This window comes from Monodelphis domestica, chromosome 3 (assembly GCF_027887165.1).
Source record: "Monodelphis domestica isolate mMonDom1 chromosome 3, mMonDom1.pri, whole genome shotgun sequence".
NCBI classification, from domain to species: domain Eukaryota; kingdom Metazoa; phylum Chordata; class Mammalia; order Didelphimorphia; family Didelphidae; genus Monodelphis; species Monodelphis domestica.
Window position 1 is genome coordinate 146725644 of NC_077229.1, and position 72089 is coordinate 146797732.

The window sequence follows — 72089 nt, forward strand, 5'->3', positions numbered from 1 at the left end:
CTACCCACTGATCCTGCCCTTAGCAACAATGTTTCATTGACTCTCTCTCTAGGCATCCTGTCTGTTGTTAGATTCCATGGAAACATGTATGTTGAGAATGAAACTGTGTGCCAAGTAGATGTGTGATCATGAGGGTATAAAATAAAGCCAGGCTTCAGCCAAGGCGGAGCAGTTTATCCTGTGAAACCTGTGCTGCAGGTTGAATGCAAAAGCTGTGTCCCATCCATCATTTCACCAACACCATCCCATCTCCAAGACCCCATCCCCTGTGGGAGGCTGGCCCACCCCACAATAATATTTTTCATAGTTCTTCTGGAGGCAAAAATCCTAACATTCTCCATGTGAAGAGGTTGTATTTTCCAAGCAAGCCAGATCTCCAATATATAAATAGATTCATAATTAATACCCATTATAGAATTATATTCAGAATAAATTAAATATAGTCAATTATAAGGTATTTAGGAAAAGGGGACGAGAAGTTGAAGGAAAAATCAAATACAAAATATGTCCCCCAACACACACACATACACATACCCTATCCTGGATATACTGTCTTGCTGGAGATTTTGGAAAGGGAGGATTTGGGGGGAATATATATCTGGAGCCACAGGGTGCCCCATGCTCTCTGCTAATATCATTATGTTCTCTAAGCTGCTCCATTCTGGATATGCTCTGCTGGGCTGGTCTCCACTAAGGCATATACTTACTCTCTGTTGGACTGTTCTTGCCCTCTGTTGTTCTTCAGTTGTGATATGGCTTCTTTATGGGAAAGGAATTCTTTCACCTCTCTAGATAGCAGTAGGAGCCTATCTTTATCCCTTTTGTGTTGCAGTGCTAAATCAGTAACACCCAATTAGCCAGGTAGAAAAGCTTTAAGGTTTTTAAATCTATATTTTGAATTGCTTCCCTGCCCCTACTCTGATCGGCTTAATCCAATCGAAATTCCTATCATTTTGACTGGAGCCTGGGTCTTGTCAAATCATTCCAAGGATTCTATTTAGTGAAATTGAAAAGACTCTGGGGAGAATTTTAGTAAGGATATGTCTTTCAACCTCATATTTTCCCAAGTTGCTTAAGCAAATTAATTTAGAACTACATCTGAAAAGGTTCAAATGATACTGGTATGGACTGATGGTACTGTGCAACTGACATGATTGCGCAGCTTCCCACCAGCAACCAAATCTGCTCTACTTCCTATACCTATCTCTCTCCTCATCTTCACTGCAAAACTCTAGCAAGTCTAAATTCCAGCCACCCACCATTCTCTCTTCAGCTTCCTGCAAACCAGTTCCTGACCCTTCAGATCCAATGAAACTGCTCTCTCCAAGGGATGTCCCAATTGGCTATTTCTCAGTCTTCACCTTACTTGATATTTCTATAGCTTTTGATACCATTGGCCACTTCTAGATATTGTTTCCTCCTACCCAGTACTCTGGTCTCCTTCACTGGTTCATGCTCTTTTCCTACCTTGTAGGTATGTATCCCCCAAGATTCTGTCCCCATTCTTTTATCTCTATTCTCTCTCCTTTATAGAACTCTTCTTCTATCATGGTTCAGTTATAAACTTTATATAGATAGACAACTAGACCTTTGTATTAGTTTTAATCTCTGAGCTTTGGTTTCACATCTCCAATATCTCTTGGACATTTTTACTCAAATATTATACTAGCCTGAAAAATTCAGTGTCAAAAAATGACTCATCATCTTCTTTTTAAAAATCCACCTTTTCTTTGCAACTTCCCTTTCTTTTTATGAAAACCCTCTCCTCCCTTTCACCTAAGCTCAAAATCTCTAAGGAATCTTTGATGCTTCCATATTTCTAAATGTCTCATAACTAATCAGTCGCCAAGATCCCCATTTCATTTTCATAATATCTTTTCTATCCATCTTCTCTTCACACATCCTGACACCAATCTAGTTCACACTCCTATCACCTCTTTCCTGGACTATTATAATGGCTTCCTTAGTGGGCTGCCTATCTTCTGCCTATCCTCTCTATCATTTATCATTCAAACAGCTCCCCCCAAAAATCTTCCAAAGCATTAATCAAACTATTTGTTCTGCTAATCAAAACCCTTCTCTTCCAGCAAATCTCAGGTCAAATATCACTTTCTGCATGAAGCTTTCTCTGACACTACCACTCTTTCCTCCCCCAGCCAAAAGTTTTCTCCTCCTTAATATTTTCCTGGGACATTTTGCATCTGTCCTCTACCTCTATAACATTTTATTTTGTATTCTATTTCTTTGCAAATTCATAACTCCCTATTTAGAGTTCCTTAAATTGCAGACCTTGTAATTTTCCATTTCTTTACTCAAGTGCCAAGCACAGTAACTTGCACAGGGTGGAAAATTATCACTATGTAAATATTTATTTTTTTCAAATACTGTCTTAATTTTCATATCGAGGCCTAAATGTCTATATATTAGAGAGAATTACTGATTGTAGTTCTGGACCTCAGACACCATCCAGTCTACACAATTTTGCATTCTCTTTGTTCTTAGGAATGTATTCCTTTCACAAATTCTGGCAGAGGAATGTTTTACAATGATTATTTTCCTGTCTGTGTGATAACCATAGTGACCCTTACCTGTCAGTTTGGGGAAGGGATGAGGATTTGATGGACCACCCCCTAATTAGCTATTTTCCAATTAGAGATGTCTCAAGATGTTCAAAGGAGGGGCTGAATAATGAGCTCCTACTTATAGATCTGATCATTTGGATCTTTGACCAACGACCTATTATTTTATTGTTTAAAATGTTAGCCAAATCAATAAACTGAAATTCTTACCTAAAATCCCATCTCTCAAAATAAATTTATTCATAACAACAGCATTATTAAATGTAATTCAACAGCACATATTGAATTAGTTACCAAATCCTGTCAACAGCAACATTTCTTGCATCTGTCTCCTTCCTTTTTATTTCTATTGCTACTGCTGAAGAATCAGCCCATAATACCACCCACCTGCACTATCATAATAGCCTTTGAATAGCTCTTTCCATCTTCTCTTTTTCCCTGCTACACTCTAAATTTTATATTCCTGACAAAGTAATCCTAAAAAGAGGAGAAATTTGAGTATGCTTTAAAAAGTTCCAGACAAATGTCACCATTTCTACCCCATGCCTTTATTAGCTCTGCTAATGAAAAGCCCTATGGTTAATCTGAATGACCTTAACTAGGTAATTTGATTCATGATGGAAGTTAAAAGGATCTACTCACTCAGGAGCAAAATGAGCCGAGTTACTGTTTTGGGAAAGAAAAAGTAGGACAAAAGACATATGTGACCGAAAGGACTTTCTGGCTGTGTTGGCCAAGTCCTGCTATAAGTCTGAATCACAAAAGAGCTAAAATAAGCTGGGGGTTATGGGCCAAGCTTATTAAAAAGAAAAAAAAAACTGTACTTTGCTTCTAGGTGCAAGTAAATGAAAAACCAGTAGGTGCCAGTAGTAGCCCAGTAAAGAACCAGAAAAACCCATCAGCAGTTTATGCTGAGCAGAGACAACAACCCACCCAGGCAATGACATCAGGAGATCAGGAGATGCCTTGAGCAACTCTGTGGGAGCACAGCAAGTGACATCTTTGGAAGTAGACAGAAGTTCCAGCTGAGACACAGACTTAGGCAAGTGTGTTGTCTGGGAGGCATGTTCTCTTTCCTGCTTGTAATGTAAGGGAAAAAATGTGCCTACCCTCTAGGTGTTTGGTGCTATTTTTTCCTTGTTATTTATTTTGCTATTTTGTTTCATTAAGTGAGATATTTATTATATTATATTATATCATATCATATATCATATCATATTACATTACATTATATTAATCCCCTTATACATATATTACTATATAACAAATATGTATTCCTATAAAATAAATTTTTATTCCTTTATATATTCCTATATATTATTTATTCCTTTATATGTATATGCCCATATATATTCCTATATAACAAATATTAATTCCTTTACATATATTCCTGTAAAATAAATATTTATGTCTGTATATATATTCCCATGTATTAAATATTTATTCCTTTATATATATTCACTTATACATATTCCTATATAATAAATATTCCTTTTTTTTTTTAAACCCTTACCTTCCATCTTGGAGTCAATACTATGTATTGGCTCCAAGGCAGAAGAGTGGTAAGGGCTAGGCAATGGGGGTCAAATGACTTGCCCAAGGTCACACAGCTGGGAAGTGTCTGAGGCCAGATTTGAACCTAGGACCTCCCGTCTCTAGGCCTGGTTCTCAATCCACTGAGCCACCCAGCTGCCCCCTCAATATTCCTTTTTATATATATTCCTATATAACAAATATTTATTCTTTTCCCCTTCCCTTTGGCTTGTTCTGGTGAGTGGAAAATGCCAGATGAAGGTTTGTGAGATGAATTTTAATACGTACTGCCCCAAAGTTAGGTCTCCACTTTAGGGAGATTACTTTTGGTGGTTTCTGGATTTTGCATAGATTTCCACACAGCAAATGCATAATAATTACTTTATTGAATTGAACTGAAATCAATCTGATCGTGTCACTCCAGGTTTCAAAGATCTATTACAGCTTTCTGTTACTTGCCCATTAAAATTCAAACTCCATTGAGTGGCACTGAGGGTCTCCCATACTCAGTAAGTGTGAACTCAACAACCACACTCTGTCTGGTTAGCCCTATCCCTAATCCAAAATCCACATCCCTTCCAGCTGTTGGCCCTGATCATATTGCCACCAGCCCAGCTTCCATGCTGGTCCTCTCTCTACTCCCTACTTTCTACTTCTTTCTCTGGCTCAATAATCAAAGCCATACTACCGTGCTACCACTGTTCTTGGAAAAAAAATGTCAATTAGTTACCATATGAATCAACTTGTCATCCTTGTGACTCCCTAAACACACTGTTCCCTGAACATCACTCCCCTATTTCCCTAGCCTTCACTCTCCTTTCATTAGAGTATGAAGGGCAGCCAAATGGTGAAGTGGACAGTGCTGGGCCTGAAGGCAGAAAAACTCATCTTCCTGAGTTCGAATCTGGCCTTAGACACTTACTAAGTGACCCTGAGCAAGTCACTTAACCCTATTTGGCTCCATTTCCTCATCTGTAAAGTAATCTGGAAAAAGAATTGGCAAACTACTCAAGTATCTCTGCCAATAAAATCCCAAATGGGATCAGTAAGACTCAAACACAACTGAACAACTAAAATGTAAATTCCTTAAAATCAAGAACTACTTCCCTTTCATATCTGCAATCCAACACAGTTCAATACCTGACACATAGTAAGCACTTAATTTTTTATTTATAAATTTATATTAAATTGTATATATTTATATAAAATTTATTTCTAAAATTTTTATTTATTCATTCACTTGTTCCCAAACTCCCTTTGCTTCAAATGAACTAGACCATTCTGCTAAAAATTACCCAGTGCTTTCCTAATTTTCTTTGGTTTTGGTTTTTTGTTTTTATGAAATCAATACTAAGACAAAAGAGCAGTAAGGACTAGAAGATTGGGGGTTAGGTGACTTTCCCAGGTCACACAACTAGGAAGTGCCTGAGGCCAGATTTGAACCCAAGTTCTCCTGACTTGGGGCCTGATGCTCTATCCACTGTGCTCCCTAAACTGCTCCTTCTCATTCACTTTGAATAATCTCACTGCTCCCCATGTCTCAAGAGCTTTAGTTCCCTCAATTCACCTGTAGAATTCCCACCCAACCTTTGATTTCTAATTCAAATGTCACCCAATTCAGGAATCAGCCCTGAATATCCCCTTTCCACACCCAAACCTATAAATCTAATTTTTTTCCATTATATTGTTAGTTTGTCATTTGGAGTTGGGGAGAGAAGGAGAACAGAAGAGCAGAATATGATGGGATGTGGGACTTTCTACAATTCCACTGGGAAAAGTCACAGGATGAAAATTATTGAAGAGAGTACACTGTGCATTATTTTATCTACTGTGCCTATTAAATTACCTTCAACTAGCCCCTTAGATCCTTGTGTTCGAGCTCTGGATTTATTAATTTCCATAAACTATCCTTTTCACAAAGAGCCTTGTATCTAAGCACCCAGGTGCTATGGTGATAGGCACTCTCTAAATACACAGCTGGCAGATAAGTTTACTTAATAAAAAAAATACCCTTCATAAGCCTGATAAGCAACTGTAGTATAGCTGTGGCTGAATAGCCAGGGAGTGCCTTTTAAAGGTTCTGTCTACAGCAACAAGGCTACCTGTGTTTAATTTGTCATTTACGCTGTTATCTCCAAGAAACCATTATGTAAGACTGCTAAATCATAGCATGCGGCTTGTTTAGCCACAATTTCACAATTCACTCTGAATTAATTGGTCTTGGATTTGGGCTCACCATCATGCAAACCAGTCCTATGAACAGAGAAAAATTAACTAATAGATTTAACAATGAGAACTGGTATGCTTGCATTTTGTAATAAAGTCCCATTTTAATAAAGAAAACTATTAGGGACATTTTATCAGGAGCAATGATTTGAGTACAGGTAAAGGTTAGCTTCATTCCCACCAGTACCCTCTGAACCGTGTCCTCCAAAGATTAAGAGAGCCCACCCTCCCGCACATGTGAATCAGATTTCACATACATTTACGGAACTATCAACCCCTTTGCAAGCTAGCACTTAATGGACGCTTGAGAACATAATACCTTTAATTTATATAAAGCCTTTATTCTAGATGGAAGCCTTAAACAGTCTTACAAAGATTATTAACCCTCACAATACCTCTTTGAAGCTACTAGGAAGAAGGAGTTAGCAAGGGCAGATGATGAGGAAAGGGCAGAGTGATACAAAGGAAATGCTCTCCGCTTCAATATTGAAAGAGATTCTCTTCTCTCTGAGGATGCTTCATTTAGGGCTCTTCTAGAAGGGCTGGAGGCTAACCTCCACCTTGTATAGGCTCTTTCTTAGATTCAGAGGAGAAAGGGAAACATATCTGAAATCATTTCTCTGGTAAGACCAAAGAAGAACCATCGGATCTCTTCTGGACCCGATTTGGACTTTGCCTCTGGGATCTTGGCCCAGGCTCTCATGTGATTCTGTGTCACATGCTCCCTGTCAATCATTTTGCACTCTTTCTTTGCTTACTACAGGTATCACATAACACACCTACTTCTCCAAGGTCTGAGAGGTTTTCTCCATCCATAGAGCCCTTAAATGCACTGGGAAATGCATTTAACTAGAAGGGATTTCAAAGATCATCTAGCACAATCCCCTGTGAGGAAAAGAAGTGACTCGCCCACAGTTAGCCAGGTTTTGAAGCTTAGAGGTAATATTTCAACCCACTTCATTCCAGTGTTATTTCCACTATACAAAACTCAAATTCCATCTCAATTCAGAAATATGTCCCCTACTCCTCCAATACCATTAGGGGGGAAACAACATGTCTTAGAGACCACCCACAGTCAGATGTTTGTGTTATTTCTGTAGCATTGACATTCTAGAAGGGGTAGGAAAATATACACTTACAAAGATTGAATTGAGAGAATCATGAAAAGAGTAGAAGTTAAGAGAATGAAAAATCTCAATGATCAAGAGATGAGAAATAGCCACCCTGCTTGTTTCATTTGAAAATCGAAGTGATATTCTACCAGGTAGATTGTCCCATTTTTCAGACTCCCTTTTCGCTTCTCTTTTCAAAAGGCAAGCTCAGTTCCTCTGCATGTGGCAAAGGAACAAGCATTGAACTGGAAATATATATATTCGGATGTGGGCTTTGTCATTTACTAACTCTATGTGTGAGCTGCAACAATTTACTTAACCTCACTATGCATCACTGTCATCATCTGTAAATGGAAGAGCTTTGACTGGCTGTCTTCTCTATTCTTTTTTAGCTCTAAATCTGTGATCTTTGTTTCTATGCAATTTTAGATTCCCAAACAAATAGATGGGAACTATGCCCATACACGAGCAGCTGAATTTATGTAACCTATCATTTAAATTCAATCAGTTCTTTTCAAAATAACTATTTGTGTGTGGGGAAAATGGAGGGAAGGAGGGAGAAACTAGCAGCATCCTACAGCTTAGAGGTCTTTACAGGAAAGAATCTTTTTTCCCCCTGTTCAAAATAGTGCTTTGTGAACACTGACATGGCATAAATCAACAGAGTTGTTTGTCTGATAAGAGAAAATGCTACAAATCCTTTCAGCATTGCACTTTTTGAGAGGTAGACAAAAGTGGTAACAGAATTAGGACAAGGAAGATTCTCAGCCGGGACTTATATCAGACAGGATCTTAGATTTGATTTGTTCATCTTAGATTCTATCATGGTCCTTGATTCAAAGACCTTGTTTTTAGTAGTAAGAAAAAATAATGACCTTATCTCACTCCCTTAAGTTAATATCAAAGAGATGAAGATAATACTTGGGTCTTTCTTCCTAGGAGCAAAAAAGCATTTTCCCAGGAAGCTCATCTTATTAATATTCACAAACTCTCAGGGAGACAAATTCATTATCCCTATCTTACTGATGAGCTAACCTAGACAGAGGAAAGGTTAAGTTCATTCATCTGAAGATATTCTGTCCATTAGCATCCAGAATGGATGCAAGACCAGACTTGGACAAAATGATGAAGCAAATAGTCTTGTCCTTGATGCTGCCACCACCTGCCTCCCCCTTTCGGTGCCTTTGCTCTTCATCTTTATATGCTCCCCACCTCCCTACCAGAAATCCAATGCTCTCATATTGCTTCTTGGCAGTAACTTATCGGATCTTTCTCCCCATAACTTAGCATGAATTACTGTAACATATCACCCTTGTCAGGGGTGATTTCATTTTAAAAGAGGACTGAGTGGAAAGGACAAAGTTTAACTCAAATAAATGAATGTCTAGTGATAGGATTTGAGGCACCCAAGTAAAAGGTAAATATATCTCAGATCATATTACCACCATCTACATGTAAGTTTGGCCCTGCTATCACTCCTCAGTCTGACTGCTGGATTCCACTTAATACCAACATGTTGGAACATTTTGGGGAAGGAATCTATCATCACTTGTCCCTGATACAACTCCATCTTACTGGAATTTGGCAATAAGAATACCCTTAGAATTGAATTAGTAGTAAGCTCTATAGGAGGTATTGAAAGCCATTTCTAAAATGTTGCTAAAACCTCATAGAGATATAAATTTAAGAGCTGATCAACTAGACTTTTTGTCTTTAAAGGTTTTTTTATGTAACCCTTAGTCAATAAATATGTATTAAACACCTACCATGTGCCAGGCCCTCAAGGAGGTCACAATCTAATGGGGGAAGACAATAAGCAAACAAATATGTTGGTCGTTGCCTTTGTATTCAATGAGAACCAAAATGACATCAATATGTTGGGGTCCAACTGTGGTTGATGAGAACAATATGATCTCAGAAATCTCTACCAAAGATTGGGCATAAATAACCCATATGCACATTTTAGATGGAGATGTCTCTAAATTTGTGGAACTCATATTTCTTTTAACCTACTACAATTCTGCTTGGCTCATAGAACATAGAGCCTTCTTTGATGCAGACACACCATATTGGACAGTCTTCTGCCAGCGTCTCCCTTATCTCTCACAATTAATACCAAAGTTCTTCAGAGAGACCCTTAGAGTGTCTCTGTATTGCTTCTTTTTCTTTTTCTTTTTTTAAATAAACCCTTACATTCTGTCTTGGAATCAATACTATGATTGGTTCCAAGGCCAAAGAGCAGTAAGGGCTAGGCAATGAGAGTTAAGTGACTTGCCCAGAGTCACACAGCTGGGAAGTGTCTGAGGTCAGATTTGAACCTAGGACCTCCTGTCTCTAGGGCTGACTCTCAATCCACTGAGCTACCCAGCTGCCCCCTATATTGCTTCTTTTGACCACAAGTTATATGCAGGGCAAATAGAAAAAATAAATAAATATGCAGGATAAATAGAAAAAAAATAGAAAATAGAACGAGGGGAAGCATTGGAGTTGAGGCAATAGAAAAAGCTTCCTTTAGAATATAAGATTTTATGAGGCCAGGAGGCAGAGATGAGAAGAGAGAATGTTTCAGGCACGGAGGAGGGCCAGAGGAAATGCCTTGAGTCAGAAGATAGAGTGTCTTATTCATGGAATAACCAAGAGATCAGTGTTTCTGGATCCAAGGAGGCAGGGAGGAAGGCTGGAAATCTAGGAAGAGGCAAGATTAGGAAAAGCTTTGAGGTCTCCCTTTTCATCTTGGATACTGTCGATTTGGCTTTCTTCTTTCCTTTTTTTAATTAGATTGACCAGTACTTTATCTATTTTATTTGTTTTTTCAAAGTACCAGCTTATAGTCTTATTTATTAAAACAATAGTTCTTTGACTTTCAATTTTATTAATTTCTCCTTTGATTTTTAGGATCTCTAATTTAGTCTTCATCTGAGGATTTTTAATTTGTTTACATTCTAGTTTTTTAATTTGCATGTCCAATTCATTGAGCTCTGCCCTCCCTAATTTGTTAATATATGAACTCAAGGATATAAATTTCCCCCTGAGTACTTCTTTGGCTGCATCCCAGAGATTTTGAAAGGAAGTCTCATCATTGTCATTTTCTTCAATGAAATTATTAATTGTTTCTATGATTTGTTCTTTAACTAGCTGATATTGGAGTATTGTGTTGTTTAATTTCCCACTAATTTTTTATTTGCCTCTCCATGTATCCTTACTAATTATAATTTTCATTGCATTGTGGTATGAGAAGGTTGCATTTATTATTTCTGCTCTTTTGCATTTGTTTGCAATGTTTTTATGCCCTAGTACATGGTCAATCTTTGTGAATGTACCATGTGCTTCAGAAAAGAAGGTATTTTTCTTTTTGTCCCTATTTCTTTTTCTTCGCATATCTACTAACTCCAATTTTTCTAAGATTTCATTCACTTCTCTTACCTCTTTCTTATTTATTTTTTTTTTGTTTCATTTATCTAGTTCTGATAGAGGAAGATTCAGATCTCCCATCCTTGAGCTCCACTAGTTTCTCCTTTAGAAATTTGGATGCTATGCCATTTGGTGCATACATGTTGAGTACTGATATTTCCTCATTGTCTGTACTGCCTTTTATCAAGATGTAATTACCTCCCTATCTCTTTTGACTAGATCTATTTTTTACTTTGGCTTTGTCAGATATCATGATTGCTACTCCTGCCTTCTTTTTCTCAGTTGATCCAATAGATTTGGCTCCATCCTCTTACTTTTACCCGATGCATGTCTACCTTCCTCATGTGTGTTTCTTGTAGACAGCATATGGTAGGGTTTTGGTTTCTAATCCACTCTGCTATTCTCTTGTGTTTTATGGGTGAGTTCATTCCATTCACATTCATAGTTATGATTACCAGCTGTGTATTTCCCAGCTTTTTGATTTCCACTCCTAGTCCTGCCTTATCTTCTTTCACTATTTCCTTCTAGAGCAATGTTTTGTTTTTAATCAGTCCCCTTAATTACCACCTCTTCTTATTCCCCTCTTATTTTCTTTATAGTCTTTTTAAAACTACCCCCCCATCTTCTCCCTCCCTTGTGTTGCTTCCCTCCCCACCAGTCTATTTGTTACCCTTCTACTTCCTTATAGGGTGCAAATCAATTCTCTGCCCCAATATATTTGATTGTTCTTCCCTCTTTGAGTAAATTTCAATGCACATGAAAATTGAGTATTTCCTATCTCCAACCTCTTTACCCTTCCAATGTATTGATGTTCTCCCCACCCCCACCCCGCTATGTGCTTCTTTGTGACATGTAAATTTACCCCATTTTCTCTTCCCATTTCTCTTAGTATTAACCTCTTTTTTAACTCTAGTTGTATATATATATATATATATATATATACACACACACACATAGATACATATATATTTATGCATACATATATCTATATACATATTTATGTCTTGGCATTTCATCCTATACAGTTTGCCACTGTTCCTTCTGAGTATAATTCTTCTAGCTACCCAGGTGATAATAATTTTTAAGAGTTACCAATATCTTCTTTTCTTATGGGGATACATATCATTTTAACTTATTGGGTCTCTTAAAAAAGTTTTTTGTTTTGTTTTTCTTTTTTCCCCCTTTCTTAATTACCTTTTGATGATTCTCTTGAGTTCGGTGTTTGGGCATCAAATTTTCTGTTCAGGTCTGGTCTTTTCTTTACAAATGCTTGGAATTCTTCTATTTTGTTAAATTACCATACTTTCCCCTGTAAGAATATAGTCAGTTTTGCTGGGTAGTTGATTCTTGGTTGTAGACCTAGTTCTCTTGTTTTCTGGAATATCATATTCCATGCCTTTTTGTCCTTCAGTGTAGATGCAGCCAGATCCTGTGTTATCTTCAATGTAGTTCCTTGGTATCTGAATGACTTCTTCTTAGCAGCTTGTAATATTTTTTCCTTGGTCTGATAGTTCTTGAATTTGGCTATAACATTCCTGAATGTTGTCAGTTGGGGATTAAGTATAGGAGGTGATCTGTGAATTATTTCAATCTCTACTTTTTCTCTTGTTCTAGAATATCAGGGCAGTTTTCTTGGATAATTTCCTGTAGTATGATGTCCAGGTTTTTTCTTTTGTCATGGTCTTCTGGTAGATCAATGATTCTTAAGTTGTCTCTCTTGGAACAATTTTCTAAATCTTCTGTTTTGTGAATAAGGTTCTTCATATTTTCCTCCATTTTTTTCATTCTTTTGATTTTGTTTTATAGTTTCTTGCTGCCTTGTGAAGTAGTTTGCTTATAATTGTTGTATTCTCATTTTTAAAGACTGGATTTCATTCCTCACTTTTTGGTCAACTTTCTCCTTCTGGTCTGATTTTCTTTGGAAGTCATCTTTCATCTCTTTTACCTCATTTTCAAGCTGATTAATTTTGGCTTTCAAGATACTATTTTCTGTTTCCAGATGACTGATCTTGCTTTTTAAGTTCTTTTCTCAGTTGCCTTCAGCCTCCCTTAATTGTGTTTTGAATAGCATTTTGAGTTCTTTTAAAGCCTATGTCCAATTTGCTGGAGTTTCTGTGTTTTTGCTTGGTGTTCCTTCATCTTTCTCTGTTGCATTTGCTCTTTGTTCATTGCCTGGATAGAAGCTGTCAATTATAATTTCTTTTTTATTTTTCTGTTGTTTGTTCATATTTGCCCCTTCTTTTCCCCCTGTAGTTGCCTGCACTCTTGTTCCTCTCGTTATGTACTGGATCTGTGGTTTTGGTCTTTTTTGTCAGCCTTCACCCTTAGAGCTTAGTCAGCAAATCTCTCTGTGCAGTCTGTGGGGGAGGGATGTTAGAGCTTGAGGTTCCCTGCCCTCTGAAAGCTTGAGGAGTTTAAGCCCAGCTGAGTTGAACTTGCAGAACTGGATGTGCCCTGAGGCCAAAACCTTGGGAAGGAGGTGGAGGGCAATATTGAGTGTCTCCACTGCTACAACTAGGTTGTCTGCTCTGTGCTTCTTCTCCAACTGCTTCCCCACTGCCTGGGTTCAACACTCTGAGCCTGGGACAGCTTTGTCTGCAAGGTACTCCCTCTAGACTAGTACCCTTGCCCACCCAGAGGCTCCAGCTACCACTGCAGGCTCAGCGCTCTAGGTGGGGGAGGGGTCCTGGGACCTTCCTTCTTCCTTCCCCTTAAACCCAAGTGTTCTTGAATTCAGACTTTTGGGGGGCATACCTTTTAAGCTGAGTCCAGCAAGAGAGTTCCTTGGCTCTGTCCTGTTGTCAGGTTTGATTTTTAGTCCCCTAAGAGCATTTAATATGTAATCGGTAAGGAAGGGTTTTCAGAGGTCTGAACTTTCACTGCCTCTGTGCTGCCATCTTGACTCCCTCTAGGAAAAGCTTTGAACACCAACCAAACAGAGTATATTATATTTGATCCTTGAGGCTATAGGAAATCACTGAAGTTTTGTTGGGTTCCTTTTTTTTTTTTTAACTGGGAAGTGGGGTGGAGTAACATAATTAGACCTGTGTTTTGGGTAAATCACTTTAGTGATTGACTGGAGGATAAATTGGAGTGGGGAAAGACTCAAGGCAAGCAGACCCACCAACAGCTGGTTATTGCAGTAATCAAGATATGAGATGATGAGAGCCTGCACTAGAGATGTATCAGTATCAGAAGAGAGAAGGGAGCCTATTTGAGAGATGTTACAAAGGTGAAATCAAAAAGTTTTAGCAACAAATTGGATATAGGAGGCTTCAGGGGTGGGGAAAGGAGTAAGAGATGGGTCAAAAATGACAAGAAGATTGTAAATCTGAGGGACTAGGATAAATGTATTTCTTTCTTTGGAATTAGGGAAAGTAAGAGGTAGAGAATGTTTAGGAAAAAGAAAATTAGTTTGGTTTTGGACATGTGGAGTCTTAGGAAATTACTTAATCCTCATTTCTTTTAGCTACTAAATGGAATATTTCATAGCCATTGAGTTCAAACAGATTACAAATCCAAGAGGTATTTAGGAGATTATAGGGATGGGGGAAAGTTCTTAACCATCTGGAACATTTACCATGAGAAACTGAAATCTTAAGAAAAAGAGTAGGTTGTGCTTCTATCCAAACGGCTCCATTCTGGAACTCCTAGCTAATATAACATATTAGGTTATAATAACAAATATATAATATATTTCTATTTTATATATAAATATAGTAAAATAAAATCTTTAAAGAAAAATTTAAAGCACATTTAAAACATTCAAGCAACAAGAAGTATTCTGACTTCCTTTGGTGCTATTTTCTAATAGGCACCTATAAGAAAGTGGTGTGGCAAATGTCAAAGCAGCAGAAGCCCACAGTCTAGCTGAAATAACAGTATACTTAAAGATGTATCACCTGAGATCATTAGCAAAGTCATGGATATGAATTTAACATCAATTGTACCCCTTTTCCTTTTGAAAATCCATTTTAAGCTCCATCCTTTCACTGGGCTTGCATGAGTACTATGGGAGAACACCAGAGGCTTCCTACATGACTCCTGGTGTCCAAAAGATTGGGCTCTGACCCGGCCTGAGGTCGTCTGTCCAACCAGAGAGACTCAGAGGAACTGACATCACCAGGGGTTTTAAGAGAGGAGTTGGAGGAAGCAGCTTTCTCTCTCTTGGTCTGGAGATTCTTCCTGTCACAATTGCTTTGGGTAAGGGAACAGAGACAAGTGGGGTAAATTCAGATTAGTTTGGCTCTCTCTTACTCTAACTTTTACAAAATGTAAAATTTAAATTACTATCAATAACTCCAAGTTCTTAGTTTTCCATAGAGTTTTATTAATAATCACTTAAAGTAGAAAAATAAAAAGGATAGAAGTATAAAGCCTAATTTTCTAACCTAACTGACCACATTTATGAATTTTTCCTCTGGTTGGTGCACAGTCAGTCTCCTCAACCGCATTTTGAGAAGAAGGGGAAGATGGTGGTGCCACACCAAAATTTTTCTCCTCTGTCCCTCCCACACATGTGCATTCACATCTATCCATTCATGCAGCATTCACACAGCATAGCTCACAAATGGGAGGCTGGGTAAGATGAGCTGGGTCAATGATCCTTGGGGAGAGAATTCTATCTGCACATAATAAATAGTTACAAATTAATATACAGTCTCCAGAGAATTTTAATCATGAGACATGGGACACCCAATGATATGTGTACTGACCATATGTATATTCCTGAATATCCCCTTCCTCACAGGTGCTATGGAACTCTTTGAAGAATAATATAGTTTTTCACACATAGGGATATTTTTTATCATTCATTTTTGCATGGTATTTGATTTTTGTTAAAGTCTCTTACTTTGAACATGTCCTCTTGTCTTTCTGGAAAAAAACACACATTGTTTGGAACCTCATGAGTTATGAGTTTGATTGAATGACTAACCCACAAAATACCTCAAATCTGGGATAGCTTTTTAGAGGGTCGCCTGTAAGGTGGGACCCATGTAGCAATCCAGTAGACCCTTAAATTCCAGTCTTACCAAGCACTAAATATGTGGAGATAGCCCCTGCAGTGAAAGCTGATATTATTCAGTCCTTCACTAGATTCTAGAACTTTCTACTACAAAAATAAATAAATAAATACAAAGTTTTGAGTCATTTTCTTTTTTCCCTGAAGTGCAAATATGACATTTTTCTCGTGGTTGCAGAGAGGATGCAGACAGATATCCAGGGGTGACAGGGAATTGCTTAACTGTCAGTGCCGTGCTGTAGGTGGCTGGGTATTACTGATCAGGGGAAGCATCTGAGACCCTGAGAGTCCAATTCCTGAACAAGGCCAGTGACAGAGCACATGAATAGGAGGCAGAGTGTCAAACAGTCATAAAGAACTACAATGAATGTGAAAAAGCCAGGCACAAGGGCAGCCCTAAGTCCAAGGCAAATTTTGCCAGACTCCCAGGAGCCAGCTGTTCCTGCTGTTGTCCTTGTGTCAATTCTCTCTTCTCTGTATTCTGCATGATTTATGTCTAAGGAGGGTTAGAAGGTTATTATATCATCTGGTCTTCACAACAACCCTGAGAGGTGAGTGATATTATGATGTCTGGCCACTTTCTACTTTTCCACTCTTCTTACATAATACTTCCCTGCCAGAAGTCTTTGATATATACACACACCCCACTCCATCTTCATTTCTCTGATCTTTGCAGAGTCTGTCCTTCATGCTTGAAATGTATTCTCTTGGGGCAGCTAGATGGGAGATCCTGGGTTCAAAATAACCTCAGCTACTTCCTGACTATGTGACCCTGGGAAAGTCACTTAATTCCCATTGCCCAGCCCTTACTGTTCTTCTACCTTGGAATCAATACTTAATATTGATTCTGAGACAGAAGGTAAGGGTTGTGTTGTGTGTGTGTGTGTGTATGTGTGTGTGTGTGTCTGTTTAAGTTTGTAGTAGGACCTAAATCCCAACTTGTAGGTCCTGTTTGGGTGCACTAAAACAGGTAGCTATTATGCCTCTAACCAGCTATCAAGCAGAGGCACAGAGTGTCTCAGTAGATGACCTGAAATGCCCTAGAGAACTAAATGTACCACTCTCTGTCTCTAGCAAACTCTACTAGGAATAAATTGATTTCATTATAGCTGGGGCTTGTTGAAACACAGAACTTGTTTACCTCATGGTTCATCTGTGACATTTGACTGATGGCCGATGGCCAATGGACCAATAAGCCATCATATGGAGAATCTATCTCCCAATTTCTTCTAGAGGACTCTCCTGAATCTGATCCAAAAGCTGTGACTGATCCATCAATATCTGAGTTCTTCTAATGGGACTAGATTGTTCTGAAAGTATTAAGCCTTTTGTGATGCTTTGGAAAACTTAATTCATAAAACCTGTTGACATATTTGTGATGAAAAAGAGATAGCCAGGGGCAGTTAAGTGACTCAGGGGATTGAGAACCAGGCATAGAGATGGGAGGTCCTGGGTTCATATCTGGCCTCAGACACTTCCTAGCTATGTGACCCTGGGCAAGACAATTAAGCCCCATTGCCCAGCCTTTACTACTTATTGCTTCTGCCTTATAAGCAATACAATACTTAATATCAATTCAAAGATGAAGGTAAGAGTTTTCTTTTTTTTTTAATAAATTATATATAAATACATATATATGTATGTATGTATACAAAGGATCAGAGTCATAGATTTAGATTTAATGGCCATTGAGTCTTCATTTCACCAATGAGAAAACTAAGGGTAAGACAGGTTAGATGATTTGTCCACAGTCACACAAAATTTTGAAATTCTGAAATAAATTTCAGAAGTAGTAACTGAACTCAGTTTTCCTGAGTTCAAACCTAATACTCTGCTGGACTAGCTGTCTACTTTGTAGATTCAAGCTAATTTCTGAAGAGAGAGGGTTCTAGTGACTTTGGGGAACAGAATAGACTTTCTTTAGTAGATGGCATTTGAGTCCAATCTTCAAGGAAACCAGGAATTCTGGGCTGAAGGTGAGGAGGGAATGAATCCAGACTTGTAGATGTATTCCAGGCAGGAGAAGGAATGTTATTTTCTAGGAAGAGTTAGCAAAGTTACTTTGGCTGAAATATAAAGTGAGCAAAAGAGAGTAAATATTATGTACTAGTTCTGGGAAGGTAGTTTGTAGAGAAGTCCCCATTTTATTATTTTTAGGGGGAGCTAGGTAGTGTAATGGATAAAGTGCTGAGCCTGGAATCAGGAAGACCTACATTCAAATCTGCCTTCAGACATTTATTAGCTGTGTGACCCTGGGCAAGTCACTTAGACTCTCCTTGTTTTCATCTGTAAAATGGGAATAATAACATCATGTGTTAGTTATTACTATTATTGTTGTTAATTCCTTTATATCTATAAAATAAGAAGCCTTTCTGAGAATTTATTGCTGTTAAATTTTACTTCAACACACACATAAATTATATTCTGAATCCATGCAGTCTATTTAGAGATCTGATTTATCTAACAGAAGAATCAACAGAATATTATTAAGCAGAATGATACTATTATTATTATTAATAGTATTGGAAGAAATAAAAAGCCACTGGATCTGCTTGAGTGACATAGTCAGATCAGTGTTTTAAAGATATCAAATTGGCATCTATGTTGAGGAGAATTGGAGGGGAAACACTGAATTCAAGGAAACTCATTAGGAGTGCTGAAATAGAATAGGCAAGAATTGATGAGGGGCTAAACCAGGGGAGTGACATATAGAAGGAAAAAGGAAGAATTCCCACTGCCAAGAGATATTAAGGATGTAGAAACTGTAACTGTTAGCAACTAATTTGAACAGTAAAGGAGTATGAGGAGTCAATGATGCCTCCAAGGTTACATACTTGGGTGACTAGAAGAATGATGGGGACTTTGGGGAGGGTTTGGAGGCAGAAATAATGAGCAACAAATTATTCAGACAGTGCAGATTTGATAGAAAATAGATAGTTCAGCAGCCCCAAAGTGTACTTGCCTTGTGGGGCAATCTAAACCCCTGGGTGATAACAATGATCTAGGAGGGACTGTGTAGAACCCTGTAGAAGAGTTAGGGATAAACTAGAATGTCCAAGAATTGCTTCAATGGCAACCCCAATTTCAGGGCTCTTCTCAGAGGAATTGATGGTCCATTTCAGTGTTTTATGTGTTTATCTGTTTATGGGGTGCAATTGACTAATTGTGTCTTCAGTAGAGTACAATAAAAACTGACTTTCCCATATATGTTACTTCTTGAGGGCTGGGCTCCTATAACCGCATTTGGGGAAACCTAGACACAAGTTAAACCTTAACTATACCTAAAGGTTTTCTGATCATTACTCCAGAAAGGAGTAATGTACCAAAAAGAGAAATTAGCCTTCCAGAGTTAGTCTTGAGAATCATCCCTAATCCTTCTGATAAGCCCTTCCGGGTAATAATGATACTTGAAGCTCTCCCGATTTCATAGGGTTGTTTTGTGAAAATTAAATAAGATAATATTTGGAAATCATTTTGCTAAACCTTATTCATTCATTTACTTGTGTTTTTGGTTTTTGGGTTTTTTGTAAAAGAGGTAACATGGCTTGATATTTTAAAAGATGGCCTTGGAGTCAAAAGGATCTGGGTTTATGTTTCTCCTCTGACTCCCACTTGGCTTTGTGAACCTGAGCAAATCAATTAACCTATTAGTGATCTAGGAATTTTTCCAGGACTGTAAGTAGCAGGGTGGTTAATAATTTGCATTAGTAAGCAATGTTGCTGCACCAAGAATTTCTCACGTCATTGAAATCATAGGTCTGGATCTAAAACTAAAAAGTAAGAGAGCATCTAGATAGCACAACGGATAGAGAACCAGGCCTGGAATCCGAAGGAGCTGGGTTCAGATTTGGTCTCAGACACTTCCTTAGTTATGTGAACCTGGGCAAGTCTCTTAACCCTGACTGCCTAGTCCTTGCTGCTCTTCTACATTTTCAACTCTAAAACAGAAGGTAAGAGAGTTTAAAAAAAAAAAGTAGTTTATGCTAAGAAAAGTAGAGATTCGTGTTCTGGTTATTTCAATTGATTCTTTTCTTGAACACAACCCCAGCTTTTAAAGCTGGAAGGAACCTTGGGAGGCCATTTCTCATTACCACTTTCATCTAGGTGTTGCAAAAAGTGCTATATAGCAGGAAACACAGAGACTGGTATTTCTCTGCTCCAGTTGATTTCTTCCTGTCCCTCCCACCTCCAATTGAAGAGTTGAAAGAGAATGTATCTTCTAAGAAATCTAAACACCCTATCTTTCTCACTAAACTATTTGTTTCTCCTATTGTAACACTCTATGTCCACCATTATTTTGAATACTTTCCTTTCTCTGCTTTTCTGAAGAACTAACTGCCTACCATTTTGATTACCATGATTTTCCCTTTCCTGACTTTCCCTAGTATCCTCATGGTAATGACTGGGTTCCTTTTATCTCCCACTTATTTAAGATGTCACACTGTCCCTCTAGTTTATTTAAAAGGTAACTCAAAGGAGGAAAAGTTAGCAATTGAAAGTACATCCTTTAATTCCCCTGTTGCCCCTCCACTTTCTACCCTAAAATCGGTAACATCTTAAAACTAAACAGCTGAAAAGTATTTGCAAGAAAATTTTATTTATTTATTTTTTAATATATTTTTAAAAACCCTTACCTTCTGTCTTGGAGTCAATACTGTATATTGGCTCCAAGACAGAAGAGTGGTAAGGACTAGGCAATGGGGGTCAAGTGACTCGCCTGGGGTCACACAGCTGAGTGTAAGAAAATTTTAGGAAAGAAAGGAAGCTCATTTTTCTGTTACTAAAATATAGAAAATATCATATTCATCATACAATTTATTTAATGGTGAAATGTAGATTAAAATGCTTGAAATTAACTCTCATGCTCTGAAGAAAAAGCTTTTATTGTATTTCCATTTTGCTAGATTTATAGCACAGGGCAAGGTCCCTGGCAAATGAAGCCACAGCACCAACAGTAGATCTAAGAATGACTACCCCCAAACAAAAGAACATTTTTTAAACTTCCTCTATCAAAAATTATAGTTGGAAAAGTCCAAAACAAGGCACACTTAATAAAAGCAAACCAACCAGCAACAAAAAAAACCTCATTCATAAATCAAGAATGATCACAGGGAACAGATTGCTTAATATACCTCTATTTAAATTTATCCTGTCAATATAGACTAGGGACTATAAGGACAAAATATTGTATACACAAATGCAATCACTGTAGTGTTTTTTTTTTCCCTCCACTCTTATTCTTTGTCATATGTGAGAGTTCAATGGGAGAGAGAGGAGTGTATATGCAGAAATAAATGATATTTTTTAAAGGGCATCAATGAAATTATCCTAATGACTTTTTCCATGCCAGAGAACTTCAATCCTAAAATATAATACAGTATCCACAAAGTCAAACTGTTGATCTGAATTACTTAGTGTTAATTACTTACATGTCCTCAAAACTGATTACCTCACATGAATTCTAATCACAAAGATCTATACATGTTGGCAGCAAATACCAACTACTTGGAAAGAAGGTACACCTTTTACTGAGAATAATCTCCTGGAAAATGTATCAATTGTTTTAATAGGGAAGAGGTGCTAGAAATTGGAGTAGGGAGGAGGGGAGAAGCTTATAGTTTATTCTTTGATTTAAGATCCTTCTTGAGAAAGGTCTCAGTTTATGTAAAGAATGACAAATTTCTTCTAGCCAAAGGCCATAAAATAATTGGCAAACTAAGCTAGGTTCTCATCCTCTTTGCACCTCTAGGAGCCAGGTAATTCATCAGCTAGAATTTGATCCACCATCTTATTCTTAGAAACCAATTGCCATAAGCAAAGAGCATCTAGTCATGCATCCATTTTACAGGTGGAAAAAGTGCTAACTCTGTGATACAATGGGTGGAAGGCTAACCTTGGACTTGTATTCAAATCTTGCCACACTAGTTGGGTGAACAAGAGTAAACTATATAACTTCTCAAAGTCTGTTTCCTCTCCTGTGTAATAAGGAGTATTGCAATAATATACAATACTTTGTTCACAAGATTTTTTGTGAGATCTAAAAGATTTTGTATATGTAGAGCATTTTCAAACTTTAAAATCTCACATAAATTTTATCCATTAGTATTTTTAATGGTGGACTAGTCACTTAACATCTTTAAATCTGTTTCCCCCTCTGTAAAATGGTGGCAATACATCACCTAACTGATCCAAATGTAAACTGAAAACACTATATATATTTGAGCTAATGCTATTAAAGAAAGGTGATGATCCTTTCTAGCTCTCCTGGTGAAGATTCAAGGGGGAATAAGATCTTCCAACTTTTGATGGGCTATTTGAGGAAGAGGGATATGATTTAGGATTATAAAAATAATTGATGGAGAATGAAATTGGGACTTTAAAGGTCTTCTAATTCATGAAAGAGTAAATATAAGAAAATTAAGGTCCCCCAAAATTAAGTGGCCAGCCAAAGGTCATCCAAGTAGTTACTGGGTTTGTATTCAAATCTATGTCCTCTTATTCTTTTTTACCCCAGTGAACAGAATCAGGAGGAATGGACAAAAGCTGCAAAGAGGTCACTTCAAACTTGATATCATTAAAAAAAAATTACTAACCGAACTGTCCAAAAGTGAAATACGATACCTCAAGAGGAATTAGAAATTCTTCAAACAGAGGGTAGATGACCATTTGTCAGATATATTACTTTGGGGGTTCTTTGGGGAGGAAAGTGATAATAGTCTGGACTAGATGGTTTCTAAGATCTTTTCTATATTGAAAATTCTATGATCTAAGCATCATCACTATAGTAATTGAGGACAACAATTATTAATTTAACCTAGGAGTAACAACTCCCCCAAATCCCACACACACGTAATAATTATAATTAGAGAAAAGAGGGAGGGAGGGAGAGAGGCAGACAGGTAAGAAGGTGGGGGGAGAGGGAAGAAAGAAAGGAGGGAGGCAAAGGGAAGAAGAAAGAAAGAAGGAGGAAAGGAATGAAAGAACAAAGCAAAAGATAGACAAGTGAGCCAGATCTGTTTTTGATTACTTTAAGAAACCCACAGATCCAAGCTTTGAGGATTAGAAATCACTATTTGACAAAAAACTGCTTTGTAAATTGGGGGATGGCAGAGTCTAGGTACAGACCAGCATTTCATATCTTATACCATGATAAGGTGAAAATGGTTACATGAAGCCATCATAAGGAAAAGCTATCTCCTCACTTCTAGAGGACTCTCCTGAAATTTATTCAAAATCTGTGACTCGGATTCATCAATATCAATGAGTTCATCTAATGGGTCTAGATTGTTCTGAAAGTATCAAGACTTTTGTGATGCTTTGGAAAAGTTGAGTCATAAAACTGTTGACAGATTTGTGATGAAAAAGTGATAGCCAGGGGCAGTTAAGTGATTCAGTGAACTGGGAGCCAGGCTCAGAGATGAGAGGTCTGGGTTCAGATCTGACCTCAGAAACTTCCTAGCTGTGTGACCCAGAGCAAAACACTTAACCACTAAAGCCACTCTTCTACCTTGGAACCAATACAAAGTGTTGATTCTAAGATGAAAGGTAAGAGTTTTGTTTGTTTGTTTGTTTTAAATCAATACATAGTATTGCTACTAAGGCAAAAGATAGGGGTGTTTGGTTTTTTTAATAGATCTATGATTTAGACATATAGGGTGCTGCCATTAATATCTTAAGGGTGCATGAATAGTTTATTTGTTAAATGTATAGATAAGAGAAGAATTTAAAACCAAACAAGAGATAAAGAGCATTATAGAATATAAAATGGAGAATTGTGATTATATTAAACTAAAAAGGTTTTACACAAACAAAACCAATGCAACCAAGATTAGAAAGCAAAAGAACAGAAACCTGGGGAGGGAAGGTTCTAGCAAGTATTTCTGATAAAGGTCTTATTTCTCAAATGTATAGAGAACTGAGTCAAATTTCTAAAGACACAAATCATTTCCCAATTGATAAATGGGCAAAGGATATAAACAGACAGTTTTCAGATGAAAAAAAAAACAAGGTTATCTATAGTCAGATAGGAAAATGCTCTAAATCTCTCAATTAGAGAAATGCAAATTAAAGCAATGCTGAGTACCATCTCACACCTATCAGATTGGCTAATATGACAGAAAAAGTAAAAATAATAAATGTTGGAGGGGATGTGGGAAAATTGGGATGCAAATACACTGTTAGTGGAGTTGTAGACTGATCCAAATATTCTGGAGAATTACTTAGAATTGTACCCAAGAGCTTTAAAAGTATGCACAGGGGGCAGTTGGGTGGTTCAGTGGTTTGAGAGCCAGGTCTAGAGACAGGAGATCCTAAATTCAAATCTAGCCTCAGACACTTACCAGTTGTGTGACTCTGGGCAAGTCACTTAACCCCCATTGCCTAGCCCTTACTGTTCTTCTGCCTAGGAACCAATACACAACACAGTATTGATTCTAAGATGAAAGGTAAAGTTAAAAACAAAATCAACTATGCATACTCTTTGATCTAGCAATACTACTTCTAGTTCTATATCCCAAAGAAATTTTTTTTAAGAAAAAGGACTTCATAGTAGCTCTTTTTATTATGGCAAAGAACTGGAAATTGAGGGGATGTCCAGCAAGTGGGGAATAGCCAAATAAATTGTAGTATATGATGGTAATGTCTATTGTGCTATAAGAAATGATAAGGATGATTTCAGAAAAACCTAGTAAACACCTACATGAACAAAGCTGCAGAGTGAAGTGATAAGAACCAGGAAAACATTGTACACAGTTAACAGCAATTTTATATGATAAACAATTGCTAATGACTTAGCTTTTCTTAGCAATAGTGATCTAAGATAATCCCCAATTTCTTTTTTAATGTATGTGCTGCTGAAGCAAGCACAATCCCCAATTTCTTGATGAAAAATGCCGTCTGTCTACAGAGAAAGAACTGATAAAGTCTGAATGCAGACTAAGACATACTATATTTCATTTCTTCTATATTTCTTTCAATACTATATTTTTCTTCACTATTTTTTGTTCATTCCAGTTCTCTTCCACAAAATGACTAATATAGAAAAATGCTTTACATAACTGCATATGTAAAATCCATATCAGATTGCTTACCATCTTGAAGAAGAGGGAAGAGAGGGAGAATTTGGTTCAAACTTTATTTAATGAAGATTAAAAATTGTTTTTTCATGTAATTGAAGGAAAAAAATAAAATGCTAAAGAAAAAAACACCATTTTTATCATCTATTAAAGTTACATATATTCTAAGTACCCTAGTAGCTTTTGTTCATTGATATACATGTGTGTACCTTTTTAAGATAGAGTATATACTTGGGTTTATAGACATCTTTTGATTTTTATATTAAACTATTTAACCTTTTTAATGGAAAGAAAAATGTGTATTTTTAGAAAAGGATGCAGAGTTGTAAGGATGTATTTTAAATGTATATTCATTCAATTAGAAGAAATATTTCAACTCTCTAAAATATGATGATTTTTTAAATTTATTTTTTTAATATTTAATTTATTTAATAACCAACTATGGGAACTACTCCTGAAATCTGAAGTGGTTTGGGGCAGTTAAATTAGCAAAAAAATGAAAGAAATTTGTAGGGGATGCTTGGAAAAAGAAACCAAAGCAAACCAAATCTGGTCCACATTCTTTTCTTCTCTATTTTCCTTTGAACCTTTCAAGATGTAAATGGACAGCATTTTCTTCCCATGTACTATTGATTTTCTTTTTACTTTCATTTCCTGATTGCTTCTCATATTATTCTCTCCCTTGGAAGCTCGCACATCTTGTTCATTATGTTTGTCAGTCATTTGTGGATAGTATAGTTTATCTTTGGACTTTATGTTTCCTGACATATACTTATTTATTCTGAGCTCATAGTGGTCTTTCCCAGGGATGGACATTCAGAAACTCCAGAAAGTTCATTTTCAATCTTCAGTTGCTGCATTTCCAAGTTTAAATCCAACAAAGTTCTGGCAAGCTGCTGGTTCTGGAAACGCATCTCTAACTAGGAGCAGGGGGGAAAACAACCAGAAAGATAATTATATTAGTTGAAGAAAACCATTAAGAAGAATGATTCTGTGCAAGATGAATAAGATAAAGAGTTCATTTGGAGGATATGAATAAGATATGTGGTAAAATCATTGTTCTATTTACTCTTTAGTTATATCTTTCCTACTGACTCTAAGGATTTCTTTTTACATCAGCAAAAATAAAAAAGGTGCAATGGAAAGAACATTGGATTTGGAGTCAGAGGATATGGGTTCAAGCTCAGCTTTGTCACTATCTGTGTGACCCTGGGAAAGTGTCTCTCTCTCTCTCTCTCTCTCTCTCTCTGTTCTTCTCTCCTTCCCTCCCCTTCTTTCTCTACCTACTCTTTGGCCTCTATTTCTTCATCTATAAAATGAGGGATTTGTACTAGTGACCTCTAAATTCTCTTCCAACTGAATTTTTGATCCATGATCCCTATGAATCACTTCCAAAGTAATAATGAAATGAAAGCAAAAGTAGCTGATGAATGAAATTGTTAGTAATGAATTTTTGTTCACAGAAAACTATTTTTTCATTCTTCATTCTTATGAGGCCACAAGATACATATCTGGGGGTTACCTGAACATTCAAACTCTAGAAAGATGCATGGTGAACATAAGACAGATGTACCATAGTACTAACAATTGATTTCAGTTTCTTCATCTTTAAAATGGGAGTTTATAATAGCACCTACTTCCCAGTGTTATTGTGAGGATCGAATGAGATAATATTTGAAAAGTGCTGTGTAAATTTTAAGTGATAAATGCTATTTATAAACACTACTGCTATCACCACCATCATCGTTGTTGCTGCAATGCTATAGGAAGCCAGGCAAGAAAACAGGAGACATTTATTTTTTTTTTTTAATTTATGGTGATTAGGAGCATCATTAATTAACTATCATTATCATCATGCAAGAAATGATGTAAAATGTATCATCATGGATATAGACTATGGGAAAGGAAGATGCCCAGACATGCAGAAAAAGCCCTGACTAAAAGATGGGAATCCTGGGTTTTGTTTGTTGATTGTACCAGTGAAATTTTAAAAGACCTTGAGGAAGGACTTTTGAGCACTGTGACAGATATTTTCTGGAGGACTTGGGAAATATCATGTATAAGAATCTCATAGAAGGAGATGATCTGAATGGATTCCCATCTTCAAAAAGGAAGCAGTGTCCATACTAGATAATGGTGGGCCCATGGAGATTTCAAACTACTTGTAACTTTGAGACTTCAGGAGTTTAAGTAATTCTTACTATTCAATTAAAACACTTAACTATACCTTAGAATAGTGGCTTTCAAACTTTTTGGTTTCAGAATCCTTTTGCACTCTTAAATTTTTTTGAAGACCCTAAAGAGCTTTTATTTATATAGGTCATATATATATATATATATTTACCATATTAGAAATTAAAACTGAAAAAAATTTAATATTTATGTATTAACTAATTTCAAAATAATAATATAAAACCCATTGCACATTAAAAATAACATATTTTTATGGGAAAATGGCAATATTTTCTAAAACAAAAAAATGTAGTGTTTTACATATTTCTACAGATCCCTTTTATGTCTAACTTAATAGAAGACAGCTGGATTCTCATATCTGGTTCTACATTCCATCTGTTGTTTTGGTTGAAGTATATGAAGAAAATCTGGTGTTACATAGTTGGAAAGAGGAATATATTATTAAATAAATAATGTGTATTATTATGAAAATATTTTTGACCCCATGAACCCCCTGAAAGGTCTTGGGAACTGTCAGGGGTCCTTGTTCAACACTTTGATAACTGAAGCCTTAAAAGAATGTTCATAAATATCTGCACTCTCATACACTCATGAAGGACCCTATGACTATATAAGAATGACTACAACACTGAACCTAGAGCCAGGTACATTTAAGTTAAAATTTAGTTGCAGACACCAACTAGGTAACATTGATCAAGTCACTTAATCTCTGTTTGCCTCAGCTTCTCAACTGTAAAATTAGGACTATAATACAACTATTGCTATTATTTTAATAAGCTCCATTGTTGCAAGTAAAATTGGGATAACAATGTCTCCCTGGGTTATTGTGAGGATCAAAAGATGATATCACATATAAAGCATTTGGCTAACCTTAAAGTTCTATGCAACTAATTATTACGAGTTCATATCCCACCCTTGGCACACAGTAAATACCTATGGTTGAATCTGAACTCAGGTCTTTCTGACCCTAGGTCTACCACTCTGTCTGCTAAAGCACCTACTTGCCCTAACTCTACTGGAATCTTATTCAATTCAATCCAATAAACTTTTAAGTCCTCTTTCAGCTCTGAATTCAGGATCCTTGTTAATGTGTGACTAGAAAAGACTTGAAGCCTGTCAGGAACATAACCAATTACCCAGATAGCATTCATGCATCTTTCTACCATTTTTTCCTCCAGAGGCAAAAAGATGGAAGAGTAGGTATGGGAGAATGATTGGAGGTTCGTTGGCATGCTAACCTGTTGACTAGAAGATAAGATAATGACTTGTGGGTAAAGTCAGGCCACTCCTCCACCATTCCCCCACACATACACACGCTATTCTTCTGCCCTGACAACCCCACTCACGTATGAGCCCATCCAACAGAGCCAAACACTTGGAGCCAAATGCCCCAAAGAAAACTTGGGAAAAGAGAAAACAGACAAGATCAGGGAGGCAGAAGAAAAGCAAAGTAAAAGAAAGCACAAGGGAAGCCAGAAAGAAGGCAAGAGGCGAAAGACTCTAGTCCAGCACAGCCCGGGCTCACCAGTTCCACCCGCAGCCAAGCAATGTCTTGGTCTATGTGCGCCCTGCGCAGCTCCTCCAGCACTAGCGTGCCCCTACTCCCAGAGCGTTCGTAGCGCTGCTGCTGCTGCTCCTGCTGCTGCTTCCCAGGCTCAGGCAGTGACTGCGGGATGCCCCGGGGTGAGTAGGGGCTGCGGAAGGCATTCCGAAGCCGCCTCTGGATGTCCTCCAGCAACAGGATGGATTCGGTGTCTTCTTCCTGAGCTTCCGCACTCATGACTCTTTGCTGATGCCCAGGAGAGAAGCCGGGACGGGGAGGGAAAAGTGGTCCCCTTCCAACCCCTACACTCTGCACTGGAGTCCCAGGGCAGTGCTACCTTCTCGAGCTGCTTGGGAAATGTCATTGTTAGCCTAAATGGAAAGAAGAGAAACTCGGTCCCACCTCCGGTTCCCCCTCACTCTCTGTCTCAGCGTCCTGGCCTAGCAATTAGGTAGGGATCAGGTGGGGGAAGGGGCCCCATTGCAAGTGTCACTCTGGGAAACGGCAAGCCCCTTGCAAATGTGGGACGTTATTGTTTCTTCCCAGTTTAGAAAAATCTCTATCTGGCCAACCTTTGCCACCTCCTCCTCCTCTTTCCTGCTCTTTGATGAAGAGAAAGGAGATGTAGGAAATTTGAGAAGAGAGTTCAGCTGGATAACCTTTCCTTGCTCCCTTTGGAGTGCAAGGGTAAATCACTCCGTTTAGAGAAGAATGCACATACTTCAGAAATCATGAAAAATTGAACAGCCCGTTCTCCATTGAGTAACAGGAGTGGGGTACTGCTGGGAAGATTGGGAGAGAGAGGAGCATTTTTTAGTGGCAGCCCCAATTGACTTCCTGATTTGCTTCCAAACCTGACTCAGTTTACACTGTCCCTCCCAACTTTAATTTGGGTGTTCCCCCTAAGCTTCATGTTGGCTCCTCTTTTTTCTATCCATTCATTCCTTCCCTTTAAAATCTCACTCTCATAGTTTCTGGTATCAGACCTCTGCCTGAATTCCAAAATCTCCACTTGTAGGTCTTACTGGACTTCAAACTCAACATGTCCAAAACTAAAGGGAATGCCTACAGATGGGAGAATGGCTGAACAAAATATGGTATATGGTTGTAATAAATGCTATTGTGCCTTAAGAAATGAAAAAAGGGATGGGATCAGATAAACCTCTGAAGACTTGTATGAACTGATGTGGAGTGAAGTAAGGAGAACCAAGAGATCATCTTATACAAGGATTACATTATAAAGACAATTTTGAAAGACTTAAGAACTTTCATCAACTCAATTTCCAATCAGGAATCCAAAGACCTAAAGACAAAACCTAATACCTACTTCCTGACAGACTGAAGGACCTATGGTGCAAATTGAGACATACTTTTTGGACAAGACCAATTCTGGAATTTGTTTTCCTTAACTACGAAAATTTGTCACACTGGTTTGGGTTTTCTTTCTTTTTTGAGGGGGATTTTTTTCTTTAAAAAAGATTAAATTTAATTTTTAAAAGCTCAGAACCTCTAAAAGTGTTGCACTGGCTTTAGATACAGAGGATCTATCTTCAAAATTCTTCCCCTAACTGTAATCTTGAGCAAATCATATAACATCTAAAGGGCTCTATTTGCTCATCCATAAAATGGACTAAATGGTTTCTAAATCTGAGTTACCATCCTTGTAATTTAAAACTTTCCCCACCCTATCCCACTCACCAAACCTGCTTCATGCCTGCTTCCTTATTTCTTTACTGACTTGTCATCTTTCCTTATCAATTTCATTAATTGTAAGCACCTGGGTCCTGCCTTTCAGCCACTATAGTAACCATGATAATAGGTAATCATTAGGTCCCTCTAAGCACTGAAGAAGCCCAAAAAAATGCAACTGTCAGTTAACAGAGGGCTATATGGAGAGTTGTGAAGATTTGAATTCTAATTCTTAGAAGCCTATGTCCTTGGGGTAAGTCAGTTAGCCTCTCTCTACCTTGGTTTCCTTATCTGTAAAGATGATAACATCACCAGTTTCATGGATTTGTTATAAAGATCAAATGAGATATGCAAAAGGAATTTACAAAGCTTTAAGTGCTTATATGTTCACTTTATTTTTATTATAGCTACTATAGTAAATATGCCCAAACTGCACTTCTAATGCTAGTTTGGACAGTGCCTTATAACTTCTATGCAAGCAGAAATTTTTTCATCCTCTCTTGATCTGTATTTAGTGACTGAACTTAAGTGTGTTCAGTGTTCTCCATAACCCCAATGTGATTATTCATTGCCCTCAAGCATGCATACACTATAACAGTAAAGATTTTTCACTTTTAGCATACACAACACATTAGGAATAGTCTCTCTTAGACTCTGGACATTGTCTTTGCTTTTTCTATGCCTGACACCTGTCATTCTTGTAACATCTCAGAGCATATGGCAGACACAGCTCAAATTTTTCCCTGAAGGTGACAACATTTCCTATAAACAATAAATAGCAATTTCCCAAAATTGCTTAAAGTGCAAGTATATAACATCTGTCTAGTGACTAGCCAAGACTTTGTGCCTACATTTTTATGGACAGATCATATTCAGGGTTTATAAAGCATCTCCCACTTTAATAGTTTTGTCATCATAGAATCTCTGAATGAGAAGAGAAATATGAGGTGCTATGGTCCAATTTGCTCCTGAAGAATCCACTCTATAACATAACTAATAAGTTCTCATCTTGTCTTTGTCTGAAAACTTCAGATGAGGACAAACCCAGCACCTCCCATGAAGTAGTCCATTCCACTTTTGAACAGCTCTTATTGTCAAAATTATTTTCTTTATATCAAGTCTAAATCTGGCTCTCTGCAAATTTTCACCTATTTATTCACCATCTAGGACCAAGTCAAACAAATCTAGTGCCTTTCTTATACCCTATCCTTTCAAATCTTGAAGATAACCAACATGTCATTCCATAAGTCTTCTATTCTTAAGGCTCAACATCTCCTTTTCCTTCAGTTGATCCTCTTATGGTCTGATCCTTTTCTATCCTGATTGCCTTCCTCTGGACTCTCAAGTTTATTAATGTCTCTCCAAAAATGACTGAGAACTAAACAAAGTATTCCAAATGTGGTCTGATTAAAGCAGAGTACTGAAAAATTATTATCCTATTAACTTCCTGGTCTTGGACACTAAATTTCATTGACTTATTTTTTTTTTTAGTCATAGCACACAGTTGATTCATATTAACCTCAAACTCCACTAAACCTCCCAGATCTTCAAAAAAATTGCTATGTAGTCATCCCTTTCCCATCTAGCACTTGGGAAATTAATTATTTGAGCACACACACACACACACACACACACACACACACACACACACACACACGGGGGGGGGGTGTCTGATGGATGGATAGATGATAGTAGATAAGCTGCTTGAGGACAGAGACTGTCCATTGCCCTTTAATAGGAAAACTTGGAGAGTGGACAATGGACACTTCCTCCCAGATCAGTCCCTTAGACTGGGAGTCCAGGGCAGTCCTATTACCATTTTCCACCTGACTGCAAGACTCCATTATGCCTTTATCAGAGTATCTTCTTTTCTTCCCAATTCCAGCTTCTTTTTAGGTAGGTCTTCTTTTCTCCCATTAGACTGTGAATTCCTTGAGGAAGGGAATGTCTTTTGTCTTTCTTTGTATCCTGAGCTCTTACCACAGTGCCTGGCACATAGTAGGTACTTAATAAATTTTATTGACTATTAGCATCATAAAAGACAAATAGGTTCAGGGGTATGTTAGCAAATGTTTAACAGCTGGCATCCCAGAAGAAAAAACAATAGACCCATAACACACTTTTAAATTTAATCTACATTATTAACATTGTATATCACTTTTTAAGTCTAGATAATCTACAAAATAATAAATCAAGCCCTTATTTGTAACAGTTTCTGATATCCAAGATGTAAATACTCACACTAAAAATATTACAATGAGTTCTTGTGGGCAAGTAATTATCTGCTCCAGCACATCTCTGGGCAGGTTCCCCCTCTGCTTCTCTCAGCCAGTGTTGACAGCTGCAGCTCCTTGTGAAGTTCAACCCACTCACTCCCAGAAAGTAAGCCTAGGCATTAGTCTCTAGTAGCTCCTCTTAGCTCCTTACAGGTGGTGTCAGGTGTTACTCTCCTTATAGGACAAATGATTTTTCCTGTAGATCTCTCTCCCAGTATTATCCTCAGGTATGGTCAAACCCTCTGTCCAGTCAAATCTTTTTACTTCATCTGAGGTTTCTTCACACCAGGGAGAGGATGGCCTCTAGTGTTTTCCCTGTCTTGAAGGATACACAAGTTATTTTTGTGTAATGAGACACTAGGGATTTTCTACCCACAATCATTCACCTTCAGGCTTCAGGTACAGTCATTATCTCGACAGACCTGATTATAGCTCTGGTGACACAATGCCAGGATAAGGACCTTATTTCTTAAGCTATTCCCCTTTCCAACTTCTCCTAGTTACATAGAGGGCAGAACCCCAACACCATCCATTTATATAACAGTATACCAGGCAGACTGGGACAAAGCCATAGTTTGAATATGGTTAGAGCAACTCACAATGTCCTTTTTTCTTTAAATAATCAAAAATGTTGCCCTCCACCTACAAAAGCACTTTCCACTAGTTCAAAACATGATAAAGCAATCCAATATGTCCCTAATTATCTCTCAAGTTTCACAGAATATCTCTGTGGCAACTGGATAGGATATTTAAATCACCATAGTGTATTCTAAGTATATACAAGTATTATTACAACTCAGGTCATTAGGTGGCAGTAGATGGAGAGCTGAATCTGAAGTCTGAAAGACCTGAGCTCAAATCTAGGCTCAGATACTTATTAGCTCGTGTGGTTCTGAATGAATCACTTAATCTCATTTCTTTATCTGTGAAAATGTGAGTCACAATAATACCTACTTCTTCCTATGTGAATATCAAGTGAGATAATGTATAAAGCACTGGGCAAAAAAACACTATAAAATCTAGCTATTATATATTATATTGTAGCATATATATAATTATACTTGTTGCAGAGAGAAAGACACACTAGCAGCAATAAGTAGCATCAGTTAGTTACATATTAAAGACATCAGCTTCCTTCAGGATTTCTAGGCTCAAAACCCCAGTGTTGTTGTCTTGGCTTCCTTTTTTTCCCCATATTTCCTACCTGCAATCACCTGTGCTGGGAAGGCACAATGTATTAGGTACTGGACTTGGAGTCAGGAAGATCTGAGCTTGAATCATGCCTCAGGTGCTTATTATCTGGGTGACCCTGCTAACCACTTCACTTTCTTCATCTGTAAAATAGACATAACAATAGCACTAATCTCTTAGGATTGTTTTGAGTATCAAATGAGAGAAAATATGTAACACTCTATATGCTGATAACTATTATTATTGTTTCAATAAGGCTCTCTACATCTTTTAATCTGTCCCCTCCTCTATTTTGATAGTTGATGCCCTCATTTCTTTCTCACCTGTGCTAATGTAATTGCTTCCTAATTGATCACTCTGCTTTCATTCTTTCTCTCTCCAATCTGTTCTTTACACAATAACCAGAATAATCTTCCTAGTGTACAGAAATTTTATTCCCTTACTCAAAAATCTTCAGAACAGGTATGACACCAGAAGTTTTTATAATCTGCAATAAAACAACTGGGGCAGAGCTCCAATCCAACAACTAGTTATGAGGGACCTGGCCCCCTCCAACAAATAGGATCCCAAACCTTCCCTACTGTCTGAGAGTCACACTTTTATTCCTTTCAGTGTCCAGTCTAGTCTTTTCATGTTTAGTCCTTTCATTCCTGGTGATCTCATTGGTGGACCTCAAACTCCTGTTATGCCCCCTGGTCACATTGCTACCACCCAGAAGGTGGACATGGAGCAATCAGCTCATCTGCCCTATTTTGCACTACCCACTTTACCATCAGATCTGCTTTCTCAACAGACCCACTTCAGTTTCTTGCTTAGGTCACCTAGCTTGCTTGATAAGGGTCACAAAGGAAGCTATATTGGGTGGAAGGGCTTTTTTCCATATTTAATATATCTTAGGACTTCCCACTAAAGTTTATGACATCTGGGTGGAGGTTCTCTTCAAGCTATGCTGTTAAGTTAAACAGTTTTATGAGAGGAAAGACTTTTTTTTCCTTTTTTCTTTATTTTATTTTAATAATAAATTTCCAAATAAGTTTTCCAAAGTTATATAATTGATATTGTCTCCCTCCCTTTTTCCTTCCTCCCTCTCTGAGCTAACAAACAATTCAGACTGGGTTATACACGTATTATCAGACAAAACACATTTCTATATTACTCATTTTTGTAAATTAATAATCTTACAAAACCAAAGCCCCAAGTCAAATACCTAAATAGTCAAGTGATGCACATACAATAAATTTCTATCCATCTTTGATCATATGTTATATCTGCCTTTCTATTCCAATAGTTCTTTCTCTAGAGGTGGATAGCATTCTTAGTTATAAGGCCCTCAAAATTGTCCTGGATCATTATATTGCTATTAGTAGCAAGAAAGACTCTTATTTTTAGAAACTATTCAATTGTAAACTATCTAGTTGTTTCTAAGTATTGTTTGTTAATAATAAGTAACTAATCACTCTCCTTATGGAATCACATGCTAGATAATACTGATTAGAACTAATCATAGGGATAAAATTGTTGATTTTAGATGGGCAGGGGTCTATTTAAAATAGGGTAGGGGTCAAATTATTTCTCACTCAGGGATTCTTAACCAGGGATCTGTGAACTTTATCTTTTTGTAATTATATTTCAATGTGATTGATGTCCTTCAGAATCCTATACATATGTGTGTGTGTTTATGCATTTAAAAACCTTCTTCTAAGGAGTTCATGGGCTTTGCCAAATTTTTCCAAGGGGTCTATGACACAAAAAAAGATTGAGAACCCATTCTTTAATGTTTTTTTTATTGCCTATAGGAGTGGTTTTCAACCTTTTCAAGTATAAAAACCTCTTCTTAATATAAAAACATTTCATAACCTTTTGCCTTCAACCATTGCATAATTATAGTTATATTATATGGTAGGCATTCATTGGGAATATACATGACAATAAGCCACTATTAACTTGGCAACTTTTTTAAATGAATGTATATTTCATTAATCACAATGGAATTTGCATTCTTTTGAAAAACAGCAGTAACATTATTTGTGGATTTATTTATTCAGGTTACAGAAAGTATGTTTACCTATTTATTATACTGTCATTTAATGAGATTAGCTTGCATGTGAATTTATGTATTCCTTTCAGAAACTCTGTTATCAGGAGCCTGTGGCCCATAGATTGAGAGTCATTGGCCTAAAAAAATAAAATATGAATTCCTTAGCCTTATCTGTAAGGCTTGCTCTCCACAGTGTAACTCCAACCTCCTTTCTAGTCTCTACTACTCTATATGTATAACCAAACTAAACTTGTCTTTTCTTCTTCCTCCTCCATGCATTATTCCAGACCATTTTTATAGGTACATTTCCTGCACATGGAATGGTCTTCTTATTGAATTCCCATGTTGAGCATGAGTTAGGAGCTTCCAAACATAGAAATGAGAACTGAAAAAATTATGTTTTTCTTTCAGTGACCATTTTCCATGAAGATCTCCCTATTCCTCTAGTTTAAAGTGATCTTTCTCCTCTCAGATTTTTTATCCGAAAAAATCACTTATCTTTATCACATTCTACCTTATACATATTTATATAATCCATTTGTAACCATTATAATCTTTTCATCCAGTCTGTTACTTAATATGAAAGACTCATTCATTTGGGGGACATCTGACTTATCTGCCTAATTACTCCAACCTAAGTGAAGTTTAGAAATTACATGGCAGTCTTCTAGCATGTCCTCAAGAGTAGTCACCAGCCCCAATTACAAGGACTTTAGCTCACAATGCTTCAAAACACTGAAGTTATTAACCCAGTAAAGGCATGGAAATAATTCACATCTGAACCCATTCTCAATTAAAAGAACTCCCAATAGTAATTTCCACTGGGCATTCTTCCAGGTACCAATATAGTTAGTATTCATGACTTTTATTTTACTAAGTGTATCCCCAACAATACTCATTCTTCCACATCAGTGCAATGTGCTATTTCACTAGCAATTTGTTTCTTACAGGTGCTCCACAATTCCACTGACATCGTTTTCCAATGTTTCCTTCTTGCCACTACGAGTTTCATCAGGTCTTCTCCATTCTTCACCCTGTGCTACACTTGTAGGGTGAAAGCTTCACTTGGGGAAATAACAACCTCATCAAGGGCAAAAAGTGAAACAACTTCCTGATCTCAAGAGAAAGCTAATCTGTTCTTCACTGAGTTACAGTCTTAGATAAGCCTGCAAATGGGTCCACCTCTCTCAACCCACCATCATGTGACTTTCCTTCTCCACCATCCACCACACCCTCTCCAACTCTGTAGGATAAATGAAGACTGATAGATGTTCATTTCACTAATTCCCCTCCCCATATTTTTCTTGGGGGTATATTGTACAAGGACTATGTAATTTCTCAGTGATTTCCTCTCTAGCTGGTTTCCCTCCAAGGCCAGGAAAGATAGCAGCTATCCCAGGAATTCTCAATAAATTATTATTTCTTAAGTGGAAAAAAAATTCTTTAAGTCTCAACTAAAATTCATCTTCTACAGGAAGCCTTCCCCAATCTTCTTAACTCTAACAACTTCCACTTATTTAGTATTTCCTATTTATCCTAAATAGCTTTCTTTCTATACTATACCTCCAATGTCAACTCACTATCCCACTCTCCACAATGGTTCTTCCAAACCTTTTCATTGCTCTTCAAACTTCTCATGGCTTCCCTTTCCCTATTCTTTCATCTGAGATCCTTGCCTCATATTTATAGAGAAAAAATGAGATGATTCACTTTGAACCTCCTTTTCTTCATTTCCTATCATTCAGGTTTCTTCTGCCATTTTCTCCTTCTTCCTCCCTCATTCATATCAAAAAGTGGCCTTACTCCCTACCAAAGCTAACCCTTTTATTTATACGAGTGATCTCATTTTATCCTGTTTCCTGCTACAGGTTTCTTCCTCTGCCATCCCCACTCCACTTATTTTCCATCTCTCTCTTTCTACTTACTTTCTTTCTACTACTAGCAAACATTCCCAAATCTCCCATGTTGGGGAAAAAAAAAACCTCACTTAATACTTCTATCCCTACTAAATATAGTTTTATATTTCTTTTGCCCTTTGTAACTATAATCCTTGAAAAGAGAGTCTATAATAGGTACCACTTTCTGTCCTCTTACTCTCTACTTGACCCCTTACAATCTGGTTTCCAACCTCCACACTCCACAAAGTTACTAATGATCTTTGGGATGCTCAGTCCTCAATCCTCATTCTCCTTTAGCTCTCTCTAAACTTTGACATTGTTGATTATGCTCTCCTCCCTGATTCCCTCTTCTCTAAAGGTTTTCAAGACATCATTCTCTCCTGGTTTTCTTCCTACCTATTTGACCTCTTAATCTCTGGATCCCCCTCATATCATGTACTTTTATTGTAGATGAACCTCAAGGTTCTATCCTGAACTTTTTTCTCTTATCTTTCTGTACTATTTCATTTGGCAATCTCTTCAGTTCCCATAGATTTACTTAGCATCTCTATGCTGATGATTCTCAAACCTATCTTTCTTGCCCCAGGCTCTTTGCTGATTTCTAATCTCCCATTTCCAAATGCCTTTCAGACATCTAAAAATGGATGTCCACTGGACATCTTAAACTCAGTGTGTTCAAAATGGAACTCGTTATCTTTTCCCCTAATTCTCTCCCTCTTCTGCTTTCTCTTTTACTATAAAGAGCAATGCCATCTTCCTAGTCTCTCAAGAAATCATCCTGGATTCCTCACTATCTCTCTCTCCCTCCCCATATCTAAACCGTTGCCAAGGCCTGACAATTTCACCTCTGCAGCATCTCTCAGATATGCTTCTTATTCTTCTAGATGAATTTATTCTATTTGTGCAAAAACTTTCAAGAATTTTATGTCAGAGATACAATGTGGGAAGATGGCAGAGTAGGGTGTGAAGCTTTCTCACTCTTCTAAAACTCCCCACAAACAACCAAAAATAACTCCATAAAATCAACACCAAAAGAGGCAAAAATGGATGAGTCCAGAGTAAAGTTGAACAGACAGCTAGAAATGAAGGTTTCTGATTTCCCTAGCCTTAGTCTCCTCACTGTAACCCTGGAGGCAAGAACAGAGGAAACTGAGGGAATCCACAAAGCAGTCCTGGAGAGCAGGGTTAGCAATCTCACTTTTCTCCTGAGCCTCTCTGGAGACCCTAGTTGACCAATGGCTGGGGATTTTAAGAGTGAACACCTTGGAGTCTTCTGGCCCCAGGCCTTAATGACAGGAACTCAAGTCTCATTACTAACAAACAAGGGACTCTGGAGGCCTGAAAAAGGTTGCCTGGACATCTGTTATGTCTCGGGCTGTGGTGAGAGGAGAGGAGGAATGAAGAAAGAGCATGCACCAGTGAATGTGTTTGCTGAGGGACTGTACCCTGTCAGCTGTGGTCACTTCCAAGAGAGTGAAGTCCCTGATTGTACCACAAGGGGAGACAGACCGGCTGCTTGCAGTTGTAGGAGCAAAACTGCCTGTGGGATCTGGTTGGAGCACCTGAGGTCAGGCACAGACTGCTGCTTGAACAGGGGACCAGAAGTACATCTGACTCTGGACTATAAAAACTGCATTAACTAAATAAGACTCAGGAGAAAACAAACACAAGCAAAGAAATTCTAAAATCTGAGATAACATACATCAGCACAATAGGAACCCTGGGATTAAAAAAAAAAGGTTAATAATTAAGGCTATTGGCCTGGATGCTAAAATTAAATAAATAAATTAAAATAAGCAAACAAAGGAGGAAAAAATCCAACTATTTATAGCTATTATAGGGCCAGAGAAGATCTCAACTCAAATTCAGAGGATAGTGAAGTAAAAATACCTACTTCAAAAACTGCAAAGAAACACAATAAATGGCTATAACCTCAAAAAAGAGCTTTGGAAGATCTTAAAAAAAGACCTCAAAAATCAAATGAGAGAAGGGGAGGAAAAATTAGAAAAAATAAGAGCAATGCAAGAAAATCAAGAAAATTATGAAAGATCACCCAAATAAAAAAAGAGATCCAGAAATTTACAGATGGATAGGTGAATTGACTTTTAAAAAGGTGGGCTAATTTGAAACTAGCAGGGCAAAGGAGCATTTTGGGGAAGGGGTGTGAATTTAAAAAATATTGGTCAAAGGAAATTCGACATCTGAGGAGGGATATGAAAGAAAAAAAGGAAGAGAGGGACAAACAGTGAAGAGGAATTGAGTAGATAGAAATGAACACACGGGAATAAAATGGATAGCAGAAAGGATCAAAAACTGGTATTTGACAATGTGTTGTTTACAAGAAACACATCAAAAATGAGAGACAAATACAGAGTGAAGGTGAGGGCCTGGAGCAGAATATACTTTGCCTCAGCTAATCCAGAGAAGGCAAGGATAGCAATCATGATCTCTGACAGAGTCAAAACTAAAATGAATTTAATTGGTAGGGAAATAAATGCAAGAATAAGAGAAATGGCTGAATAGACTGTGATGTTTGAATATAATAAATTGTATTATGTTTTTAGTAAAATATATAGAGAAAAGAAAATAATACATACCATGATTACATTAAAAATAAAAACAGCCACAAAATCAAGAGAAAAAGTATCCAAGGAAAACAAATCCAAAGGGAACTCAAAAGTAGAGGATATTAATATTAGAAAAGATATATAATTTATGTATTTTAAACAATTTATAAATAATGTGGAATTTGTGACTTTGCACATAATCTTTTTTATACATTTGTTTAATTAAATGTGGTTTTGGTGTTTTTTGGTGGTGATAGCAGTTACCAAGTATATAATTTTTTTAAAAAAAGAACTTTATATCATTGAAATTCCCTATTTTGTCTTTTATAATCCCCTTTATCTTGGATCTGGTTTTGAATTCTTCTCCTACCCAAAGTTTTCAGAGTTATAATCTATTCTCCTCTAAATCTTTAAGAGTATAATTTCTTTGCATTCTATTTTCTTATCTTTTCAGAATTTATTGATACATTATATAACATGTTATTCTAAATCCATTTTCCACCAGCCTTTCACTCTATTTTCCCAGCAGTTCATCTCTAAGTCTTTTCTGAAGTCATTTCTGTTCATGAATTAATCAAACACTAGACTGCCACTGCTACTTGGATATCTGATCTCTTCTGTTGGTTAGTTTTTCTCTTTTTTATAAGAACCAAACAGTTTTGATAATTACTGCTTTGGAATATAATTGAATATCCATCAATCAAATCTCTTTCTATTTTTTCATTATATTCCTTGCCACTGTAATAGAGGGTTAAGTCTGTCAGTAGAGAGAGAGAGGGAGAAAGAGTGGAGATCTCCCCTCTCAAAGTGGGGTTCAAAAGGAGGCAGCTGCTGTTTAACTTGGCCAAGGGAGAGGAGAGGGGGAGTGAGTAGTTCCCCCCTTCAGCCTCCCCTTAGCTATGGCTGGTCACCCCAAGTTGCTTTTTTACTTCCCTCTACTACTAATGTATGAGGTTCCCACCTCAAACAGAGAGAGAGAGAGAGAGAGAGAGAGAGAGAGAGAGAGAGAGAGAGAGAGAGAGAGAAATAGAGTAACCCTCCCCCTTAAGCTGGAACTGTTTCCCACTCATGCTAGAGACAGTTGGGGGAAAAGGACAACCTTTATTCTAAACTAATTCAGTTGGGAAATAACACTAGGAAATGCCTGCGCAGAAGGAAAGAGGGAAAAAAGATGTCCCTATTCTAGCTACCCTTACCTTCCTCCTCACGTTGGGGAACCCAGGCCTTGGCAGCTTTGGGCAACTGAGAGATTCAGGCTTAGATGGCCCTGGTCTTGGCCTACGGCACAGTTCAGACCCAGAGCACCAGGAGCTGTGAGGTGATCTTGTCACTGCTTGGCTGTCTTTTCCAACTACCCCTTCAGTTGGGAATGGGGGGAAGAGTGTTCATATCACCTGGAGAAGATGTAAGTCTTTCCTCAGGAGCAAAGTCTTGACCAGCCCTTTCTTAGGCTGTCTCAGGATTTAGAGCTAACTGCCTCTCTCTGATAGAAAATCTTGATCTCCCCAGTTTCCAGAACAGCTCCCTGGGACCCCTCCCCTGTTGTGGCTGAGAATCCATCAGTTTCCCAGACTGTAACTCCAGTTCTAGGATTTGAAACCTCTATCACACCCCTCTTGGACTTTTGTCCTCCACATGAATTTTGCTATCATTTTATCTAATTCTATAAAGTTTTCTGGTTCAGTCATATCAGCCAACATTTGTTACATGTTCACTGTAACACTGTAGAGTACCTTGCTGGGCACCAAAGGAGATGGAACATTAGCTTTTAAAAATAATTAAAGGGGCAGGTAAGTGGTTCAGTGGATTGAGAGTCAACCCCAGAGATGGAACGTCCTGGGTTCAAATGTGACTTCAAGCACTTCCTACCTGTGTGAGCCTTGGCAACTCACTTAACTCCCATTGCCTATTCTTTTGCCTGGGAACCAATATCCAATACTGATTCTAAAATAGAAGATAAGGGGTTTTGTTTGGTTGTTTTTAAAAATTTATTAGCTATTTACTTTTAAAACCCAGCATGTAAATAATACAATATCAAGTAGACATGCATTTCTATCTATTTGTACTTCATCATTAATTTCTTTATTTCATGTGTCCACTAATTCTGTATTCTCTTCTGTTCTCCGTTCATTCCTAAGTGATTTTCTTTTTAAAGTCATTAGTCAATAGATATATTTTTCTTCAGGTTATATTTCTTTACTTTGAAATACTTCATATGCCTATTTCACTTTAATGGCCTTGTATTGTTTCATGATACTGATAGTGATAGATGATTTTTGTTATTGTTTTCTAGACCTGTGATTTCTTCAGTGTAAGAAATATCCTAGGTAGAAAGCCCCTCCATTAATGTTAAGCAGTTTAGTTTATTCAGTATTTCACCAAATGTTGGAAAATTAACTATCTCCAAATCTTTGTCATCAGAAATGATAAAAAGATATATGTGTCTATTTCAATGATAGCTTTTTTTCTTTATGGTAGTAGCTATAGGCTATATCCCCAATAATGGGATTATTGGGCTAAAATATGATAATGATTATTTTTAATGTTTATTGCATGTAGCCAAATTGTTCTTCATAAATATTTTACCATTATGCAGTTCTACCAGCAATGTATGTAAGTATGCTTTTTTCCTATATATCCATAAACATAGAGCCATGACTTTTATTTATTGTTGTCAATTGGTTACTTTGAAGCTGCATTTGAAGATTAATGATTTGTGTTTCAATAAATCAAAAAATATTTTTAAACACTTACCATATGCCAGATATTGTGCTATGCACTGATACAAAAAGAGTCAAAAGATGGTACCTGTCCTCAAGGAGTTTACAGTCTAATCTTTATTAGTGAGGCTGAACTTTTTTCAAGGGATTATTTACGATATAGATATCATCTTTTGTAAATTATCAATTAATATCCTTTTGAGGAAAAAATTTGGGTTAGACTTTGAAATGCTTTTACAGAGTTTATAGTTTAGAAGGAGGATAAGAATCAAATTCAGAGAAGCAAAATACACAATTTTGCATGATAAGCATTGTAAAACAAAGTGCTATGTGATACTTGAGAGAAAAGGTCATTACCAATTAGAGGAGGCAAGAAAAACTTCACAGAGGAACTGGCATTTGAGATGTTGCTAAGGAAAGATCAGAAAGACATGGTAACTGATAGGTAGAAGTCTAACAGGCAAAAAGAAACAGTGTAGACATTCCATACATCAATAACAATGTCACTAAAGGCATGAAAATGGGAGTGTATAATGAATGTTTAGAAAGTGAAGAGAAGTTTTACTGACTGGAGGAACATAGATCATATGGAAGAGAGTAATATAAGACAAGACTGGAAAGATATAATATCGCCAGACTACAGAGGGCTTTGGAGGCCATCCTGAGAAATATAAATTTTACTGAGCAGGCAATAAAGTTCCAGAATATTTCTAAGCAGAAGAGTAACATGACTAGATCAGTGTTTAAGAAAGATTCTGGTAGTAATATGAAAGACAGATTGGAGAGGGGAGGTAGTGGCTACATGATGTCTTAGAAACACACTGCAATATGACTTTCACTTTTGATTTATTTGGGTTTTTATTTGGGGGAGTTGGTTTTATATGAATATTCTCTTATAAAAATGGAAATATGTTTGCATAATAGATTAAATTGCTTACCAGCTCCAGGAAGGGGGAGGGAAGAAAGTAAGGGAGACAATTTGGATCATACAACTTCAGAAAACTTGTGTGGAAATTATTACATGTAATTGGTAAAATAAAATATCCTTACAGAAGTTCTAATAAAAAAGAAAGAAAGAAACATATAGCAGTAGTCTTGATAGAAGGCAATGAAGGCCTTAAAAGGATGGCTAAGGGAATAAGAGAAGGGATGGGTCTAAGAAATAATGCTGAAATGATGACCTTAACTGATCAAATATGGGAGACCAGGGAGAATAAAGACAACAATAATAATAAGGCTCCAAACTTGGTAGAGAGAAAATGAAGGGGCTATGGTCAAATCATAAAGCAGAGCAGATTTAGAGAAAAGATAATGAACTTAATTCTGGACTTTTAAACTGTAAGTGCTCTTGATACATCCAAGTAGATATGTTCTGTTGGAAGTTTGAGATACAGCTAGTGATAAAGAAACTGAGGTTTGGAAGTTATAAAATTTGAAAATATTGGAACCAAGGACTAAATCTAGATGTTTTCTGATTCCAAGTCCAGGTCTTTTCCATTACATTATACTACCTTAGCTCCATATATCATTAGTCAAGTCTCCCAACATTCCTCTCACTTCCCCTTCACACACACTTATAGAAGAAGACTCTACTTGACTTAAAATATAGAGGCTATCACATATTAATTCCTGCATTGCCCTTTTTCTATACCTCAAAATTTCTTAGCATGATCACCTCCTTTCTCTTTTTTCCCTCTGATTACAGAAAGGAATATCCTTGCTCTTCATAATCCTCCTGCCTTGATCTCATTCCTTCCCTCCTTCTCTAGGAACTTGCTATAACTGTCATCTCCTTAATGTATTTTTAGTCATTCCCTCTCTGCAGCCTTCTTCTCATATGCCAGTTAACATTCTTAGTCCCTCTGATCCTAAAGTAGAAAAAAAATTTCCTTCACTTTCCCCTGCCTCATCTAGGGACCATTCTATCTCTCTCTTCCCCTTCATTGCTAAACTTCTTGGGGGGGGGGGGGAATTGTCTCTTCCTGAGTCACTATAATTTCAATTTTTCCTGAGATTTATGCTCCTCCATGATTCACAGCCATACAACATCTCAAGGGAGAATATTGGTTTTTAAAAGATGGGCTCTATGGCAGGAAGCAGCTTTAGATCATTAAAAAAGTAATCATCCATCTTTAGTGCTTGTCCAAGATAAATTTGCTGATGGACTAGCTCAATAAGTTACGCATCCAACTGTAATATTATAATCTGGACAATAGCTGAGGTTATATACCATAATATTTGTAGTGGGCTTCATTGCATGAGTTATTCCAGTGAAGCTTATCAGTCATGCAAGGAGCACACTATCAGCATCAAAAAAGAAAAAGAAAAAGAAAGGAGAATGAGAAATGATTCCTGATGAGAATTCCAAAGTCTGGAATGGCAGCAGGTCAGAAATATAGAAGATGTTAGAATCAATGTTTGGGCTTGGAGGTAAAAGAGATGAACTGGGACAATAGACAGATGGAAGGACTGGAAATGAAAGCATGATAAGGGGAAATAATAAGATGAATGTGAGTGAAAGAGTAGAAACAATGTAAAGATAAGAGACTGTCAATTAGTCAATAAATATTTAAGTGCCTACTATATGCTAGTCACTGGGGATACAAAGGAAAGTAAAAGATAGCCCCTATTTTCAAGGATTTTACAATTTCACTGGGGAAACAGAATTCAAGTAACTGTACAAACAAACAATATACAGGATAAATGAGAAAAAGTAATAGAGGGAATCTAAACATGGACTCAGGAACACTCAAGTTCAAATCCAATTTCAAATATCTACTAGCTGTGTGACCCTAGCAAGGCACTTAACCCTTGTCAGCCTCAGTTTCTTCAGCTGTAAAATGATATATAATAAAATAATAGCACCTACCTGACAAGGTGGTTGTGTGGTTCAAATGTGATAATATTTGTAAAGCTCTCAACACAATGCCTGGCACATAGTCAGTGCTTAAATACTTTTCCCCTTCACCTTCCTTAGAATTAAGAGGATTAAAAAAAGGGGGTTTCTTGTAGAAGACAGAATTTTAGTGGGAACTTGAAGGAAGCAAACAATGTAATCTCAAAGTTCTGAACTGAAGGTGATACATGAGATCTGATCTGAGCTTGTACTGGAAGGAAAGGGAGGAGGTGAAGAGATTGAAGAATGGAGAAATCCATCATCAACGCAAATCTTTATGTTCTCAAGAATGACATAGAGATTGGGAAACAAGGGGAAACCTTAAGTCAGCTACTTAAATCTTTTTCTGGTTTATTGAAGGTTATCTGTCAAAAAAAATAATTATTTCAACCCTTATTGTGTAGGAGATCTTTTCTAAGCCCTCAGCTAGCAATGCCTTCCTTTCAAAAGTTATCTTAAATCCACACTACATGGACCTTGAGATAGTAAGCTCCTGGAGGGCAAAAACCACTGGTACCTTTCTTTATATCCCCAGCACCAAGCACAATGCCTGTAATACAACAAACACTTAATACATGGTGTATTGATTGATAGTTACTGAATATATAAAATGCCTTAGTGTACTTTCCTGTCTTAGTAAATAGAGATAGCTGTCTACACATAATTTAATCTTTGACATGTAGGTAGCACAATGGATAGAGGCATTAGCTCTAGAGTCAGGAAGACCTGAGTTCAAATCCAGCCTCAGACACATACTAGCTGCGTGATCCTGGATAAATCTTACTTCAATTTCCTTATCTGTAAAATAACTGGAGAGGGAAATGGCAAACCACTCCAGTATCTTTGCCAAGAAAATTCCAAATGGGGACATGACAAGTCAGAAGCAACTGAACAAAAAATCTTGCCCCAGGTTAAGCTTCTGAATGTTAATGGTCCATACCAAAGTTGATTTTTATTCTCAACATATTCTCTGAGTCCCTTGGCCCCTGTCATCTATACGTTCTCACTCTAGCTTTACTAACTTCCACCTTCAGCTGTAACCTCACTATCTGGCTAATTAAAACTGCAGTCCCTTGCCTTGCTTTGTCCCCTGACCTCCTCCTTCTCTATGCTGGATAAGCATATCTACCAGATCCTTGTGTTCCTGCTTCCTAGTCACTATCATATTAACTAGCATTATATGGCACTTTCAAGTTTGCAAAGCACTTTACAAATATTATCTCATGTTATCACAGCATCCCTCAGAGACAGGTACTGTTATTATTCTCATTTTATGAGATGAGGAAACTGAGGCCAACTGTGGTGTTAAAAGAAATGACTGAGAAAACAGAGGCTGGAGCTTCTGAACATATTGATTTATTAAGCAATGCACACCAATTATCTAACAAATTGGGACCAATTACCTTAATCAACTCTGGCACTGGATCTCAAATAGATACATTAAGAACAGTTAATCAAATAAGAGCAATTAATTAAAAAATAATCAGGATACAAAATTAGGTAATCTGATTTCTAATTGGAAGAAAGATTGAGGACATTCTAAGTTGGGAGGGATATAGAGAATAGGTGCAATTCCCTGAATTCAGAAAAAGAGGTGTCCCACTCCCCCCAAGTGTTTGTATATAATCAAAGGAACATGGAAACCATAACTGATGGACCAGTATGGGGCCAGTTTTCAGATAAGACATGTGGTTGCTTAAGATGCATAAACTGTTAAAAAAAAAAAAACTTCTTGCATCAATATTTGGGACTGATTGTGTTTCTAGTTAGCATAATTTGAATCTTTAGTTAAGGGTCTCCAAACAGTAGGTAAAGGTAAACCACACAGGGTTAGCTTCAAACAATACAATAGAGTTTCCTCTCAATTCCCACAACTGAATAAAGTATTCTCACAAGATAGAAGTTGGACTAGACCCAAAACTGAATAGAAAGAGAACTGAGCTAGATTTAGAATTGAGTTAGAAGATGGATCCCTAATATTCAGTACAATGCCAAGCACATAGCAGGCATTTAATAAATGTTTATTGACTTATTGGCTGAGTAACTATCTCAGGCTAGATTTGAACTAACGTCTTCCTCACTCTCAAGCCATCAATTTTTTTAAAAGCATATACGTATCAATTGTTTTAAGTTGATTTTAGGAGCAGCTAAGATAGTTCAATAGATAGTCAAGCCTAGAGACAGGAGGTTCTGGGATCAAATCTAGCCTCAGATACCTCCTAGCTATGGGATCCAGAGCAAGTCATGTAACCCCAATTATCTACCACTCTACTGCCTTGGAACAAATAGTTAGTATTGTAAAAAGGAATTCTTTAATTTCTTTAATTTAATGGGGGATCTGGAGGTCCTCTTACCATAGAGATGTATAAGGATTAACCAGCCCACAATGACAGGAAGTAGGAACCAGGGAGCCCCCTGCTGAGCCAGTGTCAGTTGCTGACAATCGGTCGGTCAGTTGCTGACAGTTAGGGTGGCAGTTGCAGAGAAGTTGGCTGCTGGGCAGGAGTTGGTCATTAGGGGTTGGTTGCTGGTAGTGTGGTTGGCATTTAGTTGCTGGAATATAAAGGCTGGCCTGAGCTTACTGAGAGGGCTTTTGACTTGAGCCTTTGAAGGGTTTTTTGCTTCTGGGATTAAAGGAGGTCTATCTCATTGGCAAGGATCTGCTGTCAGTTGGCTACTAACAGTTTGGGCTGCCATAGAAAACTGATTGAAGGAGTGAGTGAGTGGTAGCTGTCTATTATTTTAGTGAGTTAGTGAGTTTTTAGTGAATCACTTATAAATAGTGTAGGTTAGATAAGCCTGGTGTTTGCCAGATAAAACTGTCCTCAAAAGACAGTTAGAAGTAGTTATTACGAATTTTAGGTAGTATTAGGAATTGTAATTTTAAAAATTAATATTCAATATGCCAAGTATTATATTTAATAATATTTATTAACATTTAACTTGAAGCAAAGGGAAAGTAAAAGGCTAGAGAAACCAAGAAAGCTACCCAGCTTTCCACATGGAAAAGAGAGAGTGAGGGAGGAGTTACCCACAGCTTAAAACCCATAATGTAAAGGACACACATAAACAGAAAGGGTAAAGGAGGGGGTGGATTGGAAAGCTCGGTGGATTGAAAGCCAGGCCTAGAGACGGGAAATCTTAGGTTCAAATGTAACCTCAGACACTTCCCAGCTGTGTGGCCTTGGGCAAGTCACTTAACCCCTATTGCCTAACCCTTACCACTCTTCTGACTTGGAACCAATATGGTTCCAAGACAGAAGGTAAGGGTTAAAAAAAAAAAGAAAGGGAAAAGGGATTGTGGGAAACGTAGTCCAAGGGTTCAAGATTAGGGTATAAGAATATATATATATATATATATGGATTATATATAGGGTATAAGATTAGTAATCTCTTTCCTCTTTTCTATCTTTCTATATTCTTTTGGCTTGAGCCTTTGAAGGGTTTTTTGCTTCTGGGATCTCTAGAGTGCAGGAGGTCTATCTCATAGGCAAGGATCTGCTGTCAGTTGGCCACTAACAGTTTGGGCTGCTATAGAAAATTGATTGAAGGAGTGAGTGAGTGGTAGCTGTCTATTATTTTAGGGAGTTAGTGAGTTAGTGAATCACTTATAAATAGTGTATCTCTATTTTAATTAAACTAAATTGCTAATTGTTAAAAGCTGATAGAAGTTTTATTTTCTCTGGCTTAAAGGGATAGTATTAATTTGCAACTCTATTCTATTCTCATTAAAACTTAAATTATTAAAAGCTGCTCTCTTATTTTGTCAAAATTCCTAGTTTAACCTTTACAATATCAATCCTAATACAGAAAGGATTTGGGGGAAAAGAAAGACAAGAGTTAGACAAATGGTATTAAATAACTTAGCCAGGGTCACACAGCTAGAAATTATCTGAGACCATATTTGAACCTAGAACTTTCTGTTTCTAGACCTGTTGTTCTATCCACTGTACCACATAGCTTCCTAATAAGGTTCATTCTTTGATTGTACTCTGTGCCCATTATCCTATTCTTTCCTAAATCCTCTAGGATCTTACTTCATTATGGATCCTATCTTTCACATGTATCATCAGTCTCTCACTCTCCACTGACCCAAATATTTCATCAGTAAAAAAGACATCTTCTCCCCAAAATTAAAAAAATCCTTTACAATCAGTCTTCGGCCTTGACACATTAGAGTTCTTTTCCCAATGTCCATTGGTATGTAATTTCCTAAATGCCAAATCCTGCAGCTTTTTCTTATTTATACTTTTGGAAAATATAACATTTCTCTGTTGATCACCCCCTCCTGCTAGGTACTTTCTCTTCCTTTGGCATTGTTGTTATTTGGTTATCTCTGACTCTTTGTGACCCCATTTGGGGTTTTCTTGGCAAAAAATACTAGAATGGTTTTGGTTCCTTCTCCAGCTCATCTTACAGGTGAAGAAATTGAAGCAAACAGGATTAAGTGATACACCCAGGGTCACACAGCTAGTAAGTGTCTGAGACCAGATTTGAACTAAAGAAAATGAGTATTCCTGACTCTAGGCATGGTACACCTAGTTGCCTTTAGGGGAAGAGTTACCAAATTCTTCTCCTGCCTTTCTTAACAGCTACTTCTCTATCTCCTTTTACAAACTCTTCATCTCCTTTCTAACTCTTTAATTGGGTATTCCCCAAAGTTCTGTTCCATTTTGATCTCTCTCCCATTTTTCTCTTTGACTACTCTATTCATTTCCATGATTTTAGCTATCATCTATATGTAAATGGCTCCATAATAGGCATTATTCTTTCCCCTTAAACCAACTTTTCTTTCTGTCTATGGTACCACCATTTTGCTCAGTCTTTCATATTTGAAGCTTTGGTGACATTTTGTTCTTTCTTCTCTTTCTCTTCTCATATCCAATCAGTTACCAATCCAATCAATTCTACCTTTGGTATATTTCTTACAACTGCCCTCCCTTCTCTTTTTCCATTGTCCCCATACTAATATAGTACTTAACTACTGTTCATATGGACTATTAAAATAACTTCCTATCAATCTTTCTGCATCCATTTTCCTCTAACCTTTAAATCATTCTACACATAGGACAAAAGCACATCATTTATATAAACATCTGGCCACATCACTTGACTGTTCCATGATCTTCAATCTCCCCTGTCTATTACTAAGTAAATTCCTTTACCTAACATTCAAGGGCCTCCACAATCTGGCACTATTCATGTTTCTAGTCCTATCTATGCCATTCATCAGCACATACTCTGAACTTAAGCCATGTGAGATTTAAAATGGTTGAGGTCTTAAACTGTAGTGAGTTAAAATGGTGGAAGATATAAATTGCGATAGATATAAGAGAGGGTGAGTAAATTTGACCACAGGAAATATGTTTCCACTACAGCGTCTTGTTTTTAAATCAATATGTAAGGTGGTCACCAGGGAAATATTCCCAATTATTCAATATACCCAAGTCAACTGGGTTTTATAGAGATTTTAATTAATAACACAATAAGTAATTAAAGGAAAGAGAGAAAAAGGAAATAAGTATGAAGGGCCTTAAGCCAACATAGCCTAGACCTGAGTCTTAAGAGAGAGAGATCAGTCAGTCAGTCTTTTAACACTCACCACAAGGTCTGCCTAAGCAAGGATTCTAGTGACACCAGGCCAGCATCATCTCAGCTGCTTTCACCAGCTCCCTCCTCCATCTGAATGTTTCAGAATAACTTCTAGCTCTTCTCTGAGCTCTTATTTTTAAGGGCAAAATCTCCTATGTCACCTCCCCTAAGTTCTTCCATCTACCAATCACTGTAGATGTTTTCCAAAAGACAGCCCATTTTGAATTCACAGCTGAGTAGATTAATCTCTTTAGTAAGTCAGAAAAAAAGTGCTACTGTGTCAATTAATTTCATTAAGAGAAAACTTCTGAGTAAGTTTTCACCTTTTAGGTCTAAGTAGTTTACAATTTGCCCCACCTTTATAGGCACCTAGCATCCCATTGTATCAATTCCAAAAACAGGCATGGCTCAAAGTACTCCTTTCCTTTATAAGTATGGATTTCAAGTACTTTCATTGTTTAGCAAGGAGTTTTCTGCCCTAAAGCAGTCTTAAGTACAGGTGGAATGGAGGTCCTCCCATAGCAAGGAGTTTTCTCCCCTAAAGCAGTCTTAAGTAGGGGTGGAGTAGAGATACTCCCATAGCAAGGAGTTTTCACATTCAAGTAGAGTTCTCACTATCTGGTAGGGAATTATTTCAAGTAGGGAATTGGAGGATTCCTCAATGTGGAGTAAAATTTTTAACATTCATAAGTCTGTGAAATTTTAAGGTTTACAGCCAAACTGGACTATTCATAAACCCCTATACATGCCTCCACATTCTCCTGTCTCTATCTATGCCTTTGTTCTTTCTCTATCCCATTAAGTTACCCACCTTGAATACCAATGCTTCAAGGAAATTTTTCCCATTCTTCCAATCAATAATAACCTTCTTCACTTTGGATCTCATATAGCTCCTTACCTCACTTTGCCCTTCTTTTGAATACTTAAGAGCTCAGCACAGGACTTAGCACATAGTAAGAACTTATTAAATGTTTAACAATTGATTGGTATTATGTATTATATAGTATTAAATTAATTGCATACCTATAAGACAGTAGATTTCATTAGCCTGAGAGTCATAGCTTATTTAAGCAATCTCTCACTTAGTATCTTACCAGTATTCCATATCCCATGTTCATTTAATAAATACTGAATTCCTTTTAAATTATTAAATCCTAGAGGGTTTTAGATGTGAGAATTGTAGGAGAAAGAGGATTGTGGAGGCAGCTGAGTATATTCTAATCCTGAAAGTTTGTTTTAGAAAAAAAAATCAGTATCTTATTTCTGATTTATTGCTCTTTCTTAAACATGGATAGAAAGATGGGGAGGGAGGGCATATCTGATTACCTAAACATTCCATTTAATTAAAGTTTTAATTTCCTGGGAATGGAGATAAATATATTTGCCTCACACTACAATGAGGTTGTTGAAGAATAAGTGCTATAACCAGGAGATTCTGGTAATTGTTCAAATAAATGTTTACTTTTTTTCTTAGATAAAATATGTGAGCTTAGTGAGGCTCTGTGTGTGTGTGTATGTGTGTGTGTGTTTAAAAGCAATTTTAATGTTGATAAAGATTATGAAATGGCTCATAGGGAGCCATCCAATTTTAATTTTTCAGTTTATAATCTGTGAAAACATTCACAGCAAAAGGCTCTGATTTTTTTTTTATGAGTTTTGAATGTTCATCTTGTCCTGATGTTCTGCATTATAAGCTTATTTCTTTGAAAGACCTTTCCTAAGACTCTTCTAAGGCTGCCAGGCAAGCCAAATGGAACAAAGTTCATGGCAATATCTCTTGGGGTCCTTGAGGGTACCAGTATCATCAAAGACTTGAGAAACACAAATAAACATCAAATCTACCTAAACAGTAAATCCAACACAAATATCAGGAAATTGATTCAGATTTTGATGTCAAGGCTATTTGCTTCTGTTATAAATTTTAGTTTCTTAGAAACATTCTGAACACTCTGTGGCAATCTTTCCTGGATCCAATAGTTGTGGTATTCTCAATGTGAATTTCCTTTAAAGTGAAATTGAAATATTATCCAAGGTAGATTAATCATTAAGCACTGGAGTAGCTGTGGCATTCATGGCCCTATGCTAGTAGCCCCCAAGCAGACGGGTATGGTCAGCAGCAAATGCCTTTTGTGGCTGGCAAATGTACAAATTGAAAGTCTTTATAACTACCAAAGTTACTTATTTTGAATACATGTCAGAATCAGAAGCTCTCCTTTACTAACCTGAGATAAGAAAAGTTCATTTAAGCCATAATAATATTTGACATTTTTATAGTGATTTTAAATTTCCAAAATGTTTTATATATTTTATTTTCATACAAGCCTTACAATAGCTGTGCACAGTAAGTACTATAGCTCTTTTTTCCCTGATTTTCCAGAGGAAGAAACTGAGGCTCAGTAAAATTATATGCATTGCCTATGGATATAACAGGTGGTATGAGTAATGGAACCCAAGCTTATTAACTCCAAGTCCAGTCTGACTCTAACTAGTATTCTAAGAGTCTTCTGAGAAAAGACAGAGTGGAGTCTCCTCCTTTATAACTGATATTACAGATGTTAATACATAGATGGTCTCTACTTCAAATATATACATAATGCAAATGACTAGACTGGACACTAAATTACATCTGTTTCCTGCCTAAAATATATCTTTATGAATTCTTTCTGATGGATCACCAATAATTTAGCCTGGACACCATTGTGAACAATCTAGAATATTTACCCGGTTCTGAAAACCCAGCCAAAATGCCATGAGGAAGGAACAAGCTAAAAGTCAATGCATCCATCTTTCATGAAGTAGTTGGTCATATGAAGCATTCCATTTTCTAAATGTAAATGGGAATAGCACAATGACTTGAGTGCATAAAGTAGCTACAAAGTTTAATTTGTTGGGTTTTTTTTTAAAGGGGGTATAACATCTCATCCTCTACATAGCATACCTACAAAAGCAGATTTCCAAAGTTTTCTTCTCTTCTTTACCAAAATAAATTTTTTAAGGCATGAGGTTGATCAAATTGCTTATCATCTCTGAAAAGAAGGAAGGAAGGGAAGGAGAGAGACAATTTGGACCTTATAATTTCAGGAAAATTATGTGGAAACTTGTTATTATAGTCACTTGAGAAATAAAATAATACCTTTTAAAAGAATGAAGGCACTGGGTCCCATTCATAGAATTTAGAAGCAACTTAGGGGTTATCTAGCCCAAAATCTCTCATTTTATAGATTAAGAATTGAGGTTCACAGAGGCTAATTGAAATCCTATCCTTAAATTCCCTGAACATAAAGAAAATATATTCAGGATCATTTCATTTCTATTTGTACAATTTACTTGTAAATCTTCAGGTGCTCTATAGAATCCTTTCTGATTTACTTAGTAAGATCAATATTGCAAATATTACATGTGAGATCTTAAGGAAAAAAAGAATCTTCCTCTTCCTGTCAACTGGAAGGAATATAATATATAATTGTTGTTAAGGGGAAGTAAGTCTGGAACCAAAAAATGCTTGAATGTAGCCTAGTGAGTTTTAGAGTTAATTATGTTTGAACAAAAGTGGCTTTTATCAGCAGATGGAGCAGATCTGTTAGGCATAGAAAGACAATTTCTTTTAGAAAAAGGCAACTTCCATCTGACCTATGGGAAGTTTGATCAGAAATGCAATCAGAATTTCCCCAAGAAAGCATCATTATTCTTTCCCTTTTTATCTCCTTCCTGTTGGAGAAAAGAAGGACATTTCACTTTCTCCGCAACTCATACATAAATGTTGCTTTTATGGAAGTCCTCTGAAAAGGACTCATTTACAAAGTAAAAATAATCAGAAAACTTTGCAGAGTATGAGAAAAGATACATTTGAAGCAAAGCAATGTGAGCCACAGGGTGGAGTAAAAGCAAAATATTTTATGTATGTGGATATAAAAAAAATCAGCATTTCAATGTATGATTTGATGTTTCAGAATAAATGTCAACATTATCAACTATAAGAATCATTTCATTATATTAGAAAGTATTTCGACAGCAAAAGCTGTACATATTTTATCCATGTGGAATTTCATATTCAAGAATTGGAGTGGTTTTTCTACTATAATGTGCCAGTGAATCATGGGTGGCATTAAGATAGAAAAAGGTACATAGTGTCCAGGGTAAGAAGCATGGTAGCCTATCTTTTGTCCTGGTCAGACAACATCTGGAACATAGTGTTCAATTCTGGATTATTCATTTTACTTAGCTGGGGTAGTTTTTCACACAGCTTTGTCCTGGATCAATTCTATCTCTTCCCGATTTGTTATTCAGTCTTTTGAAACTGAGCTATTAATAAGTTTGAGAGCATCTTGAGGACGGAACAAGAATGATGAAGGGTCTATAGTTCATGCCATTTGAGGATCAGTCAAAGAAATGCTTAGCCTAGAAAAGAGAAGACTTAGAGGGTCAATGGTTGTCCTCAAGTATTTCAAGGGTTGTCATATAGAAGAAGAATTGGAATTATTCTGTTTGGCCCCAGAAAGAAGCAATGGAAGAAAGTTGCAAAATGGAAGATTTGGGCTTGAAAAGTCTAAAAATTCCATGAACAATTCATTCCAAAAATAGACTGGGCTGCCACAGGAGTTCTTCAAGGTTAAATGATCACTTACAAGATACTACAGTAGAGACAATTCTTTTTCAAGTATAGTTTGGCTATTTTTTAACTTTCCATGGTACCATGGATAGAACATGGGATTTAAATTCAGAAATGAGGATATTCAAATTCTGCTACACATACTTACTAATTATGGGACCCTGAGAAAATCAGTTAACCTCTTAGTGTCTTGGGTTCCTCGTCTGTAAAATGATGAGACTATCTGTCTTCCTTAGCTCCGTCTACCAAGTTGTCATGTGGATCAAACAAGTAAATGTATCTGAGAATCTTTATAAATTGTAAAGTGCTATAGAACTGCAATATATTATTTTTATTATTCCACAAAAATCCCACCTCCAGTGCCTTATTGTAGTGAGAAAATGACCTATCTGGAGCAATAAAACTCCAGCTCTGGTCAGTCCTGCCAAGCTAGAAAGAGTATGGGCCCAGGAATGAACAGTAGCCATGGGAAAGACATCCCTGCTAAGTTTGGAAAGCCATTAGGTAAGGGATTGGTTTTGTTTCTGTTTTTTAGCCATAGTAATTCATGGAGACAAACTCCTAGGTCAGTTGCAATCTGTGTCTAGGAAAGGAACATCCATATCAATGAGATCCTGAGTCTTTTGAAATATAAAATTAAATAAAAACATTAGATGCTCAAGGTTTAAAATAAATTGTTCACCCTAAGAAAATAGATTAAAATAAAAAGTCCTGACTTTCTTTAAATTTCTTTTTTATATTGTTCAACAGAATTTGACTGAATGGGTCCATTTTTTTTTTTTTAGTGAACTTGGCTATAGGCATCAACCTGTGCTTTTTAGGAAAATATATAAGCTTGGAGAAAGAATTGGTAAATATGAGTAGAGGGAGTGAAAATTTGGGTAGCCCTAGGGTTGTTTTTTTTTTGTTTATTTTGTTTTTTTTTGTTTGTTTTTTGCACAAAAAAAGGCTGAACTACAATGTTTTCAGATTTATAACTTCAACTATTTGGAGAGGCATGGTATATTTTTTTCTGGACAACTGATATAATGATATCTTACACTGTTCCCACGTTATCTCCAGATGCCTCAACATTCACTCCATTAGGAGAATCCTAACCAATATGAATCAGTGGGATTAGTATACATTTGTTAGGTGTTTATTAAGCAAGGCACCAAATTACATTCTTAATAGAAATTATTATTATTATTATGCCAATAACTGAAATATATTCCTATTCTAAATAAAGGCAAACTGAGAAAGAACAAGAAAATAACTATGTAAAAACTGGAAAATAAAAATAATTTAGAGGAAAAGCTTTCATCATAAATGATAGCTATTATTTATGAACCTTTCATGTAAAATGAGATACAGAAGAATTTTGAGGCAAAGGGAAAGAGATTGCTAGGTCACCAAGCTGTAAATTCACTCTTCTTTTGTTAACCTACGCCAGAAGGCAGAGTGTCATTGGAAAAGAAATCTGGATTTTAGTTCTGGTTCTGCCACTAATTAGCTGTGTGACCTTAGCCAATCATTTAACCATTCAGTTTCCTCATCTATAAAATATTAGATTAGGTCATCCCTAAATTCTTAGGTAGTTTTAAACATCTATGATGCTTAGTATCAGTCCCTGACCAGATGAATCTCATATCTCTAATAGAAGTGGCATATATATGATTCTAGAAATAGTGACACTACTATCTGTAGCTTTTTGACAGCCTCCTTGACAATAGCCCCGGATGGAATTGCTTCAGTTTTCTAAACAATAGACAGGAAAGTCAGCAGGCCAAAGCTCTGGGAATCACTGGCTTCCCAACTCAAAAACATGAAAAAAAAATATATATATATATATATGTTTTGTTTTTTTTTACGTGCAGCTCTCCAGTACCTGGGAGCCCCCTGCTGTCCAGAAAAATAAACCGTACCATGCCTTACCAATATTGTCCCCCAGGCCATGAGCAGGTTATAGGCTTGTAAACTAAAAAGCATATGATTTATATTTTAGATCACAGAGAACCATTTGTCTTCATAAATAAGATTTGACTAATCAATATCTCTATTAATTCAATTCAACAAGCTTTTATTAAAAACCTACTGTCTTAAGGCATAGGTCTAAGCCCCAAAACGGAATACAGAAAGAATAAGACCAAAGCCTTGCCTTCAAGGAGCAGTAGAATTTTAGACCAATGGAATTTGTAGTTAGTGAGGACCTTAGAGATCTTCTAAGTCCCCAGCTCGATTTTGGAAACTAGTGAGTGATTACCCTATTCACAAATAAAAATATATTGTAGATACTATTCATTAGGTTCATATTGTTTTTTTATTTGAATATAGCACTAAATTCTGCAATCCATTCCTCTGTTGGTTATTGAGCAAAGTTACCTGTTTAACACAGAAAAAAGATTTAAGGAAATGTTGTGCTCTGCCCAGCTGTACTAATGTCACTGATTCATGTTAGTTGGGATCTTCCTAATGGAGTGAACATTGAAGCATCCGGGGAATAGTGGGAAGAGTAGAGGATATCATTGTATCAGGCACAATCATATTATTAACATTATTATTATCATTAGCACCATCATTATTATTTGGTGTCAGAGGACCTGGGGTTGTGATTCAGCTCTACTGCTCACTACCTATGTGACTCTGACCAGGCTATTCACCTTTCTGTGCCTTGATCAGATACCTCATCTGTAAAAGGAGACAGAGTTTCCATTGAATTCATTCAGTAAGCATTTATAAGTTTCTACTATGTTCCAGGCTCTATGAAAAGTATTAGGGATTCAAAAACAAAAATGAAGCAACCCCTGCAATTAAAGAATTTGCCTGGGAGGGGACAATGTGATTTTATGAAACTACAAATTGACCCTTGTCCCTGGCAACCTGTTTGTAAGAAACCCCCTTACTGACCCTTGTCCCAGACTGAACCATAAACCCTCGAGCACCCCTTGATTAACTGAGATAGGATTAGCAGATATATTCAAGTCTGATGAACTCTTGCTTTCTTATTTATCCTTTTGTATCTAGGGTACTCCCAGCTATTAGGGCACCTTTGGCTATTCCATGTAGAACTCTCCCAATCGTTTTAGACTGTGGCTAGTGTAGATTCCGAGTGAATGGCAAGGCATAAGCCCATCTCCTTCTCCAAAATCTATATAAGCACACAGCATTCTGTAGTTCACTAGAAGTCCCGGGACCTAGGTCTATGTGGCTTCCCAAATTAATCTTTCTATCTCAATTGAAAATCCTTATTATAATGTCTTTGGTAACTTTTGGTAAGGAACTTTGGTTCCGTGTTTTTTTAGGTTAGCAGAGGAAACGGCAGTTGTCATTCTTCATACTCTAAGAGATCCAAAATTGCATCACTGAGTGATGATATCTTTTGACTGAAGCATAAACTGGATTTAAGTGAGGCAGAGTTGCACAGACTCATCAGCCTCATCCTCTCTTCCAAGGTCATCAAATTCAAGTGGCAAGACAAAAGTCAAGAGGTCTGGTGATGGTTCAGGAAGCAGTGAACCACCTTGGTGTCTTTGATATCTGATCATACTCTGAACACTCCTAGAAACTTCTGCCGCCTTCGTGACCTGGTAACAAATTGTTTCCATCAGTCCCTTCTACCAGGGGAAGTCTTCACATGCCTGGGGCAGATACCCCCTAACTCACAGATGGGTTTGAGCCCTATTGGTTACCTTCAGCCTGACTTAGCCCGCCTGCAGAGAGGGTTTATGAGGATGTGACTTCTGTGCATGCTACAGCTTCTTGGAGTCACAGGTGAGAGCTGGATTACAAATAGACACCAAAGAAAAAAGCAGCCCTGAAAGGGAGCTTCCCATTACACCTGGCACCTTACTTATGAACTTTCACACAGTACTTTTATCCTAGTCTATTATAATGATACCAATGATTGGATATTTTTGCCAAGAATTGTGTGTGCACCAAATCAGAGTAAAATGTGATTGGGAAACATTTAATAAAAAAAAATAAAAATACAGTAGAACACAGATAATATTAATATGTGGTTTTCTAAGTCAATTTGTGTCCAGCAGGGATCTTTATGCATGGTTTAAGGAGTCTATTTCTGTTTGAATTTGACCCCATTGGTGTAAACCATAGATAGGGAGCTGAAAAGGACATGGGAAAATTATCTGATACCAAGTGGCCTACTGCTCTGAGAATACTGGACAGCTTTAAAGAAATTAGTTTCAATTGATTTGTGACCTCAAGATAAACTGCCCTTTCTCAGAACAGACAGTGAAATTTGACAGGAGGGCCTAACCTATATGGAGTGAGAGTACAAGTTCGCCATTGTGGTTTGATTTAAAGAAATCTGAATAACATCATGACCCCTTCCAAAAAAAAAAAATCCAGGCCAACTCTTGAAATTTCGCCGTTAGAAATTAATTTATTTTTATAAAGCAATGTCCTCTCTCTACATCCCACTTGTAAAAGATAAATTCTTGCAAAAGAAAATATCTATTAAGATTTTAATGTCTTAGTATGAATATGTTTATCAGATCCCATTCATCTTATAGATGGAGGACATAAGGGTGTTAGAAGACTGAGTGGGGATTTGGAGATAATACAGAAGAGGAAAGGAAAGTGTTCTGAGAGTGAAAGATGAAACAAGAGAAGAAGGATGCTGATAAAATAAAATTCAACTAGGTCACAATTTTGTCTCTGTCCAACCCTGGGTGGGAGCTGAACTTGTACAGCTAAATCACAAATAGATTATTGTAAATCACTTTTGAATACCTAGAGAAATGTAAAGTTGGAAGATTCCATCAAAATTAATTAAGGAGCAGACCCATTCTGACATATAAATGCCTAATAAAACAAAGGGGGGCAGAGCAAATCTGTTTAAGATGCCTTCTTGTCCTTAGCATGCCATGGTACTGTGCTTATTTTTCAAATGAGTTATGTACATAATAAGTGCTATGGTTTTCAGAGAATGATTACTCTAAGCTAGACTCATCTGGTAATACTTCTAAGAGGAGATTTTGAACTGGATCTTAAAATTTGGGGATAATTCAGAGGAAAGGAAGAGCTTTTGTGGTAGAGGGGAATAAACAAAGGCACAAAGGAAACCTCTGGGTATAAGGAGAGGTCAGAAGTAACTGATTCAATTTGTCAAAAGACCTTCTTTCCTTGTTCTTCTAATTCTACTGCTCCTTATTAACCTCCTTTGCTGGTTCTTCTTTGACATCATGACCATTCATGGATTAAAACCCCCAAATTTTGCCCTGAGTCCTCTTCTCTTTTCCACTCTACCCAATTTCATTTGCCTGGGTCATATAGCTAGTAAATTTTTGAAGCCAGGTTTGAACTCAGGAAGATGAGCCTTCCTGACTCCAGCTCAAGATACTATCCACTGTGTCACCTAGCTGCACCATGTTAAGCCTAAAAAGCATCAGGTCTTAAAATGGGATGCCATATAAATATTTGGAGACCAAGACATAATTTTAAAAGACTATTGATTTGGGATGGGGAAGTGTGGGAAGTTGTGAGTTTTTATGTAAAAGAAAAGTTCTTGAGAGTCGTTTAAGAGATGGAAGACAGAGGAACAGGTGTCAAAACCTAGTAACAGTAGGGTGACTGGAAATCTGCTGCCAAGCTATGGTAGTTAGAGGCAATTGGATGATAAAAGGCTCTGCTGAATGGTTCTTGATTGGCTAGAGAAGGAATTGACTTCTGTGGCTGAGAGCTCCATGACCACTATTGCCCTTCAGCACCATGAAGAGTCAGAGAGAAGGGGGGGGAAGCTCCTTGTTACTCTCTGCTGCCACCTCTGACTTGAGAAGGGAAGGGGTGGGGGGTGTGCTTGGGCTTTGCTTTGATTTCCTGCTTAGCAAGCTTTATAGAATCGACCTGAGCTGTGTCACTGTGAGCTCTATTATGATAGGACAATACAGCATCAGGGTAAGTGAATAACCTGCTGAGCTGGTCTGTATAACCCAAGAAGAGCTAGTTTGATGAGCTCCACAGTTCTCTGGCTTAACATTAAGACCCGAATGTTTTCTAAATGCCCTTTTAAGGATGGTGGCAAAATGAAAGAGCTTGTAAATGCTGTGTGCTAAAAGAGAAGAGGATTTTTCCAGCTAAAGAGTGATAAGGCTCAATAGTCAACAGTGAGCAGAGAAGCCGTTTTGTGTAGTGCAGATGTTCCTGAATGGACCAGCAGTGGTGAAGCCTGCAGTCCAGAACTGTGGACTCTAAACACATGGGTTTTCCCATGGGAGGTGATATTTATAAAGCACTTTTCAAACTGCAAAGTGCTATATAAATGCTTAATCATCATTATCATCATCATCATCTTATGTTTCATTTCTGGGTTCCTATAAATGTGTGCTCACTCTTCAGCTCAGATATTGAGTGCTTTGGGGGGAGAAGGTGATCCGGATTATAGGTGTAGTCTGATGTAGTTTATTATTCATATATTTGCTTTTATTATCATCATTATTATTTTTATTTCTTCATTCTTCTTGAGGCTGCATTGCTTCTTATCTCCTGTATTAAAAAGATAATCTGTGGAACTATTTCTAGTTGTAATATCTGGGATCTCCAGAGGGCTGACTGGAAAATACTAGGGGAACCCTCAGTGTGCCTAGTTGTTATGGAGATAGAAATACTTCTGAGAGATAGATATTACTAAAGATAGATATTCTGGAGTGATTAGAAAGAACTACTTATCTCCATAGGATTTTCTCTACCCTCTTCATCCTGGAAGCTCACTTTATCCCAGGACTATTTCTAATATTGGAAGTACCCTGCACCCCTTTGGTTTTCTTTTTTTGATTGGCTAGCTCCTCCAAGACCCTCCATTTTTACAAGGAAGCCCAGGCCAACTATGTCTTCATTCCCCCCCAGGCTATACTGATGACTCACCAGACATCCTCTACCATGCCTTTGCATGGGTACCACCCCCACCCCTCATCTTTTCAGCTCCTTTTTATATATATCATCCCACATTAGAGTATAAGTTCCTTGAGGGCAAAGACTTTCTACTTACATTTATATTCCCAATGTTTAATGCAGTGCCAGGTATATAGTAAGTGATTAATAAATGCTTATTGATGACTTCTTTTGCCTCATTGTAAGTAGTTATGTTTAAGGTCTAACTAAAAGTGTCATTATTCTGAGTGACTGGTGGTGTAGATAGAAAAATCACAGGATGGGAGTTCAAGGAATGGAGTAGTAGGGAAGAAAAGTCTATTTCCCCTCAATATGGATCCTCCTAGAACTTTGAGAGAGTTTAAACATAACTGTGTGGTGACAGTTTATTTCTGGGAATCAGCACATTTTAGGTGAAAGATAAGGGCAAGTTGGAGTGAGTGTACCAAATCCAGAGACTGAGTGGAATAAGATAAACTTCCTGCAAGGGAGGTATATGTATACATGTATGCATCCCTTATGAGAAGTTTTATATATATATATATATATATATATATATATGTATGTATGTATATATTTGAATATTTATATATGCATGTATATTTTTCTGTGACATTGATGGCTACCATGTTACCACATCAGTCTCCAACACTATATAGTGGAGAATGAGTATATAGGCACCCCTTTGTAGTGTGATTCCCACTTTTGACAAATTACACTTGGAATACTTTGCCATTTCACTTTTGCCTCAGTTTCTCTGTCTTCCTTCAAGACTCACCTAAAAACTCATCTTTTTCATTAGGTTATTCCTGGTATCCCTTAACTACTAATGCCCTCCCTTTCAGACTGCCTCCCATGTACCTAACTATTTATGTGTTGTCTTCTTCATCAGAATGCATGCCCCGTTGAGAACGGGGGAGGGGGTAGGGGGTGTTTTGTTTTGTTTCTTTTTTTTTTTTGCTTCATTTTTTATATTTCTTTCCATCCCTAGCACTTATTTAATAGAATGCCTGGTCTACTGTGAGCATTTAATAAATGACTATTGACTTGCTAAAGATTTGAAAGGTTCTATTGTTAAGAGATGGGAAAATTGAAAAATCATAGTGAAGTTTGATTATGGAGAGTCTTGGAGTCAGGACTTAGAATATACCCTATAATATTGTAAAGCCCTTATAGATTTTTGAACAGGAGAGTGGCATAATAAAGGCTGTTATTGAGTTTTATTTTTCTTTAAAAAAATTTAATCTGGCAAGTGTTATAAAAGAAAGTATGGAAAGAGCAAGATCCATTCCATTATAAAGTAGCCTAGTCTTTTAGACCATATAGCCTGTAACATAGAATGGCCACTGAACCGTATATGATAAAGGTTTGGGGCAAGAATGTAGCATTGATTTCCTGAGATACAGTTACCCTGGACTTAGCATTCACCACTGTGGTACATTGCATCCAATCAGAATGGCAAGCCATGCCTCAGGAGCACCTCTCTCCCTCTGCATGCTGGGCTTTTGTACTTGGGCAACCTGAAAACTACCTGGACAACCCAAGCCTTAGTCCCCGGTACAAAAGAATACTCTAAACAGTTCAGAAAGCTGAAAGAGGAGCCTAGATCAATTGTGAAGGACTTGACAGTTATCAACAAGGCAAGGATCTAGGACAACTCTGATGAACTCATGACAGTAACGTCATAGAAGGAGCACAAGGGTACGAATGCAGATTGAAGCATTCCATTCTTCACTTTATTTCCTCCATGAATTTTTCTCTAGTAAAAGTAATATGTGTCTTATTTCACAACATGAAGAACATGAAATATGAATTGTATGATAATATATGTACAACCTATGTCATATTACCTGCCTTCTCCAGGAAGGAGAAAAGAAATAAGAGAGATGCAAAATATCAGAAAACAATTATTAAAAATTATGTCGACAGAAAGTGGAGCCAGAATGAAGATGAAAGTATACAATTTTTCAATTGTTTATTTGGGTTGGTGTTTTAGGGTTTGGGTTTTATAAGATTACTCACAAAAATGAACAATATGGAAACATGTTTGCATGATAATACATGTATAACCCAGATCAAATCTCCAGCCTGAACCAGGAGGGGGAAGGGAGGAGATAAGTTCAATCATATAACTTGGGAAAACATGTGTGGAAATTTGTTATTATATGTAATTGGTAAGAAAAATTTGTTTTTAATTGTATCAACATGAAATCTGGGAGAAAAAGAAGAAAGGAAAGGAGAGAGAGGAGAGGAGAGGAGAGGAGAGGGGAGGGGAGGGGAGGAACATTTTGTTCTCCTAGATCAGTATATCTGCTCATCTTCTCCAACCACACAGAATGCTATTCAGCTTTGAGAGCCTTGGGACTATTGCATTGTCTCTCTATGGGTGGTTTATCTTTAGTGCTCCCTAAGGCAGCCTCAGATTCACCACATCTGCTGATCCAGGAGCTAAAAGTACACACAACTTTCTAAGGCGTCTGTGTTTCTCCCTGCTGGCTCTCTCTTTCCTGGAAGGTGAAGTGTGTTTGGCCTCTTTAACCATTCTCCCGGATTAACAAGCTCACAGTGACAAGGGCAAACCTTTTTCCTCTGTTTGTTGATATGCTGTCTTCTTGCCAGTGGGTCTACAACCACCTGTTGTCGATTGGCTGCCTTCCCTAGTGCCTGTGAGCTATTTCAGAGTCAAGAGCAGGTCATCGTCTCAACCCCACTACTCTTTTTTTTTTTCATGGCTTCTCCTTCTTTCTGAGCTCTTTAAAAACTGGGAATGGTTCAGTTATTCCAATTCTAGACTGTTCTGACTATGCTCCTAGGGTTCTACAAAGAGGGGCAAACCTCTGGCTCCAATGCTTCCCTTTATTGCTACTTTCCCATTTGAGGGAGACACTTGAATTTAAATATCCTGTTTACCAGGGGATTCATTCCCCCATTGTAGGCAAGGACTGCTTGCTCCTGCCATGGATATTACTATTTGACTCTATTCTCTGGTTACTCCAGTTCATGTCCCTAGCTTCTCCTTGTACCAGGCATCAAGTTGCAGAAGACAGATCTGCATTGGTGGAGTTTCCACAGTAGGACTTTCTTACATTGATAAAATCAAGGGCATGTGGAATACTGGTTAAATTTTTCAGGTTCTCAATAGCCTTAATTTACAAATTAGGGATAGGAACTGAACCTATAAATCCACTGGCATAAGGAATCTCCAAACTTTTTCTCTCAATGCAGATCAACACCTTCTCTTTAATTTACAGTGTTAGAAAGCTGCCTAGAGCATTAAGAAATTAAGTGTTCTTTCCAATGTCCCAAAGCCAGTAGAAGTCAAGAGGCAGGACTGGAAGCCAGGCCTTTCCCAGATTCAAGGCCAGCTTTCTATCTGCTACACGATTCTCTCTCTCATTTTGCATTACCAGATTCAAACATTCAAGGATAATAAGTAAGGTATTTCAAATAATGCTCATAAAGAGTTCAGAGGGGGCTTTGTGCTGCAAAGTGCATTGATCCAGCAGACCTGGCTTCCTTAACCCAGCAGGTAAGTATCCATCCTATATCAGTCCCCTTCTACCTCCAGGGCTTGTGGTATTGTGCAGAATTCCACCTTTGAAAACCACTTTCATACTGTCAGAGCAAGCAATTGGTACATCTCCAGAATATCAAGTAGGCAAAGGCACAAGGCATAGACATACACACACACACAACCTGGAACATGGAGCACCAAAGCACTGAACGCCCAGTGTTATCGTAGGCAAATTCAGCCACAGGCAAAGATTGTACCCATTATTGATGAGAACTGCTTCATCAGTGAGCTTCTTTTATTTGGCTGTGAGCCTGTTGGCAATATGCTGTTTAGAAGGATAAATTTTAACTAAATCTCTTCTGGAGATCTTTCTGGCATTTTACTCAAATTGTGAGCCACTATCTTGGCATTGTGTGTGCCAGAAGTCCTTGTAATTTGGCTAGATTTTTTAGAAAATACCAAGTTGTTGGAAATGCTGAAGGCCAATTCAAGATACATATTAGGGGCTACATTTGTGAGAAGCAATCTAGTATCCTATACTAATAATAGTAATAATTACAGTTCACATTTCTGTGTTACTTTCATGTTCCCACGTTGTTTTCTCAGAAAAATTCTATGAAGTAGGACATATATGTTTTGTTGTTCTTGAGCATTTGTTTTGGTCATATCTGACTCTTTGTGACCCTATTTGGGGTTTTCTTGGTAAAGACACTAGAATAATTTGTCATTTTCTTCTTCAGTTTATTTTGTAGGTGAGGAAACAGAGGCAAATAGGGGAAAGTAACTTGCTCAGAGTCAGACAATGAGTGTCTGGAGTCAGATTTGAACTGAAGAAGATGAGTCTTCTTGCCTCCAGATCTGGTACTCTATCCACTGTACCAACTAGCTGCCCTCTTGTATGTTTACTACCCCATTTTATAAATAAAAATGTTGAGGTTCATAGAAGGTAAATGACTTGCCCGTGATCACACATGTCAGAAGTAGGACTCAAAGCCCAGGTCTTCTGACTCAAAGATTCAGTATTTTTCTCCCTTTTCACCATGAAGAAAATATGGGATGAAATAAAATAACCAAATCATAACTAGCAAACCATATGCGATACCCTGAGATCCATATGCAACCTGTAAGCTTTGCTTATGTAAGCATGTAGAACTAGAAAGTTGAGGAAACTGGATAATTTTTTAAAGTCTTTTAACTGAGTAATCATCATCATCGTAATCATCAAAATAATTTATATTCACATAACACTTTTAAGTTTTGCAAAAAGCTTTACATATGTTAATTCATTTAATTGTCACAACATTGTGATGTAGAGGTTATTATTATCCCCATTTCACAGATGAAGATACTAAAGCACATAAAAGTTAAAAGGGGGGGGGCAGCTGGATAGCTCAGTGGATTGAGAGCCAGGCCTAGAGACTGGAGGTCCTAGTTTCAAATGTGACCTTAGACACTTCCCAGCTGTGTGACCCTGGACAAGTCACTCGACCCCCTTTACCTAGCCCTTATCACTCCTCTGCCTTAGAGTCAATACACTTGACTCCAAGACGAAAGGTAAGAGTTTAAAAAAAAAAAGTTAAAAGGCTTGTTGCCCAGGGTAAGTTTCTGAGGTGTGATTTGAATTTATGTCTTCCTCATTGCAAGCTTTGCTCTCCATCCACTGAGCTACCTAGCTGCAAGAAGGGTTTCTATATGTCATCTCTCCATGTATCCCCCAGTATCATGAGGATGGAGAAAACTAAACCCCTCTAATCCCCACTCCTCACACTCTTCCTATCCCTCCCTATCCCAAGGTTACCAACAAAGGGGAAAGTGGATTTCCTGGTCCTTCTCAAAGCTGTGAGGGCACATCCAGTTAAAATGGCAACGTGAAAGGACAGCGGCTGTCAGATGAAGTGAGATCGTTAAAATTCATGAAGGAAATTACTTATTTTCCAAGATATGTCAACACAAAGTTTAGACAATCACTTAGTTTGAGGAGGAAGAATCACTGCTATTAAGCAAAATGAGGTTTTTACTTTACAGCTGCATTGTGTATGTTTATTTTAGCTGCAAAGACCAAATTAAGCCTCTAATTTACTTGTCATGGAAAATTGTGTATTACAGACATCTGTGTTGGTATCTTCTCTTAGACTGTAAGGTCCTTAAGAGAAGATATCATTTAATATTCTATAAAACCTGGCTTGTATCTCACCAGGACTGAACATAGATTTCTGCACATAGAGGATGCTTAAAATATATTGATTGATTGATTGATTGACTGATTGAATGAGTATGTGAATCTTAAAAGGATGAATGGCAACAGCTCTATTCTTAGGCTCTGAGAAGATTGAGCCTTTCTTCCCAGTTCTGTAGTTAAATAGGATAATGTTTTAATTTCATCCTGAGAAAATAAACAATGCTAGAAATAATTTGGCAAGCAGCCCATCAGGATAAATATCTAACCAAATTTCATGTGTTTGAATATAATTGAGAGTAGTAATGTGGAAGATATCCATTCAAATATATAACAAGTATTCAATATGCAAAAAGCACTGATTAGTGCCAAAAATAGTATATATACAAGAATAGTCTCTACAATCAAGGTGCTTCAGTCTAATTAATTGCAAAAGGCATGGCTACATATTCCCTTAAGTATGATAATTGGTAAAGCAAAAAAAGAGAGTTTAAAAAGTAATCTAAGAAAATTTTAGTAGGGAGAAACTCTTTCAGCCAATGGGAGTATGTTTTCTATTTCTCCACTAGGAGCCAGCATGAGTTCATCAAGAATAGATCATGAATCGAGGGGATATCCATCAATCGGGAATGGTGGAACAAATTGTGGAACATGCTGTTGATAGAATATTATTGTACTATAAGAACTGATAAGCAAGATGATTTCAGAAAGAGCTGGAAAGACATGTAGGAACTGATGCAGAGTGAAATAAACAGAACTAGGAGAACATTGCACAGCAATATTGGAAGACGATTATCTGTGAAAACTTGGCTACTCTTGGCAATGCAGTGATCTGGGATAATTCTGAAAGACTGATGATGAGGAATGCTATCCACCTCTAGAGAAAGAACTGTTGGAGTCATATTTTACTTCAGTGTATTTACAATTTTATTTGGAAATGTTGGTTATGTTTGGGTGTACTCTTACAACAATGACCAACACGGAAGTATGTTTTTCATGACAATAAAAAATAAAAAATAGATTTTGTCTCCTTTTAAAAAAAATAATAGATCTGGTCTCCAACACTTCCCAGCTGTGTGACCCTGGGCAAGTCACTTGACCCCCATTGCCTAGCCCTTACCACTCTTCTGCCTTGGAACCAATACACAGTATTGACACCAAGGCGGAAGGTAAGAGTTTTAAAAAAAATTATATTTGAATAGTTTAATATAAAAATAATACATTAAAAATTTTTAGGATATAATGTGAAAAATTATAAATCACATGCAAAAATAGTATTAATTATAAATTGATTCCCCAACTCATAAATGGTCAAAGAATTTGAATAGGCAGTGTTCAGAGATAAAGGAATCAAGGCTATCTATAATCACATGAAAAATGTTTCAAATAACTCTTGATTTGATAAATGCAAATTAAAACAACTAACTCTGAGTGACAATCTCACACTTATCAGATTGGCTAATATGACCAAAAAGGAAAATTATAAATGTTGGAGAGGGTGTGAGAAAATTGTGAAACTAATACACTGGAGAATAATTTGGAACTATAACCAAAGGGTTTTAAAACTGTGTGTATTCTGTGATCTAGCAATATCATTACTAAGTCTGTGTTCCAAAGTGATTTTTTTTTTTAAAGAGAAAAGGACCTATATACACAAAAAAAATTATATCAGCTCTTTTTATGATAGCAAAGAATTGGAAATTGAGGGAATGTCCAGCAATTGGAGACTAGCTGAACAAATTGGGTTATATGACTGTAATGGAAAACTATGTGCTGTAAGAAAAATACAAGCAGGATGATTTCAGAAAAACCTTAGAAAGACTTACATGAACTGATGCAAAATGGAATAAACAGAACCAGACGAATAATGAACACTGTAACAGCAATATTATATGATAAACAATTGTGAATAATTTGGCTATTCTTAGCAAAACAGTGATCCAGTACAATCCCAGGGACTCATGATGGAAAATGCCATACTCCTCCAAAGGAAGAACTGATAGAATCTGAATGCATACTGAAACATACTATATTTCACCTTTTCTTCATTTTTTAAATTCAATTTCTCTTCCCCAAAAATGATTAACTTGGGGAAATGTTTTACATGATTTGCACATGCAAAATATATATCAGATTGTCTTCCATCTCGGGGAGTAGGAACAGAAGAAGGGAAAGAGAGAATTTGGACCACAAAAAAAATTTTTAATTAATGTTAAAATTTGTTTTTATGTATAATTGAAGAAAAAATGTTAAATTAATTGTAAAGTGATTGAAACTATAACATACAAAATCAAAGAAATGGAGTGTGAGAAAATCTGACATTCACCAAATTAAATTGAAAATCTTAACTAAGTAGATTGACCAAATAATGTATTTTTCCCAAATAATATCAGAAAAATATTCTCACCTGGATCAACACATGAAAGCAGAGAAAATAACAAAAAGAAAAAATAAAATATGTAAAATAATGACTTTACTAAGGCATAAAAGATAAGTTTAAAAAAATAAGTTTAAAAAAATTTAAAAAAATAAAAAAATAATAAAAAAACAAGTTCATAACACTTGACCAATTTCTTTGTCACTAATAGTTGTTAGTTTGCATATGATATTAAATCATAATTTAGATGCATGTAAGTAGTATTTATCTTTTCTCTATAATTGACAAACACAAAAAAAGCTTTTAAAATGTGATACATATTACCTTCTTGTCTTTTCTTTCACTCATAGAATCTCAGAGTAGGAAAGTTTTGTAGATGTTAGTAACAAGCCTGGAATAAATGATGAGCTTATCTAGAGCCTTACACCATAGATGACTATTAACAAGAAACACAGAATAGTAACTTAGCTGATATGACACAGTGGAAATAGGGATGTGGGACCCCATTAAGAATTGGCAGTTGTTTAAATTAGTGTGCAAGGTCTCATTTTTGGTTTACCCTACTGAAAGCTGATCAACACTTGGAATGAATTTCAGTGGAACAAATGAAAACATTGTCAACAGCAGTAAGACTTTAAAAATCAGCCCAGCTGATTTTATGAGAAATCTGGGAATTTCCCTCATTGATGTTGACATTTGTGATCCTATCTACTGAGAGAACAATTTAGTCAAGAGCTTTGTGGTGTGAGAAATAATTTGATCCCTACCCTATTTGAATAGACCTTTGACCATCCTAAATCACTGATTTCATTCCTATCTTAATTTTCAATTGGCATTACTCTATTAATGTGATTCCATAAAAGTGATGATTAATTCCTTTATATTAACAGATTTTGATATACATTTAGTGTATTAAAGACAATTAGCTAACCCCAATTTCACAATATAATTATAAATAATTATCTTAATATAGGCAACTGAGTCA

General features: G+C 37.0%; 1 protein-coding gene across 1 annotated transcript; it reads right to left on the bottom strand.

The window, feature by feature from the left end:
• Positions 1-25259: 25259 nt before the first annotated feature.
• Positions 25260-29186, bottom strand: AARD (alanine and arginine rich domain containing protein). The gene is made up of 2 exons (XM_007488244.2): positions 28677-29186; positions 25260-25878 (listed from the first exon to the last, which is right to left on the bottom strand). Exons 1-2 carry the CDS (start codon positions 28929-28931, stop codon positions 25735-25737), a joined length of 399 nt encoding a protein of 132 aa, XP_007488306.1. The 5' UTR covers positions 28932-29186; the 3' UTR covers positions 25260-25734.
• Between the last annotated feature and the right edge of the window lie 42903 nt (positions 29187-72089).

Coding starts and splice junctions, on each gene's coding strand:
- AARD (XM_007488244.2), bottom strand. CDS start 28,931: ATGAGTGCGGAAGCTCAGGAAGAAGACACCGAATCCATCCTGTTGCTG. Junction 25,879..28,676: donor CTTGGCTGCGGGTGGAACTG/GTGAGCCCGGGC, acceptor CCCTGCTCCTAG/TTAGAGATGCGTTTCCAGAA.